Source organism: Coregonus lavaretus, assembly GCF_964263955.1.
Source record: "Coregonus lavaretus genome assembly, chromosome: 9".
Classification (NCBI taxonomy): domain Eukaryota; kingdom Metazoa; phylum Chordata; class Actinopteri; order Salmoniformes; family Salmonidae; genus Coregonus; species Coregonus lavaretus.
Window position 1 is genome coordinate 47,364,334 of NC_139996.1, and position 72,089 is coordinate 47,436,422.

A 72,089-nucleotide genomic window follows, 5' to 3' on the forward strand; every position below is an offset into this window, starting at 1 on the left:
TTGCCCTCTCTAAGCAGAGTATTGTACTTGTGGTGCCAAGACTGCAGTGGAACAGCACTCACTTTTCTCTCTCTCTCATATTAGATTAGCCTAATTGACTTCTGTCATTCAGCCTCATTTACTGCCTTAAAAAAACATAGCTGATATGGCTGACTTGCTTAAACAACTGTGGTTTCTACTTACAATTGAGATATACAAACTATGGCATAAGTGGACGACGAGCGGATAAGAGGCAATCCGTAATTTAGAATAAGATATTAATGCGCGAGCTAGGACGGACATAGTCAATATAACTATTTGTTCAGCACTTTTGAAATGTACAGCGACAGAATTCAGAACATGGGCCATTCTTACAGTATTCTCCCTGTTCACCAACTCAGAACCGTAGGATAAATAAAAGGGACATATAAACAGACAATGAAAGCTCTTACAATATTCGTTGATGACATTTCTCTAAAACAGGCTATAGGCTAAATGTGCACCACCAAGTCAGAACAGTAGGTTATGTTATGAAGTGAAAAGGGAGCAAATTATTAGGGTGAGGCACATGGGCTACTAACAGCTTATGACAAGGATTGAAAAGGATTTGCCAGTAGATTGCCGACTTGATGCATGATGATGACTGCTTGTCTAGCTTGCTAGCTAAGATTTTGAAAGTAGGATGTTGACATAATCAGTCCAATCAAAGCTAAGGTAGATATAACGTGATTTGACGTCATTTTATCTGTGGCCAATGACCTTGAGCCTTCTTGGATGGGCACTTCTAATGTACAGTTGAAGTCGGAAGCTTACATACACTTAGGTTGGAGCCATTAAAACTCATTTTTCAACCACTCCACAAATTTCTTTTTAACAAACTATAGTTTTGGCAAGTCGGTTAGGACATCTACTTTGTGCATGACACAAGTAATTTTTCCAACAATTGTTTAAAGACAGATTATTTCACTTATAATTCACTGTATCACAATTCCAGTGGATCAGAAGTTTACATACACTAAGTTGACTGTGCCTTTAAACAGCTTGGAAAATTCCAGAAAATGATGTCATGGCTTTAGAAGCTTCTGATAGGCTAATTGACATCATTTGAGTCAATTGGAGGTGTACCTGTGGATGTATTTCAAGGCCTACCTTCAAACTCAGTGCATCTTTGCTTGACATCATGGGAAAATCAAAAGAAATCAGTCAAGACCTCAGAAAAAGAATTGTAGACCTCCACAAGTCTGGTTCATACTTGGGAGCAATTTCCAAACGCCTGAAGGTACCACGCTCATCTGTACAAACAATAGTACGCAAGTATAAACACCATGGGACCACACAGCCGTCATACCGCTCAGGAAGGAGACGCGTTCTTTCTCCTAGAGATGAACGTACCTTGGTGCGAAAAGTGCAAATCAATCCCAGAACAACAGCAAAGGATCTTGTGAAGATGCTGGAGGAAACAAGTACAAAAGTATCTATAATCACAGTAAAACAAGTCCTATATCGACATAACCTGAAATGCCGCTCAGCAAGGAAGAAGCCACTGCTCCAAAACCGCCATAAAAAAGCCAGACTACAGTTTGCAATTTCACATGGGGACAAAGATCGTACTTTTTGGAGAAATGTCCTCTGGTCTGATTAAACAAAAATAGAACTGTTTGGCCATAATGACCATCGTTAAGTTTGGAGGAAAAAGGGGGGCTTGGTAGCCGAAGAACACCATCCCAACCATGAAGCACGGGGGTGGCAGCATCATGCTGTCGGGGTGCTTTGCTGCAGGAGGGACTAGTGCACTTCACAAAATAGATGGCATCATGAGGAAGGAAAATTATGTGGATACATTGAAGCAACATCTCAAGACATCAGTCAGGAAGTTAAAGCTTGGTCGCAAATGGTTCTTCCAAATGGACAATGACCCCAAGCATACTTCCAAAGTTGTGGCAAAATGGCTTAAGGACAACAAAGTCAAGGTATTGGAGTGGCCATAACAAAGACCTAACCTCAATCCTATAGAACATTTGTGGGCAGAACTGAATGCTGACTCAGTTACACCAGCTCTGTCAGGAAGAATGGGCCAAAATTTACCCAACTTATTGTGGGAAGGCAATGCTACCAAATACTAATTGAGTGTATGTAAACTTCTGACCCACTGGGAATGTGATTCTCTCTTCTCTCTACTATTATTCTGACATTTCACATTCTTAAAATAAAGTGGTGATCCTAACTGACCTAAAACAGGGAATTTTTACTAGGATTAAATGTCAGGAATTGTGGAAAACTGAGTTTAAATGTATTTGGCTAAGGTGTATGTAAAATTCAGACTTCAACTGTAAGTTTATGGCAGCACCCAAGGGGCTTGAATTTTCGAGCTCTACCCGTACATTTTGCAGTGAAGTACTGTCCCCATGAGTGACAGAACACTGAGCCAATCACGGCGCAATTAGAGAACATTACCAACACCTACGCTCCGTATCTGCCTGCCCCACCACCACAGAAAGCACTGAGATAGGCTGAAACACCTGCATTTTAGAGTTGCCTTACTCAAGAAAGCAAAAAAGAGACCATGTTTGTATGCGGCTTCAATAACTCAATGATTTTTATTTATTTTTTACATTGTTTGCAAACTGATATGTGACACATATTAATTTCAAAATAACATGCAAACAGGTTGGGCTCTATGCCACTAAGCAGCATAACGGCAACAATGACATTGTTCAACAGCCCCTATTCAAATTGGACACACTTATGCATTAATTTCCTGTTTGCCATTTCACACACGTTAAAAGAATACCAGCGGAGCTGTGTATGTTAATTTGTGACGGATGGGAATGAAATAAGTGGTATTTAAGGGGTTATTCACATCTATTGATTCAATAACACTCACCATTTAATAAGGCAAACCGTTGCGGCCAAGCCTGTTCCAGGTCACTGGGCCGGAGAAGTTGGCTATGAGTCTCATATGTAGCTATGTGCTAATCATAGTCCTACAGTAAACATGAAATCTGTAATCATTCCACAGCAGGATGTCATTAACTAAATGGATTATAATATGGAACCGGCCCCCCTCATGCCTTGGCGGGGTTTAAAAATGGACTAATCTAAATGGGATACATCAATAAAAATGTAGAATAAAATTGCAGGCACTTAAGAACTTCAGCTCCCTTGCTTAGGTTCAAAGTGGAGAGTCACTGGCTGGCAGCCAGCCAATAAATTAGAAGATAAGAAATATTATTCCACTGGCACACCGGGGCCTGTAGCTATTTAAAACAAAGGCTTTAGTGATAATTGAATTACTCTGAGAAAAAAACAAGACAAGAATAGAAGGTTTGGATGCAGATCAATAAAGAGAGATTGTAGTGGATACGGTGCCATGGAAACTACACCGCCAAAGAGGCAGTGTGTGTGTGTGTGTGTGTGTGTGTGTGTGTGTGTGCATCAGCGCGTGTGTGCATCGGTCTGTGTATGATTGTGTAAAGTGTTCAGGTCCTCCCATTAAAATGTTTGATTTAGGATTCTAATAAAGTATCAAATTGTGTTCAAGTGGATACATGTTGGAATAAATTGTGTATTACTTACTATATATTACTATATGGTGGAATTGAAAGGAAATAGCAATGTGTGCCTTTGGTTTGTCTAATAACATTCTAATGTTGTTTATTGTAGGTGCTGTGCTGAAGTGGTATGGACACAGATAGAATGGCTAGTCCTCAGAGCTCCAGAATGGCCACTCCTCAGAGCTCCAGAAACAGTAGCTCTGTTTCATCATCTCCAATGAGGTAAGTGCACACGACTCACATGATGCACATATTACATAATAAGCTTTGTCTGTATCTATGGAACTGTCGGCCTCTCATCACAGTCTCATGAGACACACACCAACACACACACAGCTGCGCACACATTCAAGAACGCAAGGACCTACGCATGCATACACAAATACAAACACACACACGCACAATAACACACACATATAGGCTACACAAGGGCACAATAATGTTGTGTACACTGTTGCTACTAATAGTAGTAATACTGGTAATAAAACAACCTCAGACTCAGATCTGTAAATGGGTCTAAAAACACATGGCCTGTGTCCCAAATGGCTCCCTATTCTTTAGAGGGCCCTTGTTAAAAGTAGTGCACTATGTAAGGAATAGAGTGCCATCTGGGACACAGCCATGGTATTTTTCCTGTTGATAATGTGCTGTAATGGTGACAATATGGAGCAGATGTTGATCTCAGGGCACTTCTATTTGAGTGAGGAATAAGGTACACACTGGTAGTGGTGGTGAGATGGTGTCATAACGCAATCTGCCTGGGTTTGAGAGCGAATGCATCACCGCCCTGCCACTGTTAGTTGTATGGCTTTGGCTGCAATCAGGGTGGGGAGTGTCTCTGAGTTGCCCAAACACACACACACACACACAGTCTAGGAATAGACTCAATCCCTCCATGCACGCAAAGACATTCAAATGCACTGCGAGGGCTGTTTTGTGTACTGAAAATTCCAACACATGGAACTCACATACAGACAGTCAGGAATGCACATGAGACATGCTCTCACACAATTACTTTTCAAACAGATTCAAATGAATCACCTACACATGAATCACATACACATGAATCACATACACATATTAATAAAAAAAGAACATACACATATGCAGATATCGCAAAAACATCTGCATTTACATAGACATACACTGAAATAAACCCTATAAGTTAACAGAGGACACTACTCCTGCATGCAAACTGTTTGGTTGGTCACCTTCTGCCTCAGGTTCAAGCCTGAACGAGGCCATGTCACGCTAGTCAATGCACTGCAGCCAGGATACCAGCAGTTTCATAATCAGCCAGATGTGCATGTGTGCTCTTTTACAGATGATGTTATGTGTGCTAGCGTGCATAGGCCTACTGTGTGTGTGTGTGTGTGTGTGAGGTGAGAATATGGAGCCCATTCCTGGACTGCATTTTAGAGCTGTCAGTCTGCTCTGCGCTAACGGAAACATCTGGAAGTCAGATGTCTGCCCCATTCCTCAGATCCCAATCACTGTCTCTTAGTCTAGGGCAGGGCATTTTTAACTCAATCATCAAAGCACAGCAGGCTAATTAATTGGTATATACAGCCAAGGGTTGCAAAGCTACCGGTAGTTTACCAAAGTTACCGGAGTCTTCAGTAATTTTGGTAATTAAAAGAAATTCTATGGCAATCTATCGTAACTTTAATAATTTATACTTGAATAACTAACTTTTTTTTTTATTCATAAATGGTATTCATATTGCCCATGAGTTTCTAGTAGATAGACCATATGGTTCAAGAAAAAATTGCCTAATCAACCATTATTTTCAATTTACTCTGCAACTCTTCCAACTATTTACGTTTTCTTTCCAACTGCCACCAGTATGACGCCAAAACATTGACAACAAATAAATACTGACAGTAAAATAAATTAGTTTGTAAAAAAAAATAGATATTTCATGCTGAAACCATCATATTAAACACCAATGGTATTCACTAAGTTGATGGTTTATATTTAGGATAATGTTTTACAGCTTTGTCATTCTATTTTTGAAGTTATAATCATCTTATTTTATTATTTCATATTTTACATGTGATGAGGCTCAAACAAAAGTCCTTGCAGGCAAGATCATAATAACTTGTTCCAAGTAGATGTTTGCTGTGCTAATTCCAAAAAGAGTAAATGTAGAAATATATCCACAGGGAAAAGCCCACTTTGAAAGTAATAAATCAAATAAAATCAAATGTATTTGTCACATGTGCCGAATACAACAGGTGTAGATCTTACAGTGAAATGCTTACTTACAAGCCCTTAGCCAACAATGCAGTTTTAAGAAAAATAAGTGTTAAGTAAAAAATAGATAAGATTCATTATGCAGGGGCACAGGTTAGTCGAGGTAATTGAGGTAATATGTACATGTAGCTAGAGTTAAAGTGACTATCCATAGATAATAAACAGAGAGTGGCAGTAGCGTAAAAGAGTCCGGGTAGCCATTTGATTAGCTGTTCAGGAGTCTTATGGCATGGTGGTAAAAGCTGTTAAGAAGCCTTTTGGACCTAGACTTGGCGCTCCGGTAGCAGAGAGAACAGTCTATGACTAGGGTGGCTGGAGTCTTTGACAATTTCTAGGGCCTTCCTCTGACACCGCCTGGTATAGTGGTCCTGAATGGCAGGACCAGGACCTCCCTTTACAACCCTAATACAGCCTGAAACATTTGTGTGCAAAATCGTGTAAATGTTCCTTACAAGCCAGAATGTTGAATAAAATTACATATGAACTTACTCTAGCGGTTGTCTGTGCAGTTTGTCCTTCAGCTGCTCGAACTTTATGACAAAATATCCACAGGAAAGTATTGTTTACCCGACTATTTAGAGAGCCGGGAGGTATATGGTTCTGCTCTGCACCGAGTTAAAGTTAGTTAGATGCTCTACAGATGGTCATACTATCAACAAACTACACTACGTGATCAAAAGTATGTGGACACCTGCTCGTCGAACGTCTCATTCCAAAATCATGGGCATTAATATGGAGTTGGTACCCCCTTTGCTGCTATAACAGCCTCCACTCTTGTGGGAAGGCTTTCCACTAGACGTTGAAACATTGCTGCGGGGATTTGCTTAGATTCAGCCACAAGAGGTCGGCACTGATGTTGGGCGATTAGGCCTGGCTCGCAGTCGGCGTTCCAATTCATCCCAAAGGTGTTCGATGGGGTTGAGTTCAGGGCTCTGTGCAGGCCAGTCAAGCTCATCCACACTGATCTTGACAAACCATTTCTCCTGGCATCCGCCAAACCCAGATTAGTCCGTTGGACTGCCAGATGGTGAAGCGTGATTCATCACTCCAGAGAACGCGTTTCCACTGCTCCAGAGTCCAATGGCGGCGAGCTTTACACCACTCCAGCCGACGCTTGGCATTGCGCATGGTGATCTTAGGCTTGTGTGCGGCTGATCGGTTATGGAAACCCATTTAATTAAGCTCCCAACGAACAGTTCTTGTGCTGACGTTGCTTCCAGAGGCAGTTTGGAAGTCAATAGTGAGTGTTTTGCAACCGAGGACAGACGATTTTTACGCGCTTCAGCACTCTGCGGTCCCGTTCTGGGAGCTTGTGTGGCATACCACTTCACGGCTGAGCCGTTGTTGCTCCTAGACGTTTCCACTTCACAATAACAGCACTTACAGTTGACCGGGGCAGCTCTAGCAGGGCATAAATTTGACGAACTGACTTGTTGGAAAGGTGGCATCCTATGACGATGCCACCTTGAAAGTCACGGAGCTCTTCAGTAAGGCCATTCAACTGACAATGTTTGACTATACAGATTGCATGGCTGTGTGCTCGATTTTATACACCTGTCAACAAAGGATGTGGCTGAAATACCCAAATCCAATAATTTGAAGGGGTGTCCACATACTTTTGTATATATAGTATATCTGTTGATTAGCAACTGCTTGCTAAGGTTACTCTTAGGGTTAGGTTTAGAGAAAGGGTAAGCGTTAAGGTTAGGGTTAGGGTAAGGGTTTAGTTTAGGGTTAGGATAAGGGTAAACGTTAGGGCTATGGTTAGTAGATAGTTAGTTGAAATGTTACTGATAGTCTGTACAGCATCTAAAGATGGACTATCCAAATAAAGTGTTACCCAAGTGGTTTCTTCATCCCTTCCCTTATCACTCATACCTTTCTGTCAATTCTACTCTGCAATGCTACCATAACAGGAAAGACCAGACATTTTTTTGTATTCATATGGAACCTCCCAGCTCAAGCACTGCTATTGTGGCAAATGCTGTTTGCCAATGTAGTGCAAGATTATCCATTTATGTGTATTTAATGTTCTGAACCCAATAGGAATACATTAGCATTCTTGCTTACTACATTTTTCTACATGTTTATTTCTTTGTGTGGGACAAGAGTCTCTTTGTTTCCGTTTCCTCTGCTTCTCCAAAGCCACAACGGCCTGTTCTTCAAAATCTCACAGCTCATTCAGCCTACATTTTCCCTCTGTCCTTTTGAATGTGGTTCTCTTGTGGTATCTGCATAATATTCATATGTGGTGCCAGACATTATATAGTGCCATTCATGCAAACCAGACATTGAAGCACATGTGGGTTCACATGGTACAATAGAGGTTTTCTCATTGGAGACTTAAGTAGAAATACTTTGCTGAGAAGTCTAGAAGCGTTTGCCTCTTTGGCTCCGTCGATTGTACCTACTTGGGGTTGGAACCTTCCAATTGCCATCCCTTTGCTGCCCAGGATGTGATTCAGTTGTTATGCATTCACACAGCACAGCCAAACTAGCAGCTTATGAATTGAATTCAATCTCCAAAGACATTTGAAGATTTACACAGCCCAATGCATCAGTGAGTTACTGTAACATACCAGGTGGAGGTTTCACAAAAGGTAATTGTATTATATAGTCCCATGTGGCTTCCATAGAGCATGGTGCTTGCAATGCGAGTTCCTCCTGCCCAATAACTCACACTGCGCTTGATCGAAGACAGGTGGTCTTCCAAACACCGCTGGGCTTTACTTGTCTGTTTACCGTACAGCGCTTATCGACGAAGCACCCAAGCACCAAATAAGTAGTGATATATACACATAGTCGCAACTATAAAAAGCGTAGCACTGGCGTTGAAAATTGAATGTGTTTTTCTCTCTGTGCTTGAATGTTTTGTCTCTGTGATGCAATTGCGTGACACACAAACAGAGCATCAGTCACACCAGAGAGAATGCTAACGACATGCTAATGCTATGCTAGCACCGGGCAGTGCTTTATTTAGCTCTCAAAACACTGTGACTCAATGATGATGAATTCCCTCAGCGAAAAAAGTTGGTTGGTCTGGTTGGTTGGCCTCCATCACGAGAGGTTGATCTCTCTCTCTCTCTCTCTCTCTCTCTCTCTCTCTCTCTCTCTCTCTCTCTCTCTCTCTCTCTCTCTCTCTCTCTCTCTCTCTCTCTCTCTCTGCATCTGACGGGTTGTCCCAAGACACTGATGCATCCCTGTCATCATATATGGGCCTCAGCGCAAGTTAAGCTTGTGACGATTGCCAAGAAGCACTACTTTTAGCGAGGAAGCTGAAAGAAGAACACGCTTTGCATATTTGAAGGATTCTACTTTGGAGAAATATGACACTTTATGTAGAGTGGTGAGAGATAGTTAACATATGGAGAATGGTTAAATTATTGACGTGGCTGGTGTTATACTGTATATTCCTTGTTATATGCATTGACAGATTTTGTGGGTTTGCTATCAAGAGGAAGGCTAGTAGGATATGCTATCCCAAAGAGCAGCACCACTAAACATTTTCCGACGGCAATGTTTTTTTGTGTGTCTTTTTTGTGTGTTTTTTTAATGCAGTCCAAGGACGTAGATTTCAATGTCCAAGGACGTAGATTTTTGGTCTGGTCCGGACCAAATCTGGTCCAAACATAGAGGTCTGTAATTGGTTCAGATTTGGTCCAGTCTGGACCAAATCTGAACCAATCACACATAGACATCTATATTTCAAGTTTGGACAGCACAGTACAGTACAGCAGAGCACAGCAGAGTAAATTAAAGTAGAGTACAGTACAGTAGAGTACAGTGCAGTATAATACAGTAGAGCACAGTAAAGTAAAGTATAGTGTACTGTCACAGCGACGTGTATGCGGTAGGCGAAGTCAAGAGCAGGACACCGAGCTACTGGCAGAAACTTTACTGGATTCAGTGCAAAATACAAAGTACACTGGCAACCTCAAACAGCGAGGGAAATAACAAGACCCGCACACATGGGCAACTGCCGCAAAGACCAAAACAATAACGCACAATACACAATGAGAAACAGAGGGTTATAAAGGGAACACAATAAAACATAATGGGAAACAGGTGTAAACAATAAAGACCAAACAAGACAAACACTGAAACATCGATCGGCAGCAGCTAGTACTCCGGGGACGACGAACGCCGAAGCCTGCCCGAGCAAGGAGGAGGAGCAGCCTCGGCTGAATCCGTGACATGTACAGTATTGTACCCTACTTTACTCTAATGTACTCTACTGTACTCTACTCTACTGAACTAAACTGTACTGTACTCTACTGAATTAAACTCTACTGTACTGTAGTGTACTCTTCTCCACTGAATTAAACTGTACTGTACTGTACTATACTCTACTGAATTAAACTTCTGTACTGTATCGTACTGTACTCTACTGTACTCTACTGAATAAAATGTGACTCTCCTGTACCATACTGTACTTTACTGTGCTCTACTGTACTAAACTGTGCCGTACTGTATTGTGATGTTCAAACTTGTGAAACATGATCTATCCTTCGTTCAGATTTGGAGCTGGTCCGCATCGACCAAATGTGTACTTGTTTGGGGGGCATAGTCCATTAGAATAATACCCAGCATGCTTTGCAAGTGTTTGTTTTTACATTTAAAGATGCTTTTATCCAGAGCGACTTACAGTCAGTGCATTCAACTAAGGTAGATAAACAACAACACATCACAGTCATAGAAATAAAAAAATGATCTGTAACCGTTACTGAGAATGTTATTGTAGTTGATATGGTCTGTTGGTTTATTCTATAAATTGGAATACATTGAACATCATTGCTGACAGTTGGGAGCATATATTAAGATACTTTATTTTTACTTCATTGAGAATGTATGTGCTGTTGAAATTTGGCCATAGAATCAATAACCCGAAAAATACGTATTAAAATACGTATTTTCACCTTTCATTCCGCACCTACAAACACCACTGGGAATGACTGCTGTCCTTTATCTACAACTGTTAGTTCCTTTACACCACCGCAATTCATTGTGCAAAAAACAATTCTCCAATTTTCTTTTCTCTTCACCTCATTGTGCCAAGACATGCTCTGTGTGCAGAATCAGAATGATATAATATTACACTATTATTTGATTACGATCCTCTTTGTGTCTATCACAGTCATAAAGATTAGGAGTAACGCTCACAGTCAAGGCCTATTCTACAGTGAAACGGTCTATGAGAGACTATTCATTTTATGGCTTTGTGTGTCTTAACAAATCAAATCAAATCAAATCAAATTGTGTTTGCCACATGCGCCGAATACAACAGGTGTAGACCTTACAGTGAAATGCTTACTTACAAGCCCTTAACCAACAATGCAGTTTTAAGAAAAATAAGTGTTAAATAAAAAATTAAAAAATAATTCAAGAGCAGCAGTAAAATAAAATAACAGTAGGTAGGCTATATACAGGGGGTACCGGTACAGAGTCAATGTGCGGGGGCACAGGTTAGTCGAGGTAATTGAGGTAATATGTACATGTGGGTAGAGTTAAAAGTGACTGTGCATAGATAATAAACAGAGAGTAGCAGCAGCGTAAAAGAGGTGGTGGTGTGGGGTGGGGTGGGGTGGGGTTGGGGGGAAAATGCAAATAGTCCGGGTAGCCATGATTAGCTGTTCAGAAGTCTTATGGGTTTGGGGTAGGAGCTGTTAAGAAGCCTTTTCAACCTAGACTTGGCGCTCCGGTACCGCTTACCGTGCGGTAGCGGAGAGAACAGGCTATGACTAGGGTGGCTGGAGTCTTTGACAATTCTTAGGGTCTTCCTCTGACACCGCCTTGTATAGAGGTCCTGGATGGCAGGAAGCTTGGACCCAGTGATGTACTGGGCCGTACACACTACCCTCTGTAGTGCCTTGCGGTCGGAGGCCGAGCAGTTGCCATACCAGGCAGTGATGCAACCAGTCAGGATGCTGTTGATGGTGCAGCTGTAGAACTTATTGAGGATCTGAGGACCCATGCCAAATCTTTTCAGTCGCCTTAGGGGGAATAGGCTTTGTCGTGCCCTCTTCACGACTGTCTTGGTGTGTTTGGACCATGATAGTTTGTTGGTGATGTGGACAACAAGGAACTTGAAGCTCTCAACCTGTTCCACTACAGCCCCGTCGATGAGAATGGGGGCATGTTCAGTCCTCTTTTTTTCCCTGTAGTCCACAATCACCTCCTTTGTCTTGATCACATTGAGGGAGAGGTTGTTATCCTGGGACCACGTGGCCAGGTCTCTGACCTCCTCCCTATAGGCTGTCTCATCATTGTCGTTGATAAGGCCTAACACTATTGCGTCGTCTGCAAATTTAATGATGGTGTTGGAGTTGTGCCTGGCCATGAAGTCATGGGTGAACAGGGAGTACAGGAGGGACTGAGCACGCACCCCTGAGGGGCCCCCGTGTTGAGGGTCAGCGTGGCAGATGTGTTGTTATTTACCCTTACCACCTGGGGGCCGGCCCGTCAGGAAGTTCAGGATCTAGTTGCAGAGGGAGGTGTTCAGTCCCAGGGTCCTTAGCTTAGTGATGAGCTTTGAGTGCACTATGGTGTTGAACGCTGAGCTGTAGTCAATGAATAGCATTCTCACGTAGGTGTTCCTCTTGTCCAGGTGGGAAAGGGCAGTGTGGAGTGCAATAGAAATTCCATCATCTGTGGATCTGTTGGGGTGGTATGCAAATTGGTGTGGGTCTAGGGTTTTTTGGGATAATGGTGTTGATTTGAGCCATGACCAGCCTTTCAAAGCACTTCATGGCTACAGACGTGAGTGCTACGAGTTGGTAGTCATTTAGGCAGGTTATCTTAGTGTTCTTGGACACAGGAACTATGGTGGTCTGTTTGAGACATGTTGGAGTAAAGGTGGTCTAGAGTTTATTTTCCTCTGGTTGCACATTTAACATGCTGGTAGAAATTAGGCAGAACGGATTTAAGTTTCCCTGCATTAAAGTCCCTGGCCACTAGGAGCGCTGCCTCTGGATGAGCATTTTCCTGATTGCTTATGGCCTTAAACAGCTCATTGAGTGCAGTCTTAGTGCCAGCATCAGTTTGTGGTGGTAAATAGACAGCTACGAAAAATATAGATGAAAACTCTCTTGGTAAATAGTGTGGTCTACAGCTTATCATGAGATACTCTACCTCAGGCGAGCAAAACTTAGAGACTTCCATAATATTAGATTTCGTGCACCAGCTGTTGTTTACAAATATACACAGACCACCACCCCTTGTCTTATTGGAGTCAGCCGTTCTATCCTGCCGATGTAGCGTATATCCCGCCAGCTGTATGTTATCCATTTAATGTCCTGTTGGTAGGATATCCGTGATCGTAGGTCGTCCATTTTGTTTTCCAATGATTGTACGTTGACTAATAGGACTGATGGAAGTGGCAGATTACTCTCTTGCCGTCGGATCCTTACAAGACACCCCAACCTACGCCCACGATATCTCTGTCTCTTTCTCATGCGAATGACGGGGATTTGGGCCTTGCCGGGTGTCTGTAGAATGTCCTTCGTGTCCGACTCGTTGAAGAAAAAATATTTGTCCAATACGAGGTGAGTAATCGCTGTCCTGATATCCAGAAGGTCTTTTTGGTCATAAGAGATGGTGGCAGAAACATTATGTACAGAATAAATTACAAACAACGCGAAAAAACACACATAATAGCACAATTGGTTAGGGGGCCATAAAACGGCAGCCATCTCCTCCGCCACCATTCTGTCAGGTGCTACTCTAATGTACAGTATGTTGTGATTGTGTTTTCAGACACAATGGACGTGTCCTTCACACATTAACATCAATTATATCGCAAATGGAACCAGGGAGGAATTATGGACATTATTTACTACCCACGATTTATTTGGGCCATATTAGCCGGTACTATGGTCTGTGGCATCATTCTCATAAGCTCATACAGGGTATTGACACACACACAAGCAGGCATGCTAACACACACGCGTGTGGGTGCGCACACACGCACAGACAGAGCCGGTCCTAGCCTTTTGAGGGCCCTAAGCAAGTTTTCGGACTAATATTAAAAATATAAATGCATTCCAATTTAGCATTTAAGATGTTTATATTAGTACGAAAACTCGCACAGTAGCACTGATAATTCTCCATAAAATGCACATTAAAATTATTTAACCGTTAAACAATTTATTGTTTATGAAGTAAGTATGGTGCCTTCAGAAAGTATTCATAATTCTTGACTTTTTCCACATTTTGTTGTGTTACAATCTGAATTCAAAATGGATTAAATATATATAAATTTCCTCCCATCTACACACAATACCCCATAATGACAAAGTGAAAACATGTTTTTAGAAATGTTTGCACATTTATTGAAAATGAAATACAGGAATATCAAGTATAAGTATTCACACCCCTGAGTCAATACATGTTAGAATCCCCATTGGCAGCGATTACATCTGTGAGTCTTTCTGGGTAAGTCTCTAAGAGCTTTGCACACATGGATTGTACAATATTTGCACATTATTCTTTTTTAAATTCTTCAAGCTCTGTCAAGTTCTTGCCATAGATTTTCAAGCCGATTTAAGTCAAAACTGTAACCAAGCCACTCAGGAACATTCAATGTTGTCTTGGTAAACAACTCCAGTGTACAGTATATTTGGCCTTGAGTTTTATGTTATTGTCCTGCTGAAATGTGAATTTGTCTCCCAGTGTCTGTTGGAAAGCCGACTGAACCAGGTTTTCCTCTAGGATTTTGCCTGTGCTTAGCTCTATTCCGTTTCTTTTTATCCAAAAAAAAACTCCCTAGTCTTTGCCAATGACAGGCATAACAATAACATGATGCAGCCACCACCATGCTTGAAAATATGAAGAGTGGTACTCAGTGATGTGTTGTGTTGGATTTGCCTCAAATGTAATGCATTGTATTCAGGACATAAAGTTAATTTCTTTGCCAAATGTTTTGCAGTTTTACTTTAGTGCCTTATTGAACACAGGATGCATGTTTTGGAATATATTTATTCTGTACAGGCTTCCTTCTTTTCACTCTGTCATTTAAGTTAGTATTGTGGAGTAACTACCCAATGTTGTTGATCCATCCTCAATTTTGTCCTGTCACATCCATTAAACTCTGTAACTGTTTTAAAGTCACCATTAGCCACATGGTGAAATCCCTGAGTGGTTTCCTTCCTCTCCGGCAACTGAGTTAGAAAGGATGCCTATATCTTTGTAGAGACTAGGTGTATTGATACACCATCCAAATTGTAATGAACAACTTCACCATTGCTCAAAGGGATATTCAATGTCTGCTTTTTTATTTTCCTCTACCAATAGGTGCCCTTCTTTGCGAGGCTTTGGAAAATCTCCCTGGTCTTTGTGGTTGCATCTGTTTTTCAAATTCACTGCACGACTGAGGGACCTTACAGATAATTGTATGTGTGGGGTACAGAGATGATGTAGTCATTCAAAAATCATGTTAAAAGCTATTATTGCACACAGAGTCCTTGCAACTTATTATGTGAGTTGTTAAGCACATCTTTACTCCTGAACTTATTTAGGCTTGCCATAACAAAGGGGTTGAATACTTATTTACTCAAGACATTTCAGCTTTTCATTTTTAATTAACTAAAAACATAATTCCACTTTGAAATGATGGGGTATTGTGTGTAGGCCAGTGACACAAAATCTCAATGTAATCCATTTTAAATTCAGGCTGTAACACAACAAAATGTGGAAAATGTCAAGGGGTGTGAATACTTTATGAAGGCACTGTAAATGCCCCAACATCCACCCACCCACCCACTACCCAATCCCACTAAAATACATCATGTCTCCATGTATCTCAGCCCACAGTTTTCCAGGCTCCGGAAGCCGGCTGACAACGGGGCCCCATCTCTCTGTCTCTGTATTTCTGTCACTGCGCCTCGAGTGTTTACACTCCAACCACTGTGTAAATGACTCTCCCTTGTCCCCCCAGACTCCAGAGGAGGAGAGGGACGCCTCATCTTCACAGTCCCCAGTCTGTGATAACACAGCCGCTGGCACGGCCGACCCCATCCCTGGCCTCCTATGTAAATATTTGTAATCTCCCGCAAACTGAAGTGGGCCTTTTCACTCCCTTTTGGAAAACAAACCTATTATTACTATGATTTGCTTCAGCGGAGGGAGTGTCATTGTACTGGAGGTTTTGTTTGTATACATTTATGTAAGTTTTTTTTATTCCGAAATGGTCTGGACTTGTACTGTGTCTGTGTGCCGCAATGGGTTTTTAAGCAAATCACAGACTGTGCATTTTTTGACTGAACCTTAGAATAACTTGCTTCAGATCACATGATGATAATCACAATATTGTAGCGGGAATTATATCTTCTTACTTATTTTATTTTTTACGGTGTCTGTGAGAAGGTGGCAATTATTTAAATGCAGATTTAAATACATCAGCTGGAAAATGTATTGCATGTGACACAATCACCAGCTTCTCTATTCCAATTCATTTTAGATTCAGTTATTTATTTCAAATGTTATGGTCATGGACGCTTTGCACATTTAGAGGACCTTTTATAGACAGAAAATCTTCCTCGTAGGATTTAATGAAAACAGCTATTTATGTCAGCAAACTTTATGCTGATCATTGCCAGCATAAGATGTAAACATGGCATGATATTGCAGTAGAAATCCAAATGTGGTCATTTTCCTGTTTTATTTTTATACACCATTGAGTCATGTTCACCTGGTAAAATGTTGCTAGGGCATCTCTGCAGGGCTTGTGAAACAAATGGTAGGCAATTAAATCCCCTGACCCTTCCAATCTCCCCATCACCCGTGACACATTACTAATTAACGTCCACTCTGTCGAGAGGGGGTCCAGGTGGGGTGCAGGAGTGCTGCCCGCCTGATTGCTGGGGTGACCTGGTGGGTTGCAGTTTTCAGCAACCATGGCTGTGTCGTGTCTCTGCAGCATGAAGGTGGGTGTACCATCAAACCATTAGAATGTGGACACACACACACACACAGCTCTCCGGGGCTAATTGGCTAGGGACACTATCGTCATCAACAGCTCTATATGGCCTTCAAAGGGAAAAAAATATTTTTCACTTTTGTATGTCCGAGAGACAAGGTGCAGCCGAGGAAAAAAGGCCCAGCTCTTGAGTTGAGAGAGTGAGAGCTGCTCCTCTTTTCAAGAGCTGGGCCTATTTTCGTCATGTCTCTCCGAATGGATGAAATCAATCACATGATACCCTTTGAGAGTGTGACCTTTGACCTTGAGAGTAGCACCCCTCTTCATTAGGAAGAAAATGAGAGCAGTTCTCCTCTCCAGAGTGAGTGGGTTTGTGGGATAGATATTTGAACCAGTGAACCTCATCATTGTGGATGATGTCGGAAATCTCTGCCTACAGCTTACCATAACGCATCCCCACGTCACCGCACTGAGGAGAAGAGTGGCAGGGCGGAGGACGATGTCGATTCTTGAAGTGCAAGAGTAGAGTTAGGATTTTATTTGGTTTTATGTGTGTTTGTGTGTGAGAGAGAGAAAAAGAGAGAAACATTTAGAAAAAGGGAGAATGCCTACACTTGAATTTCCAACAAAGTTGCCATTCTGTAGTGATAATGAAAACATGACACTTGTGTATAGTTGAGTATAGTTATTTTAACCATTAACTCAATCAAACTGTAGATAGTCTAATAGCTATGTTCAAAAAGGGGATATATTCAGTTGTGTCTTTGGATGATGACTAATTTCAGTCTGCCTCAGACAATAGTTTGGTGAAATTAGATACCACACCACTGCGGACCTCATAAGACAAATGGATGATTTTCTTTAGTAAACAGACATACTCAATACTGACTGATATTGAAAATACTGTCGATTGGAATACGTGCCTTCTCAATGGCATGACAATGTTTACCCAGGTCTGTGTTAAAAGCTGAAACTCGATACGTGCGGAAAGACAGAAGAAAGGCAATGTGTGTTCCTATGGGTCAATAAAATTTATGACCAGACAATAGACATACATCATCATCATCCATCATCACCATGGTCCTACAGCGATTCAACTCTAAATTTGTCTCAAAGGCAGGCTTTGACTATTCAAATTCGACTTTTGTTTGTTTAAAGTTCGCACCCAATGAGATTGGGGTATTATTAGAGATATTTGTCAACACAAGATGCAGAGATTTGGGTTGCAAAGCTACCGGTAGTTTACCAAAATTACCGAATCTTCAGTAATTTTGGTAATTAAAATAAAATTAGGCTATTTTCTCTTGAACCATATGGTCTATCTACTAGAAACTCATGGACAATATGGACATAGATCTAAAAAGAATACTATATGAATACATTTTTTAAACATTATTCACATATAAATTATTAAAGCATCTAATCAACTATGGCAGGGGTGTCAAACTCATTCCATGGAGGGCCGAGTGTCTGTGGGTTTTTGTTTTTTCCTTTCAATTAAGACCTAGACAACCAGGTGAGGGGAGTTCCTTACTAATTAGTGACCTTAATTCGTCAGTCAAGTACAAGGGTGGAGCGAAAACCCGCAGACACTCGGCCCTCCGTGGAATGACTTTGACACGTGAACTATGGCATTATATATTACACCCAACATTTCGACTTGGTCTTTTTCAAGGCCACCCTTTTAACATAAAAAACAGAATGGCAAAGCTGTAAAACATTATCCTAAATACAAACCATGTGATAAGGCTACTGCGGGCCAGAGATAATTACACACTTGTAAAAATCTGAAGTACCCAAAAGGGCCACTATAGATGTGTTGTGATAGATTACATAAATTCCTTGAAAGATACATACGTTTAGAAAGTTTCCAGTAATATACCCTCCCTTTGCAACCCTAATCCTGATGCAATATCCAGTTTTACTCATTGACTCAGTATTTACCATGAATGCCAGATAGACTGAGTTTAGTGAAGAACAGCATTTCCTAAACTCAGTCCTGGGGACCCCAAGGGGTGCACGTTTTGGTTTTTGCCCTAGCACTAGCCAGCTGATTCAATGAACTCATCATCAAGCTGAGGACCGAGTTTGGGAAAGCTTGGCATAGAATATAGATTGGTGACCCTCCACCCCCTTGTTTACTCAAATCAGAGGGTGTTGTAGCGATCCAGCTCTCAGCCTCCTTAACGCTGGGTTGATTTCACTCATCCAGTAAGCCCACGTTCATTAGGTTCAATAAGCCTGAAGAGAAAGAACCCACTGGGCACAGACGTCAATTCAACGTCTATTCCACATTGGTTCAACGTAATTTAATTGATTCAACCAGTGTGTGCCCAGTGGGAAGTGCTTGGTCTGTTCGACCCAGTGGATAATGCAGTCTCTCCAACGAGGTGAAATGATAGGTTTGACTAACGAGTCCTAACACCACCAGTTATTGGTGGGTAATTGACCTCGCTCCCACATTATTGATTCTGAGATTTGAAAATTGGGCTGCTCTTGGGAATAGCAACTAAAGGCTAGTGCAGCATTGATGAGATCTCATTTCATGGGCAATCAGACTAGATGTTTTGTATGGATATGTAATAATCAACTTGGTCTCACAAGAAACATAAATATTGTCTGTTTCCGATTCGTAACAGCCTTTTTTTTTTTTTACAGTAAATTAGTGTTATGGAAAGGTTAGGTGTAGGCATGCTAGCGAGTGGTTAAGGTTCTGGTTAGGCTAAAGTTTTGAAAACAAAAACACACCTAGATTTGAACCGTCTCGGCCTCTACCTGTCTGAGGATATCCGAGTATGCTTGTTTTATTGGAGTAGCAATATTGGGACATGTTACAAATATGTGATACTATCTCTGTCATGACTACCCAAAGTACATGTGCATGCTCTAAACCAGTGGTCACCAACCGGTGGATAAAGCCCATTTTTTTTGTATTCGTTTAGCATTCTAACTCCAGACACATGAAATGGTTCGAAATAGGAACATTTTGTCTTCCCGGCGCTAGGGCTGCTGAATCAAGTGCACCATTTCATGTGTCTGGAGGTAGAATGTCACCTACCGCTGGCCAATCAGATAGCTCTGATCACGTGTCTGCACAGTTTCCTCGAGCCATAGACTGTAAAAAGAAGCCTCGAACGCACAGCAAAGTTGATACTGTGAGATTTCAAAACCATGACTAGAGAGAGACTCAACGAATACAGCAAAGAGCTGCTGTTTTTATGTGTATGTTCATGTTTAAGTTCTAACTCAGCACTTTCAACACTTTGTTCAACATCTTTATAAGCCATAAAATGTGCGTTCTCCAGACTTCCACACGCTACAACCAGCACTGCAGCTGCAATGAAGGAGTATAGCAAAGTGTTCCGATAAGCTTGCGTTGTTATTGTTCGTGGCTTGTGGCTTTTTTTAATATTGAGGAATATTTCACTTTCTCTGGTCATAGGAGTAACAACATGAATTGATACATGAGGCAGAAATAACGCAGTGTGACCTGAGTTTTGTCATCAGCTGGAAGACCGTGTCCCCTTTTCTCAGTGGAGGGAAGGAGGGTGGAGGGACGGTGAGTCGGGTGAGAGGCAGCCTCACTGCTGCTCCCTCCCTCCCCTCAGACTGACCATTAGCTGCAGGCCATCAGTCCAGTAAAAAAAAAAGGCAATTATTATGCTCACTTAGCTGTGCTCCACAAGTAATACAACAAATGATCTATTACCAGTGTGATCATATACCTACATTTTATAAATATAATTTCAAAATGGTCTGAGAAGAACAACATTGGCAGGGCAATTCAAGCATAGCCAATATGCAGGGATAATGTATTGGGCCTATAGCCTACTGCACAAACCTACAGAACAGTTTTTAATTGGTTAATGTTGCATAGGCTTACATTTTTTTACAAGTCATGTTTAAAAAAATCTGAGCGGTAGATCTCGGCTTGCATTTTGACTCAGAAAGTGATCTTGACTTAGAAAAGGTTGGTGACCACTGCTCTAAACTCATCTTACCTGTGTGTGTGTACCTGTATGTGCGTGTGTGTGCATGTAGCAGGATGCACTCGCTCCAGGTGGACTCGGTGCAGCGCTGGATGGAGGACCTGCGTCACATGACGGAGGTGGAGTGCATGTGCGTGCTGCAGGCCAAGACCATCGGCGTGGAGGAGGATGCCCAGGGCGAACTCATCGTGGCCACAGGGGACCACGTGGCCCGCGACAACCTGCAGACGCTGCTACGGCGGGCGCTGGTGGTCAGCACTGAGCTGGGCAAGATGTTCCAGCGGCTGGAGAAGGGCCGCTGGCAGCGGGTTCACAGCACGGCCGTCCGGGCAAACTGCCACGTGCGCTCGCTGGTGCACGAGTATAGCGCCGCCCGCAACACCCCCGCAGAGATGCAGAAGGTGAGGATGGAGGAGGGGTGGACTGGGCTGGTTGGGCAAGAGGAGGATGGAGAGGTGGTCTAGGGTGAAGGTTTCGTATTGGAGCACTGCCCATTGGGCACAAACGTCAATTCAACCTCTTTTCCATGTTGGTTCAATGTAATTTAATTGAAATGACGAGGAAACAACATTGATTCAACCAGTGTGTGCCCAGTGGGTGGCCTTCTTCTGGGGGGATGAGAAACTGCTTTTTTTAAAGGAGTTTAGCTACTTCCCTCACTCACTTGTTTAACACCAAAGGAGTGCTATTGAATCATAACTACAGTTGAAGTCGGAAGTTTACATACACCTTAGCCAAATACATTTAAACTCAGTTTTTCTGACATTTCATCCTAGTACAAATTCCCTGTCTTAGGTCAGTTAGGATCACCACTTTATTTTAAGAATGTGAAATGTCAGAATAATAGTAGAGAGAAGGATTTATTTCAGCTTTTATTTATTGAATCACATTCCCAGTGGGTCAGAAGTTGACATACACTAAATTAGTATTTGGTAGCATTGCCTTTAAATTGTTTAACTTGGGTCAAACGTTTCGGGTAGCCTTCCACAAGCTTCCCACAATAAGTTGGGTGAATTTTGGCCCATTCCTCCTGACAGAGCTGGTGTAACGGAGTCAGGTTTGTAGGTCTCCTTGCTCGCACACGCTTTTTCAGTTCTGTCCACAAATATTCTATAGGATTGAGGTCAGGGCTTTGTGATGGCCACTCCAATACCTTGACTTAGTTGTCCTTAAGCCATTTTACCACAACTTTGGAAGTATGCTTGGGGTCATTGTCCATTTGGAAGACCCATTTGCGACCAAGCTTTAACTTCCTGACTGATGTCTTGAAATGTTGCTTCAATATATCCACATAATTTTCCTTCCTCATGATGCCATCTATTTTGTGAAGTGCACTAGTCCCTCCTGCAGCAAAGCACCCCCACAGCATGATGCTGCCACCCCTGTGCTTCACGGTTGGGATGGTGTTCTTCGGCTTGCAAGCAACCCCCTTTTTCCTCCAAACATAACGATGGTCATTATGGCCAAACAGTTCTATTTTTGTTTCATCAGACCAGAGCACATTTCTCCAAAAAGTACGATCTTTGTCCCCATGTGCAGTTCAAACCGTAGTCTGGCTTTTTTCTGCCGGTTTTGGAGTAGTGGCTTCTTCCTTGCTGAGTGGCCTTTCAGGTTATGTCGATGTAGGAATCGTTTTACTGTGGATATACAGTGAAAAAGTATTCAGAAAAAGTATTTAGTCAGCCACCAATTGTGCAAGTTCTCCCACTTAAAAATATGATTTTCATCATAGGTACACGTCAACTATGACAGACAAAAATAGATTTTTTTCTCTCCAGAAAATCCCATTGTAGGAATTTTAATGAATTTATTTGCAAATTATGGTGGAAAATAAGTATTTGGTCAATAACAAAAGTTTCTCAATACTTTGTTATATACCATTTGTCGGCAATGACACAGGTCAAACGTTTTCTGTAAGTCTTCACAAGGTTTTCACACACTGTTGCTGGTATTTTGGCCCATTCCTCCATGCAGATCTCCTCTAGAGCAGTGATGTTTTGGGGCTGTCGCTGGGCAACACGGACTTTCAACTCCCTCCAAAGATCTTCTATGGGGTTGAGATCAGGAGACTGGCTAGGCCACTCCAGGACCTTGAAATGCTTCTTACGAAGCCACTCCTTCGTTGTCCGGGCAGTGTGTTTGGGATCATTGTCATGCTGAAAGACCCAGCCACGTTTCATCTTCAATGCCCTTGCTGATGGAAGGAGGTTTTCACTCAAAATCTCACGACACATGGCCCCATTCATTCTTTCCTTTACACGGATCAGTCGTCCTGGTCCCTTTGCAGAAAAACAGCCCCAAAGCATGATGTTTCCACCCCCATGATTCACAGTAGGTATGGTGTTCTTTGGATGCAACTCAGCATTCTTTGTCCTCCAAACACGACGAGTTGAGTTTTTACCAAAAAGTTATATTTTGGTTTCATCTGACCATATGACATTCTCCCAATCCTCTTCTGGATCATCCAAATGCACTCCAGCAAACTTCAGATGGGCCTGGACATGTACTGGCTTAAGCAGGGGGACACGTCTGGCACTGCAGGATTTGAGTCCCTGGCGGCGTAGTGTGTTACTGATGGTAGGCTTTGTTACTTTGGTCCCAGCTCTCTGCAGGTCATTCACTAGGTCCCCCCGTGTGGTTCTGGGATTTTTGCTCACCGTTCTTGTGATCATTTTGACCCCACAGGGTGAGATCTTGCGTGGAGCCCCAGATCGAGGGAGATTATCAGTGGTCTTGTATGTCTTCCATTTCCTAATAATTGCTCCCACAGTTGATTTCTTCAAACCAAGCTGCTTACCTATTGCAGATTCAGTCTTCCCAGCTTGGTGCAGGTCTACAATTTTGTTTCTGGTGTCATTTGACAGCTCTTTGGTCTTGACCATAGTGGAGTTTGGAGTGTGACTGTTTGAGGTTGTGGACAGGTGTCTTTTATACTGATAACAAGTTCAAACAGGTGCCATTAATACAGGTAACGAGTGGAGGACAGAGGAGCCTCTTAAAGAAGAAGTTACAGGTCTGTGAGAGCCAGAAATCTTGCTTGTTTGTAGGTGACCAAATACTTATTTTCCACCATAATTTGCAAATAAATTCATTAAAAATCCTACAATGTGATTTTCTGGATTTTTTTCCTCAATTTGTCTGTCATAGTTGACGTGTACCTATGATGAAAATTACAGGCCTCTCTCATCTTTTTAAGTGGGAGAACTTGCACAATTGGTGGCTGACTAAATACTTTTTTCCCCCACTGTAGATACGTTTGTACCTGTTTCCTCCAGCATCTTCACAAGGTCCTTTGCTGTTGTTCTGGGATTGATTTGCACTTTTCGCACCAAAGTACGTTCATCTCTAGGAGACAGAACGCGTCTCCTTCCTGAACGGTATGACTGCTGCGTGCTCCCATGGTGTTTATACTTGCGTACTATTGTTTGTACAGATGAGCGTGGTACCTTCAGCCGTTTGGAAATTGCTCCCAAGTATGAACCAGAGTTGTGGAGGTCTACAATTCTTTTTCTGAGGTCTTGGCTGATTTCTTTTGATTTTCCTATGATGTCAATCAAAGAGGCACTTGAAATACATCCACAGGTACACCTCCAATTGACTCAAATTATGTCAATTAGCCTATCAAAAGCTTCTAAAGCCATGACATTATTTTCTGGAATTTTCCAAGCTGTTTAAAGGCACAGTCAACTTTGTGTATGTAAACTTCTGACCCACTATAATTGTGATACAGTGAATTATAAGTGAAATTATCTGTCTGTAAACATTTGTTGGAAAAATTACTTGTGTCATCCACAAAGTAGATATCCTAACCGACTTCCCAAAACTATAGTTTGTTAACAAGAAATTTGTGGAGTGGTTGAAAAACAAGTTTTAATGACTCCAACCTAAGTGTATGTAAACTTCTGACTTCAACTCTACCTGCTTCCAGTAATCTTCTGTCTGTGTGACCCTACTATATTTGCAATTGTTTGGCTCTTAGTCAGTAACACTAGAGGGACAAATGAATAAAGACTTCCGGAATACTCTATTGTACATTTGCCGCATATAAATAGTCCCTATTATAGGTCCCATGCGCTATTCATGCCCAGAGCGTAATTCAGACCAAGATAATATTAAAATAAGTCTCCGAGAGCCACCTGTCTGGTTCCATCTTGGATGGGCTGCTGAAGACATGAATTAGCCGCCTCTGATGGCCCTTTCCCTTCAGTAGTTCATGCAGGTTTCCCGTCAAGTGGAATCACACTTGCACCGTCTGATACGGAGTACACTCACTTCATCCATTTTAAACTGATGCTGTTAAGGTTCTGCTTCTGTTACAGATAGCTTATCATCCGCTGGGACTGGAGAATTACATTCTGCTTTGTGTGTGTGTTTTTGTGTGTGTATGTACTGTCAGTGTGTGTGTGTTCTACTGTCTGTGTATACTGTCTGTGTGTGTGTGTGTTCTGCTGTCTGTGTATACTGTCTGTGTGTGTGGGTGTTCTACTGTCTGTGTATACTGTCTGTGTGTGTGTGTGTGTGTGTGTTCTACTGTCTGTGTATACTGTCTGTGTGTGTGTGGGTGTTCTACTGTCTGTGTATACTCTCTGTGTGTGTGTGTGTGTGTGTGGGGGGGGGGGGTGTTCTACTGTCTGTGTCTAATGTGTGTTTGTCTTATTGTAACTTGAAATGTGTCTCTCCTTTTTGAGTGCAGTATGAGAAGTCTTTGCTTGAGAAGTGCATGGAGCTGACCACCATAACAGAGAGGTAAAACATGCATACACAACTCTTAATGACCTCTGAATATTGTCAAACACATTTGAATACAGGAGCTAAATGAGTGTTTATGTTCAAGGTTTATCCAAACCATTGCCCTCTCTTCTACAGATGCCTTCATACTGAGGACAAATTCTTCCTGAAGTCCATGAGGGAGGCCATTCACGAGATCCTCACTGATGTCAGCGATTCGTTCAGCCACATGATTGACATGGCCCTGGCCAATGAGATCCAGGTATGAGGCTTTGACTACACCCAGAATTCTCTTTTGTCCTACAGGCTGATAGCCATACTTAGGCCGTTGGCACACTGGGATTTCGATTCCGAGAATTTCGAATGGAGCCAATGCTTTTTCAATAGAAGTCATCCGTTGCCCGATGAATGACAATGGATGATGATTGTCTGACAAAAAACGCATAAACTGTAAACTTTTGATGGGCAAAATCGTCAGAGAATAGTTTACTTGAGTTGTACTGTTGACGGACAGAAACGGACAATGATGTGTTCATGCGTCTGCCTTACTCATTCTTGATGTGGTTGATAGCCACACACACACACACGCGCACACACACACACACACACACACACACACACACACACACACACACGCGCACACACACACACACACACACACACACACACACACACACACACACACACACACACACACACACACACACACACACACACACACACACACACACTCCACAATCAGACCCATTCCTGGCCAGCCCATGAGTCTCCCTGATGTATTGTTATAGAGACTAAAAACAAATCAGAACAGTTTAGGAAGGGTGAATACAAAAGGTAACATTTACCAAGTCTAATATAGCCACCACTATAATAGGGGATTACATCATTCCTGCATTGCTGGTTTAGACTAATGAAAACAAATAGAGATTTCATTAGAGACTTTCGCTTCTGTTTGAATGATAACTGGTAATAAAGAATTGCATACTGAGTTCAATAGAGAATTAAACCTGTATTCAGATAATTAAATTACGCTGAGTTCGTTGTATATAATATAGCATATAAACTTAACCACAGTTATATCCACAATAGTCATTAATTAGTGCTAATATTGATCTTCTAATCTTTATCGTAAACCTCAAAACTTCCTCCTTTCATTGAAATTTAACTTGCTGCTTCCCTTGCTGAAAAGAGATGTCAATCTCAATGACTTTCGTGTGTGTATGTGTCCCGGTCCTCTCCAGATCCTGATCAGGCAGATTGAGTCATCAGACAGTGTGTACACCATCGGCAGTGCCATCAGCAACCTACTCTCCCTCACCCAGGATGGCCCGCAGCTCTGCAGCATCATCGCCAAGGTGATACACACCCCTCAGACAGGCCCACTCCTCTGTCTGCATACACATAGGAGGACCGTTAGGTGAAGGGATGATGGTCTGGGTCGTGTTCATTCGGACACACAACAGATTTTTTTCCCAAACATTATGCAACAGAAAATGAGCATTTCTTATTGGACAAGTGCAGGTACAGTAGTCCCTCCCTGTTTCAGTCTGTTTTCTTCTGTTTGGTGCCAAATGAATGGCCCTGCTACATCCCCATGTTAACACAGTCCCACCTCTCTCTGCCATCAACTTCCCCATCCTTCCACATGAACCCTCGGCCCAATCCCAAACAGATCCCTGGGCCCCTGTATGTCCATGTTCACTCTTCCTTGCAGATCGGAAAGGGGCTAGGGGCTAGGGATCGATTTGGGATTGGGCACCCACCCACCATAATAAGCTGTATAGCTAAAGAGTAATTTGCTCCAAGAGATAAGAAGGGACAGGCCAGACACTATGTCCATGGGGCCATTAGCCAACCAGACGCTTCCAGGATGCTCTTGATAAGACTTTTCCGGGTGGGAGACTGAGCCCCCCACCCCCCACACACACTCATATACACACACACACCTCCCTTGTTGCCAAAAGAGATCAATAGTGTCAGTTCCCATTAGGACTGGGCATTGATCACACAGCCTGCCTGCCTCTGTTTTACCTATCACTCCGCTCTACCTTCCCCCATACAGAATCTCTCTCTCCCTACCTCCCTCCCTCTCTCTCCATTCGGAGAACCCTCAGAGGGCTGGTTAAGAAATCATGGCTGCCAATGGGGCTAATGAATACGGAGCACAAAACATCTGTTGGCATCTGAATGTATTACTCTCCTTTCTTTCTAAAGCCTTTGTCTCTCAGGTACATAGCCAAGCTCTTCTGTCATCTAGGTGCTTTGGTAGCGCTGACGTCCCCCCTTCTTTTTTGCTGTTGAATATCTGCCACTTGCCATCTACCCCCCCCCCCCCCCAACTTTCCTGGAACTGTTGATAGATGTGCTTTTAGTCTACGATGTGCTGCATAATGGACTGCGATAAAGTCTGGCAGTGGCGGGATGATAAGCTTGATGCAGCAGGTCCGATGACTGTACTGGAACTCAATCAGTTGTCTAGTGAGCTAACTTGACTCCATGAGATTAGGGTGTGTGTGTAGCCCAGCCTGTGTGTTGGAGAGTCTGTTTTTAGGCCAGAGTATGTTACTGTATAATTAATTGTCGGTTGGTGTTTCCATCACTGGTATTTAAATCCTCCCACCAACCATTATGCATTCTAGGTTTGCTCATTTTGTACAGTACATACAGGCGGTGCTCACTCATGTCAATGCACACTTTGCTTCCTTGCCAGACTCATGCATGAGTATGGTCCTTAGCCTGAATACGAATCGAGCCATGAAAGAAATACATTTGATTTAGTATGAGGAGAATAGACAGAGCTGCGTTTTGGTGCATATACTTTAGAGGGCTACCGGAAGAAGAAGTAAGACCACGTCATGATTTAATGCGAGTTCATTGTCTTGCTGTTTACCTTCTGTGATGATGCACAGTATATGGATCTAAATGTCGGCCATGTCTGCAGATTCCACAAATCTATGTCTTGGCTCTCCTGCAGCCGTTTGAAACAAAGAGAAAGCTGGGGTGTGAATGTATGATGTAGTTATAATTCTAGCAAGCAATCGTCATGCGAGTCCTGTTTAAACCATGTGGGAGTTCACACGGAGTTCAGAAACATTTAACATGCGAAGTTTTAAGATCCATTACTGAGATTACACCATGTAAGGACAGAGGCTGTGTTCTCTCTCTCGCTTTCTAACTCTCTTTGTCTCTCTATCTCTCTTTCTGTCTCCATTCGCTAAAATGAATAATTAGGCTTCCCAGAGACAAACCATATGTTAACATGTCAAAGACAGTTCCATGGATAAATCAAACCTTGTGTTGGCGAGGCACCATTTACTTGATTGATTTAGATGGAGCTCAGACTTTTTGAACTCAATCAAAGGCGACAGCCATGCAGGCTTTACATCATAAATGTAGGTCAGCTCTTTCAGGAGTTAGTCTCGTGCTATACTTCTTACACGTCCATCTACAGTAATGCCTTTCTGAATCCACTCTCTCACAGACACACGTCAAAACGCCATTGAGTTGTGTGATATGATATGAAAAAATATTGAAATATATACATATAAAGCAATGGGTAAACCTCTTTCCTCTGCTCAAAAAATTGATTATTCATCTCATGGGACTTCCTGGTCAAATAAAGGTTCAATTAAATTGAATTTTTTTATTAAACCTTTGAGGGCTAACATCAACACCTGCATCACAGAAAAATGATAAAACGATTACAGGACTCCTCCATTAGATTGAAAATAATAACTTGTTTTGGAGTTTCGCTCTTTAGAATGGGTGGAAGATTGAATGAAGAATGCTGCTCGGGGATTGGCTAAAAGGGATGGTGCTTTGGTTTTGGAATGTATTGCGTGGGCAGAGAAGGTATGAGCGTTTAGAGTGTAGGGGCAGGACGATTAGCCACTCCAGGCTTGGCTGTGTGGCCCTATCTGTGCATGAGACATACCACCACCTCCTATAATGTGCCTTATTTGGATAATGGTGGTAGTTACAGGACGTTGTCTTGCAGGTAATTCTATCTATCTCCATGGTGAATAGAATTCTGTCAGCAAGTGTTTTTGTGAGAGGAAATGACAGAATGTAGAAATGACGGACTGCTTACGTTTGTTTACCCTAATCTGCAATGCAAAAGAGATAAACAACCATTATAGGTAGCATATCAAACCCTTGTGCTCAGACCCTTGAACATATCAAACCCTTGTGCTCAAAACTTCACAAGAGAATAATTATTAACGAGTCATTGGATAGCTTGTCAGGTTGGCAAGCTCACTGAGCACTGTTGGTTTGACTAATTCGGCCTTTTTGGGTAATCCATTGTTGGCTCGTCCATTGGACACTTTTGTCTATCTTGTTTTATACTGTTGGCTAGCCTATTGGAAGGTTTGAGCTAGCACAATGTGTTCTGTTTCTTAGTTTGTCTGTTTGGCTTGAGGGACTATCAATTTGACATAAGCTCAGGCTAGGTTGTTTAGCACTGAGCATTGTTTGCGATGCTAATGATGCTAATGGTATTGTTGTTTTTGTCTGTCCACAGGAGGGCGCTGTGGTGGCCCTGTTTAAGATCTGCCGGCAGGACTGCTTCAGCGACCTCTACGCACATGCCCTGAGGACAGTGGCCTCCATATGTTGCGTGGAGGAGGGCATCAACCAGCTGGAGAAGGTACTGTAGTGCAGTGTTTATACATGTAGACACTAGCATGCACACACACACTCAGAGGTTGGTACTCACCGATGTGGGTAGTGGAATATGTCCTGCATGCACTCCAGAAAGCTGCCCAGGTGCTGGGTGGAGGTGTGGTTGGCCACCACTACTGATGTCTGATACACAAACAAAATTATTTGCACAGAAACATATGGATGCAGATACAAACTGACACACACATACATCCATACACTAAAACGTGTGTACTAATAAGCAGCAGAGGATAGGCAGACAGGCAGACCAGACAGACAGACCAGACAGGCAGACCAGACAGGCAGAGAGACAGACTTCTTTCCATTGGTCTGCTGGAGTGAGAGCTTCGGTGGGAGATGTTTAGTCTCCCTGTGGGCAGGTATAATGCTCCACTAATACACACTGGGGCTGTAGGCCTCACACACGCATGGGATATTTTCACAGGGGCGCAAGTTTATTTTCACAGGTGAAAACATGCTAACAATAAGAGTAGCGGCGGCTTGGCCACGTGAGAGATGCTCGCTGATCAGGAGCTCACAGATACCGTACAAAGGAGCCTTTGTTTCACTGCTGGTCATGGTCTCCTTGCAAGTTGCTTTATGTAATGTTGCATTTCAATTTGCTCTGCAAGCAAGAATTTTAGGTTGTTAAGAGATCACTGGACCTAGACACAGATGACGGATACATGTGTGTGTTTGAGTGCGTAGCGTTTTTGGACCTATATAAACAGTATTTTCAGTGTTCTTTTTTCTTCTTTTGAGAATAAACAAAAAACCCAAAGTATCTCCACCCAATGGCATCCATGAAAGACAAATACAACCCCATTCACTGATTAATGATGCCACACCGGCGTCTGTGTTTGCTCAAAGAGCAGCTTGGAGAATGGAGGCAGTCAGGTGTAGAAACGCCAGACAGAACAGGAACGACAGGCCCCAGATTAGATCCAATGCCTCCGGGGGGAACTGTTGCGGAAGTTGACGCTACGAACCGAACACGAGCCATCGCTCAGCTGCGACAACCACACCTGTCGCAGTTGACGGGTGATGGAGGAAAGGGACTGATTCACACCTTTTATCTCATTGGTTGGAAACTGTTTGTTTATATCTGTTGGGGCATGTGGTTAAAACAGTAAGGGCTCTATTCAATAGGTATCGTGGAAGTTCAGCGTTACAGCTTGATTGAAATGTAAAGGCAATGTTTCCGCTTTAGCGGAGACTGCATTCACGGTAAACGATGCATATGTCTGCTCAATTGGAAATTACCTTACCATTTCTGTTGCACAATCTGTAACGCTTCAGCGATACATATTGAATAGAGCCCTAAGATCTCACAAAATATCATGATGAAGTTTAACCTCCATGGTCGTCGAGCTTGGTTGAGTGTCTACTGCACTCGAAGACAAAATTCACACTGACAAAAAGTACATGGTATTTGGGCAGCTTAACTTCAGTATAAAGTTATTATATATGCCCCTTTCAAAAAGTAGGTAGTATACATTTGTTATTAGGCTACAAAACTATAATGAGTCAAGCCATGTGAGTGTCTTCTTCCATACGATGAGGAACAATTTTAGGAAGAGACCCGGAGTAGACCGGGGGCAAAATATGAATGAGAAGTTCACCTCAGAATATAGAAAGACGGGAGTGAGAGGTGGATTGTTCTGTGTCAATGGGCCGTGTTGGCACACTGGTGACGTATTAGGAGCCAGAACTATGAGTTGTTCTATCATGAAGCTCATAGTGATGGTCTTCAGGAAATGACTCTGACGGGTGAATCTATGATGGGTAGTTTGTATGAGCTCACTCAAACAATTCTACTCAAGCTGACATAAAAGCAAAAAGTGCCAATTAGTGCAATGTTTTTCTGTTTGCGTGCTCTGTATTGTAATTTGCTCGCTACTCTTACAGACTAGACCCTCAAATCCTTCAAAAGGCAAAGTTATACAGGTTATTTGTTTTAAGGTAAAGTCTTGTGCTAATATTAATAAAAAGTACATTTTTATTCCACAGTATATTTGGGCACTAATATATGCTAGGTCACTGGCACCACTGCTCAAAGATGCAAGGTCTAAAAAGTGTAGTATAGTAGTGGGAAGTGTAGCAGAGTTTTGTCTGTGCAACATTGCCACCATGTGGATAAAGATTTTATTTCCAAACCTGGATAAAAAAGTTCACTGTATAGACACTCATCATTCTACTCAACTTCCTTGGGTTTGCTCTCCCCCTCTCTCTCTCTCTCTCTCTCTCTCTCTCTGTCTCTCACTCACTCACTCACTCACTCACTCACTCACTCACTCACTCACTCACTCACTCACTCACTCACTCACTCACTCACTCACTCACTCACTCACTCACTCACTCACTCACTCACTCACTCACTCACTCACACACACACACACACGACCCTCGGCTGTCTTAAACGATGTCCAATCAGAATTAAGATAAAAGTAGGGGGTGAACATCCAGACATTTTGGGGGGGAATTTACGGCACCTGGTATTCCTAGGTGGTCTACCTTCCCAGCAGTGGTGGAAAAAGTACCCAATTTACATACTTTAGTAAAAGTAAAGATACCTTAATAGAAAATGACTCAAGTGAAAGTCACCCAGTAAAATACTACTTGAGTAAAAGTCTACAAGTATTTGGTTATAAAATACTTAATTATCAAAAGTAAATGCAATTGATCAAATATACTTAAGTATCAAAAGTAAAAGTATAAATCCTTTCAAATTCAAATGTTCCTGTGCTGCTAAGCATAAAAAATGTAAGGAGTACTTTTGGGTGTCAGGAATGTAGTGAAGTTAAAAGTAAAAGTTACCCCGGACGGCGCTGGGCCAATTGTGAGCCGTCCTACAGGGCTCCCGGTCACGGCCGGTTGTGACACAGCCTGGGATCGAACCCCAGGACCCCTTACGTTTCCCCGAAACCTGATGTGCACGTGTTGGGGAAACACCAAGCGAGATCTGAGAGCCCATAAAAGCACCTCCAGTCCCTGAGGGAGATGGCCGTAAAATTGGAGTGGTGTTGTTTAATTGTGATGGCTTTATAGGCATCGCAATTTATTGACCCCGACACTTAACTATCTATCTGGACCGCCTAAAAATAAAACTACTATAGAGGGATTCTTCGATTAATCAAAGGCGTCTGTCAAGTCAATGAGATGCTCGGGGCTTGTTACATCATATGTGGCTCTGAATATGGCCAGAGATGGGCAGTATTTCTGTTACAAGTATTTGAAATATGTATTTAAATTACTTTTGAGTATTTTGTCATTTGTATTTCACCAGCCTGAACTACAATCCAATGCATTTTGTAACAAGATACTTTTGAAACTTTTCGAGCCCTGTAATTTGTATGTTCAAAATACTAAATACTTTTCTATACCATTTTTTTTGTAGCAGTTCCCCTTTTCACCCTACATTGGTATCAGATGTCTGATGGCACTATGGTGTGATAAGAGTGTCAGCTAAATGACCAAAATGTAAACATGAACACTTTCAAAGCATGCTGGATATTATTCTAATGAGCTCTGCTATCGAAACAAGGCCAAAAACAATACCCAGTGTGCTCTGCAAATGTTAATTTTTACATTTGCAACATTTAGCAGATGCCATTATCCAGAGTGACTTACAGTCAGTGGCATTCAATTAAGGTCGATAAAAAACACATCACAGTAATAGCAAGTAAAACATTTTTTTTACCGTTACTGAGAATGCTGTTGTAGTTAAGGTGTTTACTTGCAAATGTATTTTGTGTTTTGAAAAGTATTCAGACCCCTTGACTTTTTCCACATTTTGTTACATTACAGCCTTACTCTAAAATATATTAAATTGTTTTGTTTGTCTCATAAATCTACACACAATACCCCATAATGACGAAGAAAAAACTGGTTTTTAGACATTTTTGCAAATGTATTAAAAATAAAAAACTGAAATTTGCTTCCGTCTGGCCACTCTACCATAAAGGCCGGATTGGTGGAGTGCTGCAAAGATGGTTGTCCATCTGGAAGGTTCCCGATTGCTCAGTTTGGCCGGACGGCCAGCTCTAGGAAGAGTCTTGGTGGTTCCAAACTTCTTCCATTTAAGAATGATGGAGGCCACTGTGTTCTTGGGGACCTTCAATGCTGCAGACATTTTTTGGTACCCTTCCCCAGATCTGTGCCTCGACACAATCCTGTCTCGGAGCTTTACGGACAATTCCTTCGACCTCATGGCTTGGTTTTTGCTCTGACATGCACTGTCAACTGTGGGACCTTATATAGACAGGTGTGTGCCTTTCCAAATCATGTCCAAACAATTGAATTTACCACAGGTGGACTCCAATCAAGTTGTAGAAACATTTCAAGGATGATCAATGGAAACAGGAATGATAGAAGAGTTGACCACAGCACATACAATATGTGGGTATAGGGCTAAGCTAATGTGTGTGTGTGGAATGTGTTATGTACTGAATTCCCTCAGATAAAGTTTGATGCAGTGGTGTAAAGTACTTAAGAAAAAATACTTTAAAGTACTACTTAAGTAGTTTTTTGGGGTGTATGTACTTTACTTTACTATTGATATTTTTGACTACTTTTACTTTTACTTCACTACATTCCAAAAGAAAAGAATATACTTTTTACTCCATACATTTTCCCTGACTCCCAAAAATACTCGTTACATTTTGAATGCCTAGCAGGACAGGAAAATGGTGCAATTCACGCACTTATCAAGAGAACATCACTGGTCATCCCTACTGCCATCTGGCGCACTCACTAAACACACATGCTTCGTTTGTTAATTATGTCTGAGTGTTGGAGTGTGCCCCTGGCTATCCGTAAATAAAATTAAAAATTAAAAATTGGTGCCGCCTAATATAAGGAATTTTAAATTATTAATACTTTTACTTTTGATACTTAACTATATTTTAGCAATTACATTTACTTTGATACTTAAGTACATTTAAAACCAAATACTTTTAGACTTTTACTTAAGAAGTATTTTACTGGGTGACTTTCACTTTTACTTGAGTCACTTTCTATTACAGTATCTTGACTTTTACTCAAGTATGACAATTGGGTACTTTTTCCACCACTGGTTTGATGCCATTGAACCAGCTGCTACGTGGTCATGTTATCCTTATGTCTAGCATGAGATGATTTGGCATAACAGAATGTGCTTGTCATTGCGTGTAATGCGTATGTGTCACTCCTTCTATAGGTGGATGGGATCCTGTGCCTGGCTGACATCCTGACCGATGAAAACAGTACTGAGGCGGCGAGGGCAGAGGCAGCGGCGGTGGTGGCCCAGATCACCTCGCCCCACCACACCTCCACCCAGCACCTGGGCAGCTTCTTAGAGAGCATGCAGGACATCGTCACCGCCCTCATCAGTGAGTGCATGGCTGCTGTACTTCAGGGCTTTGATATGGCCACAGGTCCTTGGGGCTAGATCATTATTCATTCTGAAACACTTTAAAGGCCCACTCTTTAATACGAAAAAAAAAAGAGAATGGCAGCTACTTCACTTAGTTTTGGGATGGGGCTGCAGAAATGTAACCACTCTTAAATTCATAGACAGAGCTATGAATGTAAGGTCAAAATGAGGTCAAGATATTTCTGGAGATAAACGTGTGGATGTGTTTCTTCCAGAGTTGTGCGAGAGTGCCTCCTGTGGTGAGGTCTTCCTCCTGGCGTCTGCTGCCCTTGCCAACATCACTTTCTTCGACAGCATGGCCTGTGAGATCCTCCTCCAGCTCAACGCCATCCACATCCTCCTCCAGGCCTGCAAAGACCGCAAGAGAGTGGATACTCCCTACTCTAAAGACCAGGTAGAGGACACACTGATCTATAGGCCCTTGCTCAACCAATGCCCAGCACTGTTGTATTTCAGCAGGTGGTGAGCTACAATGTGTTGAGCGTTGTCAAATCGCTGGTATAACGTGCCCTGTTGACTGTGGTCCATTTAGGTGGTGACCATCCTGGCAAACCTCTCTGTTTTGGAGCAGTCTGCATCTGAAGTCCTGCAAGAGAAGGGTACGCAAAAAAAACAACGCTTTACCCAGTATTTGATATGTCAAGTTTCAAGTTTTATTAGTCGTATGTACAGGATACACATGGAATATACCATCCAATGAAATGCTTACTTGCAGGTTCCTTCTCGGCAATGCTACAACAATAAGAAATGATAAAAGATATGAATACAAACCATAAAGTAAATGGCTCAGTAGAATAGAATAAACATTTGAACATAAGTATAATACAGGAAGGCACTGAATGAGGTTGACTTCACGATTAACATCTCCACACGTGTGTTCACTGGTCATGATGGAGAAAGTGACTAATATCAAAGGAGGCTATCAAAATTATTGCAGATACATGACAGAATCACACAGGACAGCTAAAGGGAAAACCCCATCCATTGTATTACAGTTATAATCCTCAAGATGGCAACGTAAACCCACATTTTTGTCATGTTGCCTGTTTCTTCAACCCTATTAGTTTGTCGCCTGACTCAGTGTTGTTTGTTTTGTATTGAGCACCTGCCTCTAAGTTTGTTTAGTCTATTTTCTCATATTCTGTGTGTTTTGTATCTATGTCCTCTTACTGTCTGTGTGTTGTGTCTACCGCCGTTTGTTGTCTACGGCAGGGCCGGCCCACCCATTAGGCAGGATTAGGCTGCCGCCTTTAGAGGCAGATTGACGAGGGCGGTATTTTCCAAGTTAAATTGACCAAGACGCACCTCCAACAACACATAAAACCTCATAATTCTGCCCAAAAAACAATGACATTTTCTCTCAACCAGTGGCATATGGGTTTTTGGTGAGCGCTGATGCTGCCCTGTGATAAGCAGTGCACACTTTGTCAAAGCCATCACGCCTCTCCAGGGTGCTGTTGGAGCGATACATCGCAGATATAGCCTATGGTAATAAGAGCATGTGAACTTTTCTGTAGCCTACAGGCTGGAGATGATAAAATGTATGACAATGTAATGAGACAGGCACTTTTTACATCATGCACGTTTCTCCGATCAAATAGTCTAACCTAAATAGCGCCCAAACAGGTCAAAGTAAAATGGACAATATGGAATGGACAATAAGGCTACTCACAACTGCTGTGCAAGAGTTTCACCCCATGGGCTAAATTGTCATGATCAGTGGTTTCAAGTTTGTATCCATACATTTTTTACAAGCTGATCATAGCAAAAAAGGAAATACTTCTGCATTTCCCGCTGTGTAAACACATTGCAAATAGGCTCAGGATAACAGCTTGGGTTGCTGATATACAGAGTTTAAATAGCCAAATTGATTAGTCACAGAAATCAGGACTAATAAAGCCAATGCCACTGCCTGTTTTACAAGTGGTAGGCCTACCACATGGATGGGCATTCATTAAATTACATTGTGGGCTGATACTGTAGGCTACACCCCGGAACGGCCTTGAACCAATCATAGATGTCTATGTTTGGTTCAGATTGAATCGGGTCTGGACCAGCCTTGATTTGGCCCAAACATAGACGTCTATGAATTACATATTTTCAAATTTTATTCAGATCTAAAAATTTACCTGATTTCAACATCAGGAAAATACGTATTTTCAATGTCCGGAAAATACTGTACCAGTCAAAAGTTTGGACACACCAACTCATTCAATGGTTTTTCTTTATTTTTACTATTTTCTACATTGTAGAATAATAGTGAAGACATCAGAACTACGAAATAACACATATGGAATCATGTAGTAACCAAAAAAGTGTTAAACAAATCAAAATGTATTTTATATTTGAGATTCTTCAAATAGCCACCCTTTCCCTTGACGACAGCTTTGCATACTCTTGGCATTCTCTCAACGAGATTCACCTGGAATGCTTTTCCAATCTTGAAGGAGTTCCCACATACTGTATGCTGAGCGCTTGTTGGCTGTTTTTCCTTCACTCTGCCGTCCGACTCATCCCAAACCATCTCAATTGGGTTGAGGTCGGGGGAATGTGGAGGCCAGGTCATCTGATGCAGCACTCCTTCTTGGTAAAATAGCCCTTACACAGCCTGGAGGTGTTGGGTCACTGTCCTGTTGAAAAACAAATGATAGTCCCACTAAGCCCAAACCTGATGGGATGGCGTATCGCTGCAAAATGCTGTGGTAGCCATGCTGGTTAAGTGTGCCTTGAATTCTAAATAAATCACAGACAGTGTCACCAGTAAAGCACCCCCACATCATCACACCACCTCCTCCATGCTTTACGGTGGGAACTACACATGCGGATATCATCCGTTCACCCACACCGCGTCTCACAAAGACATTGCTGTTTGAACCAAAAATCTCAAATTTGGACTCCAGACCAAAGGACACATTTCCACCGGTCTAATGTCCATTGCTTGTGTTTCTTGGCCCAAGCAGGTCTCTTCTTCTTATTGGTGTCCTCTAGTAGTGGTTTCTTTGCAGAAATTCGACCATGAAGGCCTGATTCACACAGTCCCCTCTGAACAGTTGATAATGAGATGTGTCTGTTACTTGAACTCTGTGAAGCATTTATTTGGGCTGCAATTTCTGAGGCTGGTGACTCTAATGAACTTATCCTCTGCAGCAGAGGTAACTCTGGGACTTCCATTCCTGTGGCGGTCCTCATGAGAGCCAGTTTCATCTTTTTTTTTGTGACTGCACTTGAAAAAGTTCTTCAAAGTTCTTGAAATGTTCCGTATTGACTGACCTTCATGTCTTAAAGTAATATTGGACTGTCATTTCTCTATGCTTATTTGAGCTGTTCTTGCCATAATATGGTCTTGGTCTTTTACCAAATAGGGCTATCTTCTGTATACCACCCTACCTTGTCTCAACACAACTGATTGGCTCAAACGCATTAAGAAGGAAATCAATTCCACAAATTAACTTTTAAGAAGGCACACCTGTTCATTTAAATGCATTCCAGGTGACTACCTCATAACGCTGGTTGAGAGAATGCCATGAGTGTGCAATGCTGTCATCAAGGCAAAGGGTGGCTATTTGAAGAATCTCAAATATAAAATATATTTTTATTTGTTTAACACTTTTTTGGTTACTACATGATTCCATATGTGTTATTTTGTAGTTCTGATGTCTTCACTATTATTCTACAATGTAAAACAATTGTAAAAATAAAGAAAAACCCTTAAATGAGTTGGTGTGTCCAAACTTTTGACTGGTAGTGTACATATTTTCAATTTTAATTCATAACCGAAAATGAACCTGATTTCAATGTCCGGAAAATACGTATTTTAAACATCTGGAAAATACATATTTTCACATTTACGTCATTTAGCAGACGCTCTTATCCAGAGCGACTTACATGAGCAATTAGGGTTAAGTGCCTTGCTCAAGGGCACATCGGCAGATTTTTCACCTAGTCGGCTCGGGGATAAGAACCAGCGACCTTTCGGTTACTGGCACAACGCTCTTAACCACTAAGCTACCTGCCGCCCACCTTTCATTTAGAACCTAAAATGAACCTAACTTCAACGACTGGAAAATATACTGAATAAAAATATAAACGCAACATATAAAGTATTGGTCCCATGTTTCACGAGCTGAAATAAAATGTTCCATATGCAGAAAAAGCTTATTTATCTCAAATTTAGTGCATAAATTTGTTTACATCCCTGTTAGTAAGGATTTCTCATTTTCCAAGATAATCCATCCACCTGACAGGTGTGACTATCAAGAAGCTGATTAAACAGCATGATCATTACACAGGTCCACCTTGTGCTGGGGATACTGGAGTGGCGCCGGAGAAGATGGCTGTCGTTTTATAGCCCTCTAACCAATTGTACTATTATGTGTGTTTCGCGTTATTTGTAATTTATTCTGTACATAATGTTGCTGCCTCCGTCTCTTATGACCAAAAATAGCTTTTGGATATCAGGACAGCGATTACTCACCTCGTATTGGACGAAGATTTTTTCTTCAACGAGCCGGACGAAAAGGATATTCTACAGACACCCGACAAGGCCCAAATCCCTGTCATTCGCATGAGAAAGAGACAGCGATATCGTGGACGTAGGTCGGGGTGTCGTGTAAGGATCTGACGGCGAGCGAGTAAACTGCCTCTTCCATCAATCCTATTAGCCAATGTTCAATCATTTGAGAACAAATTGGATGACCTAAGATTACGGTTATCCTACCAACGGGACATTAAATACTGTAATATCTTGTGTTTCACCGACTACAAAAGGAAGCACAGCCGCGAGCTACCCAGTGACACAAATCTACCAGACGAGCTAAATCACTTCTATGCTCGCTTCGAGGCAAGCAACACTGAAGCATGCATGAGAGCACCAGCTGTTCCGGATGACTATGTGATCATGCTCTCCGTAGCCGATGTGAGTAAGACTTTTAAGCAGGTCAACATTCACAAGGCCGCAGGGCCAGATGGATTACCAGGACGTGTACTGCGAGCATGTGCTGACCAACTGGCAAGTGTCTTCACTGACATTTTCAACATGTCCCTGACTGAGTCTGTAATACCAACATGTTTCAAGCAGACCACCATAGTCCCTGTGCCCAAGAACACTAAGATAACCTGCCTAAATGACTACCGACCCGTAGCACTGACGTCTGTAGCCATGAAGTGCTTTGAAAGGCTGGTCATGGCTCACATCAACACCATTATCCCAGAAACCCTAGACCCACTCCAATATTTATACCGCCCCAACAGATCCACAGACGATGCAATCTCTATTGCACTCCACACTGCCCTTTCCCACCTGGACAAGAGGAACACCTACGTGAGAATGCTGTTCATTGACTACAGCTCAGCGTTCAACACCATGGTACCCTCAAAGCTCATTACTAAGCTAAGGATCCTGGGACTAAACACCTCCCTCTGCAACTGGATCCTGGTCTTCCTGACGGGCCGCCCCCAGGTCGAAAGGGTAGGTAACAACACATCTGCCACGCTGATCCTCAACACAGGGGCCCCTCAGGGGTGCATGCTCAGTCCCCTCCTGTACTCCCTGTTCACCCATGACTGCATGGCCAGGCACGACTCCAACACCATCATTAAGTTTGCTGACGATACAACAGTGGTAGGCCTGATCACCGACAACGATGAGACAGCCTATAGGGAGTAAGTCCGAGACCTGGTCGTGTGGTGCCAGGATAACAACCTCTCCCTCAACGTGATCAAGACAAAGGAGATGATTGTGGACGACAGGGAAAAAAGAGGACAAGGCACGCCCCCATTCTCATCGACGGGCTGTAGTGGAACAGGTTGAGAGCTTCAAGTTCCTTGGTATGCACATCACCAACAAACTATCATGGTCTAAACACACCAAGACAGTCATGAAGAGGGCACGACAAAGCCTATTCCCCCTCAGGAGACTGAAAAGATTTGGCATGGGTCCTCAGATCCTCAATAAGTTATACAGCTGCACCATTGAGAGCATCCTGACTGGTTGCATCACCGCCTGGTATGGCAACTGCTCGGCCTCCGACCGCAAGGCACTACAGAGGGTAGTGCGTACGGCCCAGTACATCACTGGGGCCAAACTTCCTGCCAGGACCTCTATACCAGGTGGTGTCAGAGGAAGGCCCTCAAAATTGTCAAAGACTCCAGCCACCCTATTCATAGACTGTTCTCTCTGCTACTGCATGGAAAGCGGGACTGGAGTGCCAAGTCTAGGTCCAAAAGACTTCTCAACAGCTTCTACCCCCAAGCCATAAGACTCCTGAACAGCTAATCATTGCTACCCGGACTATTTGCACTGCCCCCCCCACCCCCACCCCTCTCTTTTTCGCTGCTGCTACTCTGTTTATTATTTATGCATAGTCACTTTAACTCTACCCACATGTACAGTGGGGAGAACAAGTATTTGATACACTGACGATTTTGCAGGTTTTCCTACTTACAAAGCATGTAGAGGTCTGTAATTTTTATCATAGGTACACTTCAACTGTGAGAGACGGAATCTAAAACAAAAATCCAGAAAATCACATTGTATGATTTTTAAGTAAATAATTTGCATTTTATTGCATGACATAAGTATTTGATACATCAGAAAAGCAGAACTTAATATTTGGTACAGAAACCTTTGTTTGCAATTACAGAGATCATATGTTTCCTGTAGGTCTTGACCAGGTTTGCACACACTGCAGCAGGGATTTTGGCCCACTCCTTCATACAGACCTTCTCCAGAGCCTTCAGGTTTCGGGGCTGTCGCTGGGCAATACAGACTTTCAGCTCCCTCCAAAGATTTTCTATTGGGTTCAGGTCTGGAGACTGGCTAGGCAACTCCAGGACCTTGAGATGCTTCTTACGGAGCCACTCCTTAGTTGCCTTGGCTGTGTGTTTCGCGTCGTTGTCAAGCTGGAAGACCCAGCCACGACCCATCTTCAATGCTCTTACTGAGGGAAGGAGGTTGTTGGCCAAGATCTCGCGATACATGGCCCCATCCATCCTCCCCTCAATACGGTGCAGTCGTCCTGTCCCCTTTGCAGAAAAGCATCCCCAAAGAATGATGTTTCCACCTCCATGCTTCCCGGTTGGGATGGTGTTTTTGGGGTTGTACTTATCCTTCTTCTTCCTCCAAACACGGCGAGTGGAGTTTAGACCACATGACCTTCTCCCATTCCTCCTCTGGATCATCCAGATGGTCATTGGCAAACTTCAGACGGGCCTGGACATGCGCTGGCTTGAGCAGGGGGACCTTGCGTGCGCTGCAGGATTTTAATCCATGACGGCGTACTGTGTTACTAATGGTTTTCTTTGAGACTGTGGTCCCAGCTCTCTTCAGGTCATTGACCAGGTCCTGCCGTGTAGTTCTGGGCTGATCCCTCACCTTCCTCATGATCATTGATGCCCCATGAGGTGAGATCTTGCATGGAGCCCCAGACCGAGGGTGATTCACCGTCATCTTGAACTTCTTCCTTTTTCTAATAATTGCGCCAACAGTTGTTGCCTTCTCACCAAGCTGCTTGCCTATTGTCCTGTAGCCCATCCCAGCCTTGCGCAGGTCTACAATTGTATCCCTGATGTCCTTACACAGCTCTCTGGTCTTGGCCATTGTGGAGAGGTTGGAGTCTGTTTGATTGAGTGTGTGGACAGGTGTCTTTTATACAGGTAACGAGTTCAAACAGGTGCAGTTTATACAGGTAATGAGTGGAGAATAGGAGGGCTTCTTAAAGAAAAACTAACAGGTCTGTGAGAGCCGGAATTCTTACTGGTTGGTAGGTGATCAAATACTTATGTCATGCAATAAAATGCAAATTAATTACTTTAAAATCATACAATGTGATTTTCTGGATTTTTGTTTTAGATTCCGTCTCTCACAGTTTAAGTGTACCTATGATAAAAATTACAGACCTCTACATGCTTTGTAAGTAGGAAAACCTGCAAAATCGGCAGTGTATCAAATACTTGTTCTCCCCACTGTACATATTACCTAAATTACCTCGACTAGCCGGTACCCCTGCACATTGACTCTGCACCGGTACCCCCCCTGTATATAGCCTCCCTACTGTTATTTCATTTTACTGCTGCTCTTTAGTTATTTGCTTTTATCTTTTTTACCTAACACTTTTATTTTATTATTCTTTAAAAAATGCATTGTTGGTTAAGGGCTTGTAAGTAAGCATTTCACTGTAATGTCTACACCTGTTGTATTTCGGCACATGTGGCAAATAAAATTTGATTTGATTTGACAATAAAAGGCCACTCTAAAATGTGCAGTTTTGTTACACAACACAATGCCACAGATGTCTCAAGTGTTGAGGGATCATGCAATTGGCATGCTGACTGCAAGAATGTCCACCAGAGCTGCTGCCAGAGAATTTAATGTACATTTCTACCATAACCCCCTCCAACGTCGTTTGAGAGAATTTGGCAGTATGTCCAACCGGCCTCACAACCGCATACCACGTGTAACCACGCCAGCCCAGGACCTCCACATTCGGCTTTTTCCACTGTGGGATCGTCTGAGACCAGCCACCTGGACAGCTGATGAAACTGAGGAGTATTTCTGTCTGTAATAAAGCCCTTTTGTGGAGATGAACTCATTCTGATTGGCTGGGCCTGGCTCCCCAGTGGTTGGGCCTATGTAAAAAACACCAGGAAATCAGCTCCAAGTGATTTTAATTTAAGAAATCTCTTCCCAAGTACTCCCACGCATAATAGAGAGACACGTGATCGTATACAAATGTAAGCAAGGTTTGAAATGATTATGTTTTAGTCAAACATTATATCTGTTTGGGCTTCTTGCGGTCATTTTGCAGTCTACAAATTATTTGTAATTACGTTCCGGCCCCCCGACCATCTGCTCAAGAAAAATACGGCCCACGGCTGAATCTAGTTGATGATCCCTGGTCTACGGCCTCTGACTGTCTGTGTTGTGTGTCTACGGCCTCTAACTGTGTGTCTGTTGTTTGCTAGGTATTGAGAGACTGCTCCAGCTGCTGGGCGAGAAGCCATCCTCCTCCAGTCCATCAGAGGGCGCAGCGTGCGAGCGGGTCCAGCAGAAAGCCGCTGTAACACTGGCCCGTTTGAGCAGAGACCCGGATGTGGCCCAAACAGCCATCCAGCTGCAAGGTATAGGCCATTGCTCTGGGGTCAAGTTTCCCCTACATACAGATCTAGGATCAGCATCCCCTCCCCCAATCCTAAACTTAACCAGTAGTGGGGAAAATGCTAAACTGTTCCAAGATTAGTGTCTAGGGGCAACTTCCCCCTACTTCATAGACCATCAGCTTCTGCTACCTAAGCGTATAGCATTTAGACCACTCCTTTGGCCTTTCTCTTTTTAGTTGCATTCAATATCTCGACTGGGATAACCCCTCTTTTGAGACTTTTAACGCTGTGAAACGTTATCTCAAACAGCATTTTGGTGTAATGAACGCATGTGCATCCAACTCGCAATAGAAGTTCCCTCTAGGGGTGAAATGTATTCATTGGGACTGATTTGACCTGAGGAAATTATTACCTTTCAATACTTTTTTGGCTCTCTTAGGGCTCGATTCAATCCATATCGCGGGAGATCCGCGGTATGGCGCGATTGAAATTGAAAGGCAATGTTTCCACGTTTGCGGAGACTGCATTATGGGTAAACGCTGCATACGTCAGCTCAATGGGAAACTACCTTTAAATCTTCGGCGATATGGATTGAATCCAGCCCTAAATCACAGTAATCAAAGGAACTTTAAGTAGATCAATCAACAACACAATCGCTAAACTAACCATGGTCTTCCTTTTCTCCAGCTGTTCCTCGACTAATCGAACTGTGTCGCTCACCAGCAGAGAGGAACAACAGCGACTCTGTACTGGTTGCATGTCTGGTATGTACCATTTCTTTGAGTATGTGTTGGTATGATTGTCTGTGTACAATAGTTATATTCCTGAGAATGTGTTTGAAAGTACATTGTATGTCAATTTAAAGCCTCCGCTATGTATATTTCCCATACACCTGTACTGCACTCGGAAGTAATGTCTTTCCAGGGCATAGTGCATAAGTGTACCTAATTACTTAGATGTAAGTAATGAGAGGTTTATATTCATGGGGAAAGTTGAAAGACAAGGCAGTCCTTGCATCTAAACCAGTCTTCTCATTATAAGGAGATCCCACTATGTAGCAGGGTATGCTTAAATAAGCACATATCATACATATTCCTGTTCACCCTTTATCATTCAGTCAGCCTGATCATAATTGATAAGGCCAGATCACGGGCTAGATAAAGGAACTCTTTAGATCTGTGTATTAGAGTCATAGGCTTAAGGGCTCTCTCCTTCACTGTTTTACATTGCTTGCTATAATCAAGTCAATTTAATAGGATAATTTTGTATCGCTATCGCCAGGGGTTAAATGTAGATGTTGTAGGTCTTGAACCAGCCTTCAAAGAGGGTTGGCTTTCAGAGATAATGTTGTTAACTGATATGTAAATACACTAACGGTCAAAAGTTCTAGAACTACTCATTCAAGGGTTTTTCTTTATTTTTACTATTTTCTACATTGTAGAATAATAGTGAACACACCAAAACTATGAAATAACACATATGGAATCATGTAGTAACCAAAAAAGTGTTAAATGAATCAAAATATATTTTAGATTTTAGATTCTTCAAATAGCCACCCTTTGCCTCGATGACAGCTTTGCACACTCTTGACATTATCTCAACCAGCTTCACCTGGAATGCTTTTCTGTCACGCCCTGGCTCTGGGGACTCTTAAATGTTGAGCCAGGGTGTGGAGTTTCTATGTCTTATTTTCTATGTTGTGTTTTCTAGATCGTGTAGATCTATGTTGGCCAGGGTGGTTCCCAATCAGAGGCAGCTGTATCTCGTTGTCTCTGATTGGGGACCATACTTAGGCAGCCTGTTAGGCACTAGTCGGTGTGGGATCTTGTTCCGTTAAGGTTTGTTTTGTGTAACCTAGGACTTCACATTTAGTTTGTTTGTTGTTTTGTCGTGTGTTAAGTACTTAATAAAATGTACGCTTATCACGCTGCGCCTTGGTCCGTCTCATCCATAAACGATCGTGACATTTTCCAACAGTCTTGAAGGAGTTCCCACATATGCTGAGCACTTGTTGGCTGCTTTTCCTTCACTCTGCGGTCCGACTCATCCTGAACCATCTCAATTTGGTTGAGGTCGGGGGATTGTGGAAGCCAGGTCATCTGATGCAGCACTCCATCACTCTCCTTCTTGGTAAAATAGCCCTTACACAGCCTGGAGGTGTGTTGTGTCATTGTCCTGTTGAAAAACAAATTATAGTCCCACACGTACGTCACTTCCTGTTGAACGAGGAAGAGCTCGGATTTGTTGTTTTGAAAATTTTTGTTTTGAAAGTGTATTGGGAAGTTCTTTGTAGCTAGCTAACTTTTTAGTTTGGATCCCGCGACACAGTTGGCATCAGTTGCTGGGATTGCTAGTCTCTGTCCAGTGATCTTGCTGACCAAGGACGGGTCTGAGGAGCCATTTTCGTCCATTAAAATAACATCAAATTGATCAGAAATACAGTGCAGACATTGTTAATGTTGTAAATGGCTATTGTAGCTGGAAACTGCTGATTTTTTTATGGAATATCTACATAGGCGTACAGAGGTCCATTATCAGCAACCATCAGTCCTGTGTTCCAATGGCACGTTGTGTTTGCTAGTCCAAGTTTATCATTTTAAAAGGCTAATTGATCATTAGAAAACGCTTTTGCAATTATGTTAGCACAGCTAAAAACTGTTGTGCTGATTAAAGAAGCATTAAAACTGTCCAGAAACAAAGAACTTTCTTCTGAAACTCGTCAGTCTATTCTTGTTCTGAGAAATGAAGTCTATTCCATGCGAGAAATTGCCAAGAAACTGAAGTTCTCGTACAACGCTGTGTACTACTCCCTTCACAGAACAGCGCAAACTGTCTCTAACCAGAATAGAAAGAGGAGTGGGAGGCCCCGGTGCACAACTGAGCAAGAGGACAAATACATTAGAGTGTCTAGTTTGAGAAACAGACGCCTCACAGGTCCTCGACTGGCAGCTTCATTAAATAGTACCCGCAAAACACCAGTCTCAATGTCAACAGTAAAGAGGCGACTCCAGGATGCTGACCTTCTAGGCAGAGTTGCAAAGAAAAAGTATCGATCACATTTTTACTAATACTGTAGAACTTTGTTCTAAAGCTGTATCCATACCCATTGGATGCAGTGATCACAATATAGTGGCTATATCCAGGAAAGCCAAAGTTCCAACAGCTGGGCCTAAAATAGTGTATAAGAGATCATACAAAAGATTTTGCTGTGACTCATATGTGGTTGATGTAAGAAATATTTGTTGGTCTGATGTGATTAATAAGGCGCATCCAGATGCTGCACTTGATGAATTTATGAAATTGCTTCTTCCAATTATTGATAAACATGCACCTGTTAGGAAACTGACTGTTAGAACTGTTAAGGCTCCATGGATTGATGAGGAATTGAAAAACTGTATGGTTGAAAGAGATGGGGCAAAAGGAGTGGCTAATAAGTCTGGCTGCACATCTGACTGGTTGACTTACTGCAAATTGAGAAATTATGTGACTAAACTCAACAAAAAGAAGAAGAAACTGTATTGTAAAGCCAAGATCAATGATATAAAGAATGATGGAAAAAAACTTTGGATCACTTTAAATGAAATGATGGGTAGAAAGACAAATTCAACTCCAGCTTTCATCGAATCACATGGCTTATTCATCACAAAACCATTTGATGTTGCCAATTATTTTAATGATTACTTCATTGGCAAAGTGGGTAAACTTAGGCAGGAAATACCAACAATGAACAGTGAGCCATCGTATTCATGCATAAAAAAACAAATAATGAAAGAAAAGCATTGCAAGTTTGAATTTTGTAAAGTTAGTGTGGGAGAGGTGGAAAAAGTATTGTTATCGATCAATAATGACAAACCTCCTGGCATTGGCAACTTAGATGGAAAGCTACTGAGGATGGTAGCTGACTCTATAGCCACTCCTATCTGTCATATCTTTAATCTGAGCCTAGAGGAAAGTCTTTGTCCGCAGGCCTGGGGGGAAGCCAAAGTAATTCCGCTACCCAAGAATGGTAAAGCAGCCTTTACTGGTTCTAACAGTATACCTATAAGCTTGCTGCCAGCTCTTTGCAAACTGTTGGAAAATGTGTTTTTGACCAAATACAATGCTATTTCTCTGTAAACAAATTAACAACAGACTTTCAACATGTACTGCACTGACACAAATGACTGATGATTGGTTGAAAAAAAATGATAATAAGAAGATTGTGGGAGCTGTACTGTTAGATTTCAGTGCAGCCTTTGATATTATTAACCATAACCTGTTGTTGAAAAAACGTATGTGTTATGGCTTTTCAACCTCTGCCATATCGTGGATTCAGAGCTATCTATCTAATAGAACTCAAAGAGCTTTCTTTAATGGAAGCTTCTCTAATGTCAAACATGTAAAGTGGTGTACCACAGGGCAGCTCTCTAGGCCCGCTACTCTTTTCTATTTTTACCAATGACCTGCCACTGGCATTAAATAAAGCATGTGTGTCCGTGTATGCTGATGATTCAACCGTATACGTATCAGCAACCACAGCTAATGAAGTCACCGAAACCCTTAACAAAGAGTTGCAGTCTGTTTTGGAATGGGTGGCCACTAATAAACTGGTCCTGAACATCTCTAAAACTAAGAGCATTGTATTTGGTACAAATAATTCCCTAAGTTCTAGACCTCAGCTGAATCTGGTAATGAATGGTGTGGCTGTTGAACAAGTTGAGGAGACTAAATTACTTGGCGTTACCTTAGATTGTAAACATATAGATTAAATGGTTGTAAAGATGGGGGTAGGTCTGTCCATAATAAAGAGATGCTCTGCTTTTCTGACACCACACTCCAAAAAGCAAGTTCTGCAGGCTCTAGTTTTGTCTAATCTTGATTATTGTCCAGTCGTGTGGTCCAGTGCTGCAAGGAAAGACCAAGAAAGCGTACAGTACTATATAGAGCCATTATTGCACGGAACTCCGTTCCATATCATATTGCTCAAATAAACAGCAAACCTGGTTTCAAAAAACAGATAAAGCAACACCTCACGGCACAACTCCTCTCCCCTATTTGATCTAGATAGTTTGTGTGTATGTATTGATATGTAGGCTACGTGTGCCTTTAAAACATTTTTTTATGTAGTTCTGTTCTTGTCTATTAATGTTCTGTATTATGTCATGTTTCATGTTTTGTGTGGACCCCAGGAAGAGTAGCTGCTGCTTTTGCAACAGCTAATGGGGTTCCTGATAAAATACCAAATACCAAAACATATGGGATGGCGTATCGCTGCAGAATGCTGAGGTAGCCATGCTGGTTAAGTGTGCCTTGAATTCTAAATAAATCACAGACAATTGTCAACAGCAAAGCACCCCCACACCATAACACCTCCTCCTCCATGCTTTACGGTGGGAAATACACATGCGGAGATCATCCGTTCACCCACACCGCGTCTCACAAAGAGACAGCGGTTGGAACCAAAAATCGCCAATTTGGACTCCAGACCTAAGGACACATTTCCACCGGTCTAATGTCCATTGCTCGTGTTTCTTGGCCCAAGCAAGTCTCTTATTCTTATTGGTGTCCTTTAGTAGTGGTTTCTTTGCAGCAATTCAACCATGAAGGCCTGATTCACACAGTCTCCTCTGAAGAGTTGATGTTGAAATGTGTCTGTTACTTGAACTCTTTGAAGCATTTATTTGGGCTGCAATTTCTGAGGCTGGTAACTCTAATGAACATAACTCTGAGTCTTCCATTCCTGTGGTGGTCCTCATGAGAGCCAGTTTCATCATAGCGCTTGATGGTTTTTGCGACTGCATTTCAAGAAACTTTCAAAGTTCTTGAAATGTTCCGGATTGACTGACCTTCATGTCTTAAAGTAATGATGGACTGTCGTTTCTCTTTGCTTATTTGAGCTGTTCTTGCCATAATATGGACTTGGTCTTTTACCAAATAGGGCTATCTTCTGTATAACCCCCTACCTTGTCACAATACAACTAATTGGCTCAAACGCATTAAGAAGGAAAAAAATTCCACAAATTAACTTTTAAGAAGGCACACCTGTTAATTGAAATGCATTCCAGGTGACTACCTCATGATGCTGGTTGAGAGAATGCCAAGAGTGTGCAAAGCTGTCATCAAGGCGAAGGGTGGCTATTTGAAGAATCTCAAATATAAAATATATTTTGATTTGTATAACACTTTTTTGGTTACTACATGATTCCATATGTGTTATTTCATAGGTTTGATGTCTTCACTATTATTCTACAATGTAGGGCGGCAGGTAGCTTAGTGGTTAAGAGCGTTGTGCCAGTAACCGAAAGGTCGCTGGTTCTAATCCCCGAGCCGACTAGGTGACAAATCTGTCGATGTGCCCTTGAGCAAGGCACTTAACCCTAATTGCTCCTGTAAGTCGCTCTGGATAAGAGCGTCTGCTAAATGACAAAAAAAAAAATTAAAAAAAATAGAAAATAGTAAAAATAAACAAAAACCCTTGAATGAGTAGGTGTTCTAAAACCTTTGACCGGTAGTGGATATGTTATTCACCTGCTGGAGAACTGTAATTTTGTTCATACGGTCATGCTCCCTCTCGGTTTTAATACAGAATACTGAAGCAGTCATGCACTGCACAGTGTCAGTCAATCCTCAGCCCATCAGCAAGTAGCTGAAGTACTTACAGTGCCTTCGGAAAGTATTCAGACCCCTTGACTTTTTCCACATTTTGTTAGGTTCAGCCTTACTCAAAAATTGATTACATAGTTTTTTCCCCTCATCAATCTACACACAATACCCCCATAATGACAAAGCCAAAACAAGTTTTTAGAAATTGTTGCTAAAAATAAATAAAATAAAAACGGAAATATCTATTTACATAAGTATTCAGACCCTTTACTCAGTACTTTGTTGAAGCACCTTTGGCAGCGATTACAGCCTCGAGTCTTCTTGGTTATGACGCTATAAGCTTGGCACACCTGTATTTGGGGAGTTTCTCCCATTCTTCTCTGCAGATCCTCTCAAGCTCTGTCAGGTTGGATGGGGAGCGTCGCAACACAGCTATTTTCAAGTCTCTCCAGAGATGTTAGATCGGGGTCAAGTCTGGCTGGGCCCCTCAAGGACATTCAGAGACTTGTCCCGAAGCCACTCCTGCTTTGTCTTGGGTGTGTACATAGGGTCGTTGTCCTGTTGGAAGGTGAACCTTCGCCCCAGTCTGAGGTCCTGAGCGCTCTGGAGCAGGTTTTCATCAAGGATCACTCTGTACCTTGCTCCGTTCATCTTTGCCTCGATCCTGACTAGTCTCCCAGTCCCTGCCGTTGAAAAACATCCCCACAGCATGATGCTGCCACCACCATGCTTCACCGTAGGGATGGTGCCGCTTGGCATTCAGGCCAAAGAGTTCAATCTTGGTTTCTTCAGACCAGAGAATCTTGTTTCTCATGGTCTGAGAGTCTTTAGGTGCCTTTTGGCAAACTCCAAGCGGGCTGTCATGTGTATTTTACTGAGGAGTGGCCTCCGTCTGGCCACTCTACCATACAGACCTGATTTGTGCAGTGCTGCAGAGATGGTTGTCTTTTTGGAAGGTTCTCCCATCTCTACAGAGGAACTCTAGAGCTCTGTCAGAGTGACCATCAGGTTCATGATCACCTCCCTGACCAAGGCCCTTCTCCCCCGATTGCTCAGTTTGGCCGGCGGCCAGCTCTAGGAAGAGTCTTGGTGGTTCCAAACTTCTTTAATTTAAGAATGATGGAGGCCACTGTGTTCTTGGGGACATTCAATGCTGCAGAATTTTTTTGGTACACTTCCCCAGATCTGTGCCTCGACACAATCCTGTCTCGGAGCTGTACGGACAATCCCTTCGACCTCATGGCTTGGTTTTTGCTCTGACATGCACTGTCAACTGTGGGACCTTATATAGACAGGTGTGTACCTTTCCAAATCATGTCAAATTAATTGAATTTACCACAGGTGGACTCCAATCAAGTTGTAGAAACATCTCAAGGACGATCAATGGAAACAGGATGCATCCGAGCTCAATTTCGAGTCTCATAGCAAAGGGTCTGAATACTTATGTAAATAAGGTATTTTTTTAATTTTATAAATTTGCAAAGATTTCTACAAACCTGTGTTCGCTTTGTCATTATGGGGTATTGTGTGTAGATTACTGAGAATGTGTATATATTTAATCCATTGTAGAATAAGGCTGTAACGTAACAATGTGGAAAAAGTCAAGGGGTCTGAATACTTTCTGAAGGCACTGTATATCTGAGAATCAGCAATATCTAGATCTATAGTCTATATTGATCCACAGGTAACTGCCAAAATAAAGGAAACACTTGCGTAAATGAGGGATATACAGTATATTGAAAGCAGTTGCTTCCACACAGGTGTGGTTCCTGAGTTAATAGAGCAATTAAAACATCCCATCATGCTTAGGGTCATGTATAAATATGCCCAGTTGCCCATTATTTTGGCTACCATGGCTAGAAGAAGAGATCTCAGTGACTTTGAAAGAGAGGTCTCAAAAGAGCATAGGGGGTTTATTAAAGGGTGTATGTGTCTCAGTCACCAGATCTCAACCCAATTGAACACTTACGGGAGATTCTGGAGTGGCGCCTGAGACAGCATTTTCTACCACCATCAACAAAACAACAAATTATGGAATTTCTTGTGGAAGAATGGTGTCGCATCCCTCCAATAGAGTTCCAGACACTTGTGAAATCTATGCCAAGGCGCATTGAAGCTGTTCTGGCGGCTCGTGTTGGCCCAACGCTCCATTAAGACGCTATAAATTGGTGTTTCCTTTATTTTGGCAGTTACCTGTATATTTATTGTGATCAATATTGTCTTATTTTATGCTGTGCTATGTCATATGCTATAGTGCAGTCATTGGAATAGGTGTTGAATGTCTTCAATGATCCATTCCTCTCCTTGTGCTTTGCAGGCTGCCCTGAGGAGGCTGGCGACAGGGTGTCCAGACAGCATCGAGGCCGCCGACCACCAGCAGCTGATCAAGCCCAGACTGGTGGACTCTTTCCTGCTGTGCTCCAACATGGAAGAGAGCTTTGTATAGGAAGATCCAGAGCAGAGGGGTTGGGTGCACAGCAGTGGAGGCTGCTGAGGGGAGGACGGCTCATAATAATGTCTGGAATGGAGTAAAATGGCTGGAATGGAGTGAATGGAATGGTATCAAACACAATGTGTTTGATGCCATTCCATTCACTCCATTCCGGCCATTATAATGAGTCGTCCTCCTCTCAGCAGCCTCCATTGGTGCACAGGTACTGGGGGAGTCACAGTGAGCTTTTGTTCCAGCCTGAGACTTAAAAACACACAAGACAAAGGAAGGGTTGATGAAATCAGTCCCTATATCCCAAAGCACGCCTTGACTGTTTACCAAAAAATCTGAGCATGAATGGAATTGCCGTTTGTCATTTCAGAACTTCCATTCTCAGAGTACAAAACACCAAAATTCGGGGAAAAGCTGGTTAGCTAAAATAATGTACATGATGGAAGCATTCATGAAATAAGTACCAAAATCTCCTTAGTGTTTTTAACACCCACAGTGTACATATGGGACCATCATTCAACCTAGTGTTAAAAAGTCAGTGGGTATTAGAAATGTACAGAGTTACCAATAACGAATCAAGAGCCGTTTAAAGTGTTAGGCTCCTAACACTGTGGGTGCTAGAAATGAAATTCAAAGTGACAGATAATGAACCAAGAACAATTTAAAGGTAGACTCAGCAATATGACGTAGATGCAGAACGTAAACAACATAGTGGGTGAATTTCCGCAACAAGAGCGTTGAAGCGCAAAGCTCAACTTCTCCACTGTTTTGGTGCCCTGGCTACCACACTGTGAACAGCGTGAAGCGAACCTGCGCACATGCGCAGAAACTGTGTGTTACAGCGAAGTCTTGCATCTCGCTCATCTCAATATCTGCGGTGCTGCTCGTGGCAACATCATTTCGCTGAGTCTACCTTTAAAGTGTCAAGCTCCCAACACACTGTAGGTGTTGGAAATTAACAGCTTGTTGGTCAGTTCCTTCATAATTTTAATCAGTCAGTTTGTCAAAGATTTCACTTACTGTCTATTTTACATTATTTTGTGTCAGCTGCCAATTTAATGGGTTGTTAATATATTAGAAATTACTATTGTACTCTGTTACTTTCAGATAAGAATTTGTATAATGAGTTTTGGTGGAACAAACAGTATCTTGTCAAGGTATTTGATTACATTATCTAATTTCCCTCCCTAGTTCAGAGGAGTTAATAAAATAGGTTACTGATGGTTACTGTTTGGAGTGGAAGACAACTCCTGAAGTAGGTTTATCTGGCAACAAAGTGCTTTGAAATTGATAATATTGTATTTTACAATCTTGCCTTGGATCTCCTAAGAAACATAAATGGGTCGTAAAACACAATATCTGTGGTGAAACTTAAAAAATATATATTATTATTATTTAAAAATAAATGACTATTATATTGAATAGCATGCATATACTGTAATAAAAGGAGCATATCTTATAATGGAATGTTGTATTTTTTGTCACTGTCAAGTCAAGTATCCATTCAGAAACTGACCCCCTTGAAACTCGGCTTCACTGCTGTGCTAAATGTGACCAGAAAAAAACTATGAAAAACAGGAGTAACATGCCACGACAGGGGTAGAACTTGGCTCATCACAGGATGACCATGTCAGAGGAGATGACTGTACAATAATCAATGATGCCTTATATCCCTTCATAAGGCCTAATGAGGGCCCAAGGTCCATAGCTACGCCTCTCTCATGAGAGCTGCTACACTGCCCGACATACATCTCCAAGGAACAATGCTCAAATGTGTTTCTTTATCACCAACAAAGATCAGGGAGTAGTAATGTGGGGAGAGCAGCGTGCACGGTGTGGTGAGAGCCAGCGTGTCATTTGTTTGATGAAAGTTCTCTCAACCTTTTCCCGTCCTTAGAGAGACAATTGTTTGTTTGTTTATTTGGATCCCCATTAGCTTTTGCAAAAGCAGCAGCTACTCTTCCGGGGTCACAAAAAAACAAAAAACATGACAAGTAACAAAAAACTGATAGACAAGGACAGTCACACAAATGTTCAATACAACAATATAGAAACAACACAACAACAACAAAAATGTTTTCAAGAATGTGTGTGGTATAGAGTGTGTCCCCTGACAGCCCCCCCCCCCCCCCCTTCCATGAGATGTTTAATTTGGTAATTTGGTGTTTGCTTGAGTATTTACGGGGACTTGCTTCCATTCAGCCACAAGAGCATTAGTGAGGTCGGGCACTGATGTTGGGCGATTAGACCTGGCTCGCATTCGGCGTTCCAATTCATCCCAAAGGTGTCCAGACAGCATCTGGATGGGATTGAGTTCAGGGCTCTGTGCAGGCCAGTCAAGTTCTTCCACACCGATCTCGACAAACCATTTCTGTATGGATCTTGCTTTGTGCACGGGGGCATTGTCATGCTGAGACAGGAAAGGGCCTTCTCCAAAATCTTGCCACAACGTTAGAAGCACAGAATCGTCTAGAATGTCATTGTATGCTGTAGCGTTAAGATTTCCCTTCACTGGAACTAAGGAGCCCGAACCATAAAAAACAGCCCCAGACCATTATTCCTCCTCCACCAAACTTTACAGTTGGTACTATGCATTCAGGCAGGTAGCATTCTCCTGGCATCTGCCAAACCCAGATTCGTCCGTTGGACTGCCAGATGGTGAAGCATGATTCATCACTCCAGAGAACGCGTTTCCACTGCTCCAGAGTCCAATGGCGGCGAGCTTTACACCACTCCAGCCGATGCTTGACATGGAAACCCTTTTCATGAAGCTCCCGACGAACAGTTATTGTGCTGATGTTGCTTCCAGAGGCAGTTTGAAATGCGGTAGTGAGTGATGCAACCGAGGACAGACAATTTTTACGCGCTTCAGCACTCGGCGGTCAGGTTCTGTGAGCTTGTGTGGCCTACCACTTCGCGGCTGAGCCGTTGATTGCTCCTAGACATTTCCACAATAACAGAACTTACAGTTGACCGGGGCAGCTCTAGCAGGGCAGAAATTTTACCAACTTACTTGTTGGAAAGGTGGCATCCTATGACAGTGCCAAGTTGAAAGTCACTGAGCTCTTCAGTAAGGCCATTCTACTGCCAATATTTATCTATGATTGCATTGCTGTGTGCTCGATTTTGTACATCTGTCAGCAACGGGTGTGGCTGAAATAGCCGAATCCACTAATTTGAAGGGGAAGCTCGATTTGGTCTTATGTAGCAAAATTGGAAATTGTGTTTTTTTTACATCGGATAGAAGTAGTGACTGGTATATCATACATTACACTTGAGGAACAATGGGAAAGTAATTCTACTTTGAAAGTTGATAAAGTTGTAACCCCACTTTTGAGAAAATGGGCCTTGAATGTTTTGGTACACATTTCTACATTTACATTTTAGTCATTTAGCAGACGCTCTTATCCAGAGCGACTTACAGTTAGTGAGTGCATACATTTTCAGTACACCTACTGGAGAGCTCTTCTTTGTCTACACCCATTCAGCATCATTCACACCCTCATAAGCCTTAAATAATAATAATAATAATAATAATATAATAATAATAATAATATAATAAATAATAATAATATGCCATTTAGCAGACGCTTTTATCCAAAGCGACTTACAGTCGTGCGTGCATACATTTTTTTTTTTTTTTTTTTGTGTATGGGTGGTCCCGGGGATCGAACCCACTACCTTGGCGTTACAAGCGCCGTGCTCTACCAGCTGAGCTACAGAGGACAAGCCTTGGCCCCACACATCTCATTAACCCTTTGATGCGTAATATCACATAATTGTGATCATTGTTGAGTGGTCCCTGCAGCGTACCATCGCAAATATGTGATTGGAACTGTAGCTACATAACGTATGATGCAACAAACGCATCTAAAGACCATTGTTGTCTGAATAGCATCTCATTATTTGTTTGTACTGATAGAAAATAAAGGTCTTGAACTTTATTCCTCAATTTTACCTTTTATTATAAAAGACAAATGCGAACTTCATCATCCAAGCATCTCACGGAACACATCCGCAGCCAAACTCATTCCATAAACCAGTCTAAATAACAGGTTGCGCTGACAAAAAAAGTCAACATAAGTTAGCGACCTAACAGCTAGACTAGTTTACAATGTACCACATCTCTGGTGAAAACAAGGGACAAATGTAATATTGTTCAGATAAGAGATACATGTCAGCTAAACCAACAGTGGCTAAATTCTTTATGATGGCAGCCATGTTTGTTTATGTTTGACAAGCGAAAACTCCCTAATCCCAGAATGCCATTCACTATAATGCCATGCAGTGGCGATTTTAGCATGTAAATCTTAGTGGGGCAAACTCCCAATTTTATTTTAGATGCATGCCAGCAAAGCCACTACACAACACTAAACAATACATTCATTGCACTATAACGGTGACAAACGGTGCCCACAAACTGTTAGGGCCTACATAAAGCTGTCCCAACAGCAGTGCTTTCTTTTCAGCACCATGGAGTGAATCCTTACCACTGCTACACCTGACTATCAACGGAGCGTTGTCTGACAGCAAAACAGTTAATTCACTACCTTTAAAAAAATCATAACTGATATGGCTGACTTGCTTAAACAAATGTGGTTTCTACTGACAACTGAGATGTACAAACTATGGCATAAGGGGACGACGAGCGGATAAGAGGTCATCCATCATTTCGATTAAGACATTAATGAGCAAACTAGGACAGACGTAGTCAATATAGCTATTTGTTCAGCACTTTTGAAATGTACAGCGACAGAATTCAGAACATGGGCCGTTCTTACAGTATTCTCCCTGTACACCAAGTCAGAACCGTAGGATAAATAAAGGGGGCACATAAGTAGACAATGAAAGCTCTTACAATAGTCAATGATTACATTTCTCTAAAACAGTTAGCCACTGATTCCTTCCAAACCACTCACTGTTGAATTTGCGATTTCCAACTTGTTGTGTAATGTTTATGTCCAATGGCCGATGGGCACCGATACGTTTTATCTATAATTTCTCTTCATATGACAAGGATTGAAAAGGATTTGCCAGTAGATTGACGACTTGATTCATGATGATGACTGCTTGTCTAATTTGCTAGCTACGATTTTGAAAGTATGATGTTGACATGATTAGTCCAATCAAAGCTACAGTAGATATACAATTATTTGACATAATTTTATTTGTGGCCAATGACCTTGAGTCTTCTTGGATGGGCACTTCTAATGTAAATGAATCCTTGAATTTTCGAGCACTCCCTGTAGAATTTGCAATGACATAGCGTCCCCATGACTGACAGAACACTGAACCAATCACGGCGCAACTAGAGAACATTACCAACCCCTACACTCAGTATTTTTCACTGGCTGCCCCACCACCACAGAGAAGCACTGAGCTAGTCTGAAACATCTGCATTTTGGAGCTGCCTTACTCAAGAAAGCAAAAAAGAGACCATGTTTGTATGCGGCTTTATTAACTCAATTATTTGTTTATTTTACATTGTTTGCAAACTGATATGTGACACTTAATACTGCCAAAATAACATGCAAAACAGGCACAACTAAATAAAAATAATAATAATATATATATATGATTTTTTAGCTAAACAGGTGGTGCTCAAAACAGGTCGCCACTGATGCCGTGTTCTAAAACAACTGGGAACTCGGAAATCTCCGACTTCAGTGCGTTCAAAACATCTGGGAACTCAAAACATCTGTGAAAAATCGATTTGAACGGTCATACAACTCGGAATTCTAGAGCTCCGACTTTCTGACCTGAAGATCACTGACGTCATGATTTACATTGTATTTTCCGAGTTCCCAGTTGTTTTGAACGCGGCATATGATGACAACAAACAAAGTTAAAGATGGTTGTGTCCATTGCTTGAAAAATATAAACTTGGTTTGGCCACTTTTCAGCATATTACAAAGCTGTGATGCTTGTTACAGTGTATACAAGAACCAGATCACATTACTTGACAAGTCGTTTACAGTTTTTGACAAATCACAAAGCAAATAAAATGTTATCACCTCACAGATCATCACCCAAATACAAGCCTACTGCCTAGCCGTAGCACGAACAGGGTTGCCAGATTTGAATGAAACCATTTTAGGGGGGTTTGTGGGGAGATTAATTACATTTGTGGGTGTTTTCAAGTCCATGAGGGGTAGAAATGGGGGAAAGAAATCGTGCAGGGTATGATGGAGGAAGTATTACCATGATGGGGGATTTATCAATAAATAGGGGGCAAACACAGAAGTTTATAACCTGAATAAGAATAAAACCCCTGGAAATTGGGGTCTGAGCTGGCAACCCTGAATAACCATAGTTACAATCTAAGTCAGTCCTGACAGAAAAACGTAACTCTTGACAGACACTGATAGCCATTGAGTATAGAGATAACTGATGAAATAGGATAAATATTTTGTAATTCTGATGAAGAATCTGTGTATGAGAGTGAGTCGGATCAATCAGATAGTGATGAGGAATATCTGCCCCCCAACCTTCTGGACTGTGAGCGTGAGATGTCTGAGGACAATAGTGCCCACCCCAACCTTGCAGGCAATGAGCATCCCTCACCTTCCCAACATGCTGGTGCTGCTGCCAATCTTGTAGGCTGTGAGGGAGAAGAGGTTGGAGTTGAGGAGGATGGTCCCGACTGCTGGAGATCCTGTCACTTCACTTCAATGATACCCTGTCTGGCGTACAAAGCACCCTGCCTACCCCCTCAGAGGCAGAGTGTTATAAACTCTTCCTTGATGAGGAATTGGTGGAGAGTGTGGTGCAGGAAACCAACAGGTATGCCCATTATAGTATTACAGAAAAACCCAATGCTCTCTTCAAATGTATCAAAATTCAGAATGCCTTTAGACTACAAAATATGCATTTTTATTTGCAGGTAGTCTCATGAATTGAAAGAGAAGATTGCCCCTGGCGTAAAAGGGAAGCTCTCAAAATGGGTGAACACTACCATCAGTGAAATGTATACCTCCTGGTCACAGTAGTGCTGATGGGGCCATGCTGCAGACCCCTTTTTTCCCAACCCTTTTCTCCCAGGAACGCTTCCTTGTCTTGCTGAAAGCGCTCCACTTTGTGAACAATGCAACTGTCAACCTCGCCGACCCCCTTCACAAAATTAGGAATGTCCTGGGCAGCTTGACAGGGGCATTTGGAAGAGTGTTTGTGCCTCACAAGGACTTGTGCATTGATGACACTCTCATGGCTTGGAAGGGAAGGCTTGCATTCCGCCAATACATCCTATCAAAGCCTACAGATTTGGAGTCAAGTTCTTTGTTTTATGTGACTATCTGACAGGATATGTACAAGACCTGATCATCTACACTGGTGCCACCACAGATATAAGGCATGTTGAGGGTCTTGGCATATCTGGATCAGTGGTGATCGCCATGCTGCAGCCTTTCCTCAGAAAGGGGCACACTGTATTTGTGGACAACTGGTACAGTAGCCCTACCCTTTTCCAGTACATTTTGAAGGAGAACACAGGGGCCTGTGGCACAGTGCGATCCAACAGGAAGGGAAAGCCAATATTCAAAAAGAAAATGAGCAAGGGGGAGGTAGAGTTCCAAAGTAACAGGGAGATAATGTCCATGTTCTGTCCACTGTGCACACCTCCAAAATGTCAGACACAGGAAAACTGGACTATGTCACGGAAAGGAAAATGATGCCAGTACACCAAGAAGATGGGAGCAGTTGACAAAGTGGACATGCAGAACAGTTTTGTTGAGTGTGCCAGAAATACCCTTAAATAGAATTGTGGTCCTCTGTAGTTCAGCTGGTAGAGCACGGCGCTTGTAACGCCAAGATAGTGGGTTCGATCCCCGGGACCACCCATACACAAAAAAATGTATGCACGCATGACTGTAAGTCGCTTTGGATAAAAGCGTCTGCTAAATGGCTTATTATTATTTAGAACAAGAAGCTATTTTTCCACCTAATAGATATAGCTCTCCTCAACGGCCACTTTGTCCACCGGCAGGTCACAGGTCAGGTGATCTCATACCAGCAGTACAGGATAAACCTGATGCGGCAACTCCTTAAGGACCACCACACTCCTCGTTGTCTATCTGCTGGGGGCCGGCCTGCCTCTGACAATCCTACGCCACTTCCCAAGTGATGTCCCTCAGACCACCCTGCAAGGAAAAAGCACAATGAGGCATTGTAAGGTCTGTCTAACACAGGGTTCCCCAGCTGGCGGTGGTTTTATTTGGCCAAGTTTTCTGAGCAAAAATAAAATAAAAAATACATATTCTTTTAATTGTTATTATTTATTATTGTTGGACATAAAAGACTGTAAAAACACCAGGAAATCATCCCCAAGTGATTTTAATTTAAGAAATCTGTTACCAAGTATTCCCACGCATAATAGAGAGACACATGGATCGTATAAAAATGTAAGCAAGGTTTGAAATGATTATGTTTTAGTCAAACATTATATCTGTTTGGGCTTCTTGCGGTCAATTTGCAGTCTACAAATTATTTATAATTATGTTCCAGCCCCCCGACCAGCCACTCAAGAAAAAATTGGCCCGCGGCTGAATCTAGTTGATGATCCCTGGTCTATCATCTACCAGACGACAGAAACAAAGGAATATGACCATGTAACACAGCCTTGCTTTCGCGTAAACCACACCCTGAAGTACTACTAAGTGGAAAGTAGGCTTATAGTGGCTGATACAATTGTTTATGCTGATATTATAAAATATATAATTGTATAACATGAGAAAAAAGAAAAAACCCACACACTGCTCTTGATTAAGCTTTACGTACGAAGGCTTTGAGGCCGATACGTAAAGATTAATAAAGAGCAGCGAAACTAGCAAGAGCAGTGTGCGGGTTTCTTCTTTTTTCTCATGTTATTCAGTTGTTACCATTCACCTGCAACAAAGACAGCTCAGATGTGCGAGTGCCTTTTGAATTAAAAAAAATATAATTGTAAAATTTATTGAAATGTATGACTTGAGGTGTTTGATGTGGGGGATTGGGGAAATGTTCCCCCAAAATTCCACATTTTGTGGACAGCCTTATTCTACAATGGATTAAATCGTTTTTCCCCCTCATCAATCTACAGACAATACCCCATATTGACAAAGCAAAAACAGGTTTTTAGAATCTTTTGCAAATGTATAAAAAAAAGAAAAACCTTATTTCCATAAGTATTCAGACCCTTTGCCAGGAGTCTCGAAATAGACAACTAATGGACAATAATTAGGCTTACACTTTCAGTTTATACATACTACTTACATTTCACGGACAGTATATTTTACATTAGTTATCTTTTGTTTGTTGTTTGTTTTTAGTCCCAGCCTTCAGCTACCCTCAACCCCTCCCATCTACAGTGAGGGGAAAAAGTATTTGATCCCCTGCTGATTTTGTACGTTTGCCCACTGACAAAGAAATGATCAGTCTATAATTTTAATGGTAGGTTTATTTGAACAGTGAGAGACAGAATAACAACAAAAAAATCCAGAAAAACGCATGTCAAAAATGTTATAAATTGATTTGCATTTTAATGAGGGAAATAAGTATTTGACCCCCTCTCAATCAGAAAGATTTCTGGCTCCCAGGTTTCTTTTATACAGGTAAGGAGCTGAGATTAGGAGCACACTCTTAAATGGAGTGCTCCTAATCTCATCTTGTTACCTGTATAAAAGACACCTGTCCACAGAAGCAATCAATCAATCAGATTCCAAACTCTCCACCATGGCCAAGACCAAAGAGCTCTCCAAGGATGTCAGGGACAAGATTGTAGACCTACACAAGGCTGGAATGGGCTACAAGACCATCGCCAAGCAGCTTGGTGAGAAGGTGACAACAGTTGGTGCGATTATTCGCAAATGGAAGAAACACAAAATAACTGTCAATCTCCCTCGGCCTGAGTCTCCATGCAAGATCTCACCTCGTGGAGTTGCAATGATCATGAGAATGGTGAGGAATCAGCCCAGAACTACACGGGAGGATCTTGTCAATGATCTCAAGGCAGCTGGGACCATAGTCACCAAGAAAACAATTGGTAACACACTACGCCGTGAAGGACTGAAATCCTGCAGCGCCCACAAGGTCCCCACTGCTCAAGAAAGCACATATATAGGCCCGTTTGAAGTTTGCTAGTGAACATCTGAATGATTCAGAGGAGAACTGGGTGAAAGTGTTGTGGTCAGATGAGACCAAAATCGAGCTCTTTGCTATCAACTCAACTCGCCGTGTTTGGAGGAGGAGGAATGCTGCCTATGACCCCAAGAACACCATCCCCACCATCAAACATGGAGGTGGAAACATTATGCTTTGGGGGTGTTTTTCTGCAAAGGGGACAGGACAACTTCACCGCATCAAAGGGATGATGGACGGGGCCGTCAACTCTTGGGTGAGAACCTCCTTCCCTCAGCCAGGGCATTGAAAATGGGTCGTGGATGGATATTCCAGCATGACAATGACCCAAAACACACGGCCAAGGCAACAAAAGAGTGGCTCAAGAAGAAGCACATTAAGGTCCTGAAGTGGCCTAGCCAGTCTCCAGACCTTAATCCATAGAAAATCTGTGGAGAGCTGAAGGTTCGAGTTGCCAAACGTCAGCCTCGAAACCTTAATGACTCTGAGAAGATCTGCAAAGAGGAGTGGGACAAAATCCCTCCTGAGATGTGTGCAAACCTGGTGGCCAACTACAAGAAACGTCTGACCTCTGTGATTGCCAACAAGGGTTTTGCCACCAAGTACTAAGTAATGTTTTGCAGAGGGGTCGAATACTTATTTCCCTCATTAAAATGCAAATCAATTCATAAAATTTCTGACATGCGTTTTTCTGGATATTTTAAAATTGTTTTTATTCTGTCTCTCACTGAACAAATAAACCTACCATTAAAATTATAGACTGATCATGTCTTTGTCAGTGGGCAAACGTACAAAATCAGCAGGGGATCAAATTCTTTTTTCGCTCACTGTTTCTCACTGTGCTGTGTTCTGAACCTTTCTATTCTCATAGTTTCTACAGATTGTAAAGTAAAGATAAACACCTTTGCTAAGAGTATTATTATATTATTGATCAATTGACTATGACTTATCAAATCACCCAGCAGTGCTATTTGCAGAGTTAGCTCCAAGTAAATGTTTCATTTTTTCAGCCATCCCAGAACCTGCGACCAAAAACAAACTACATATGGGCAGTACCAAACCAAATGATCTAATGATTTTGTCTCTTAGCAGCAAAATCTGCAGAGCTGGGATGGTTGTATCCCCCATATACACTTTATATACAAAAGTATGTGGACACCCCTTCAAATTAGTGGATTTGGCTATTTCAGCTACACCCATTGCTGACAGGTGTATAAAATTCGAGCACACAGCCATGCAATCTCCATAGACAAACATTGGCAGTAGAATGGCCTTACTCAAGAGCTCAGTTCCAACAAGTCAGTACATCAAATTTCTGCCCTGCTAGAGCTGCCCCAGTCAACTGTAAGTGCTGTTATTGTGAAGAGGAAATGTCTAAGGCTCAGCCGCGAAGTGGTAGGCCACACAAGCTCACAGAAGGGGACCGCCAAGTGCTGAAGCACGTAGAAATCGTCTGTCCTCAGTTGCAACACTCACTACCGAGTTCCAAACTGCCTCTTGAAGCAACGTCAGCATAAGAACTGTTAGTCGGGAGTTTCATGAAATGGGTTTCCATAACCGATCAGCTGCACACAGGCCTAAGATCACCATGCGCAATGCCGAGCGTCGGCTGGAGTAATGTGAAGCTCGCCACCATTGGACTCTGGAGCAGTGGAAACGCGTTTACTGGAGTGATGAATCACACTTCTCCATCTGGCAGTCCAACGGATGAATCTGGGTTTGGCAGATGCCAGGAGAACGCTACCTGCCACAATGCATAGTACCAACTGTAAAGTTTGGTGGAGGAGGAATAATTGTCTGGGGCTGCTTTTCATGGTTCGGGCCGCTTTGTTCCAGTGAAGGGAAATCTTAACGCTACAGCATACAATGACATTCCAGACGATTATGTGCTTCCAACTTTGTGGCAACAGTTTGGGGAAGGCCCTATTCCGGTTTCAGCATGACAATGCCCCCATGCACAAAGCGAGGTCCATACAGAAATGGTTTGATGAGATTGGTGTGGAAGAACTTGACTGGCCTGCATAGAGCCCTGACTTCAACCCCATTTAACACCTTTGGAATGAATTGGAACGCCGACTACGAGCCAGGCCAAATCGCCCAACATCAGTGCCCAACCTCACTAATGCTCTGCAAGTCCCCGCAGCAATGTTCCAACATCTAGTGGAGGAAGAGTGGAGGCTGTTATAGCTGCAAAAGGGGGACCAACTCCGTATTAATGCCCATGATTTTGGAATGAGATGTTCGACGAGCAGGTGTCCACATACTTTTGGTAATGTAGTGTGTATAACATTCTATTGGTTGCAAGAATTTTGTATAATAATTTAAATAGAAAAACTCTTAAATTATAATTCCGGCGTTGTTTTGTGTATTAGTTCATAAACCATGTGTCATGGAATTGGTACATTGAAAATCTCCTCCCAACTATTTTGAACCTATATGGTGCAGCTGTCAATTTTTTGGTCCTTAAATGAAACTGGTATACTTTTTTATTTATCACAATTTTGGTCTTTAATGCAGGGCCGACAGACAAGTTCCTTACCTTCTCCCCTTTCCACTTGCCTCCTCCATCTTTGCGGTAATGCTGCAATCATTTGGTTGTAATTTTGGATAGAGCAGACATTTCCATATATTTTTGTTAACTGCATTTGTGACATAACTCCACCAGTCCTATTTATCATTTACAAAGATTATACAGTTTTAAAAATAGTATATTTGAGTTTAACCATAAAATGTGTTCTAATATTTCTTCTGTCTTTTCAGGTGGATTAAACTGACATTTCAACCAGTTTTCTATTGCTTGTTTTAAAAATAGCGATATTTTGGAGATTATTTCATTTTCAAATAACTGAAAGTGAGAGGTTGTAATCTGAATGAAGGGAAAAGGGCATTCTTGAACATGGGGTGAGCCATTCTTACTAATCTGCTTGAGAACCAGTTCAGATTTAAGTATAGTTTTTGTATGACTGAAGCGTTAAGTTAGTGACCTAACAGCAAGACTTGTTTACAATGTACCACATCTCTGGTGAGCACAAGAGAGAAATGTAATATTTTTTAGAAAAGAGATGCGTGTCAGCTAAGCTAACAGCCGCTAAATTCTTTGTTTGTTTATGTTTGAGAGAAAACTCTCTAATCCCAGAATGCCATTCACTATAAAACGCAAATAAACAAAGTCAAAGTCGATGATGGCTGCGCCCATTGCCTGAAAAATATTAACTTCGTTTTGCCACTTTTCAGCATATTACTTCTCTTCGATGTACTTCTTACAGTGTTTACAAGAACCGGAGCACATAACTTGACAAGTTGTTTACCGTTTTTGACAAATCACAAAGCAAATCAAATGTTATCACTTCACAGATCATCACCCCAAATATAAGCCTACTGCCTAACCGTAGCATGAAAGCTAAACAGGGATGAAACCATTTCAGGGGGGTTTCATTTTTGTATAAAACATTTTAAGTCCATGGGGGGTAGACATCGGGGAAGGTATCGTGGGGGTATATGATGCAGGAAATATTACTATGATGGGGGATTTATCAATAAATGGGGGGCAAACACAGGAGAATTTTATATGCTAAATAAAAATAAAACCCCTGGAAAGGGGGGTCTGAGCTGGCAACCCTGAGGTACCGTAGTTACAATCTGATGCCGCGTTCAAGAATATAAACGCAACAGTATGAAAAATGTATGCACTCACTAATTGGAAGTCGCTTTGGATAAGAACGTCTGCTAAATGACTAAAATGTAAGTGTTGGTCCCAGGTTTCATGAGCTGAAATACAAAAATCAACAACATTTTCCAAACGCACTAAAAGCATATTTCTCTCAAATGTTGTGCCCAAATTTGTTTACATCCCTGTTAGTGAGCATTTCTCCTTTGCCAAGATATTTAATCCACCTGACAGGTGTGGTATATCAAGAAGCTGATTATCCCAAAAGAGTCTAAGCCCTGTCTAAACCGTTGGAGAAGGGTTCTACTAAGCTATATGGAAATGTTTAAGAAGGTCATACCGAGGATCATTTTGGTATTTGACTTAGAATTTTTAAGACCCCTTGAAGTATAAAAAAAAATATTTTACGGAAAATTGTATTTGGCCTTACTGGTATTAGCCCATGCAAACGCATTGAATAAAATATTCACTACATGGAACAACAGACAGATAGTCTGCCCAAAAAAATCAAAAGGAAGCTTGTTCTGAAGTGTCATTTACATGTATTTAAACCTTTCTTTTTGGCACTAAACACACTCCATATATACAGTGCATTTGGAAAGTATTCAGACCCCTTGACCTTTTCCACATTTTGTTACATTACAGCCTTATTCTAAAATGGATTAAACATATTTTTCCCTCATCAATGTACACACAATACCCCGACAAAGTGAAAACAGGTTTTTAGAAATTTTTGCAAATGTATTAAAAACAGAAATACCTTATTTACATAAGTATTCAGACCCTTTGCTATGAGACTCAAAATTGAGCTCAGGTGCATCCTCTTTCCATTGATCATCCTTGAGATGTTTCTACAACTTGATTGGCGTCCACCTGTGGTAAATTCAATTGATTGGACATGATTTGGAAAGGCACACACCTGTCTATATAAGGTCCCACAGTTGAAAATGCATGTCAAAGCAAAAACCAAGCCATGAGGTCGAAGGAATTGTCTGTCTGAGACAGGATTGTGTCGAGGCACAGATCTGGGGAAGGGTACCAAAACATTTCTGTAGCATTGAAGGTCCCCAAGAACACAGTTGGAAGAAGTTTGGAACCACCAAGACTCTTCCTAGAGCAGGCCGCCCGGCCAAACTGAGCAATCGGGGGAGAAGGGCCTTGGTCAGGGAGGTGACAAGAACCCGATGGTCACTCTGACGGAGCTCCAGAGTTCCTCTGTGGAGATGGGAGAACCTTCCAGAAGGACAACCATCTCTGCAGCACTCCACCAATCAGACCTTTATGGTGGGGTGGCCAGACAAAAGCCACTCCTTAGTAAAAGGCACATGACAGCTCGCTTGGAGTTTGCCAAAAGGCACCTAAAGACTCTCAGACCATGGGAAACAAGATTCTCTGGTCTGATGAAACCAAAATTGAACACTTTGGCCTGAATGTCAAGCGTCACGTCTGGAGGAAACCAGGCACCGCTCATCACCCGGCCAATAACATCCCTACGGTGAAGCATGGTGGTGGCAGCATCATGCTGTGGGGATGTTTTTTAGCGGCAGGGACTTGAAGACTAGTCAGGATCGAGGGAAAGATGAACGGAGCAAAGTACAGAGAGATCATTGATGAAAACCTGCTCCTGAGCGCTCAGGACCTCAGACTGGGGCTAAGGTTCACCTTCCAACAGGACAACAACCCTAAGCACACAGCCAAAACAACCCAGGAGTGGCTTCGGGACAAGTCTCTGAATGTCCTTGAGTGGTCCAGCCAGAGCCCGGACTTAAATAAACCCGATATAAACTTCTCTGGAGAGACCTGAAAATAGCTGTGCAGCGACGCTCCCCGTCCAACCTGACAGAGCTTGAGAGGATCCTTTGTGGTGCTCTGTTGCAATGGTTTAGGTGGTACCAAGTTGTGCTTCCCTCTATCTGTACAGCTGTTGGTGTGGCCTGGGTGATGGTGTAGGGCCGCTCTCGTCTTGGCTCGTTCCACTTTCTCCAGAAGACCCTGACGTGGACCTTGTCCCCTGGTTCCACTGCTCGTGGTGAGTCCACCTCTGGTTCTGGAACTCTGCTTTTCTCTTGTTTATAGATAACTTCATGTATAGCAGTTAGTTGTCTTATGTATTATTTTAACTCCATTTCTAATTGCCCTATAGGTGGGCTGTCATATGGTCCTCTAAGGACTGGTAACGGTATGGGTCGACCCGTAAGCATTTCATGTGGTGTTAGGTGCGTTATTCTGTTAACTTGGATGCAATAACTAATTAGTGCCAGAGGTAGGGCATCTACCCAGTTCAATTTCGCTCTGGTACATATTTCCCTAATTTTTGCTTTTATAGTCCCATTTACTCCTTCTACCATTCCCTGAGACTGGGGATGATATACACAGCCCAGTCTTTGTTTGATGCGCAGCTGTTGTATCACTAGTTTCACCGTTTTTTGTATAAACGCCATTGTCTGAACTGATTTCTGTCGGAATTCCAAATCGTGGCATTACTTCTCTTGTCAAAAATTGTATTACTGTTCCTGACCGTTGGTCCTTGGACGGGACTGCTTCCACCCATCTGCTGAATCTATCTATTACTACTAACATGTATCTTTTCTCATTAACTGGTTTTCTCATATCCACATGGTCTATTACTAGTTGCTTAAATGGTCCTTCTGATACTGGAATGTGCCCTATTGCTGTCGTTTTGTCTACAGTTGCTTGCATGTTTTTTAATTTGTCTTATTACTTCCCCCTTGCGCAATGGTCAAAACCATGCGCATTTGCTATAAGTAAATGCAACAAGGTGGTGGGAGCCACAATTTGTCCATCATGTGATCTCCATAATTAATGTGCAGTTGAAGTCGGAAGTTTACATACACTTAGATTGGAGTCATTAAAACTCATTTTCAACCACTCCACAAATTTCTTGTTAACAAACTATAGTATTGCCAAGTCAGGTAGGACATCTACTTTGTGAATGACACAAGTCATTTTCCCAACAATTGTTTACAGACAGATTATTTAACTTATAATTCACTGTATCACAATTCCAGTGGGTCAGAAGTTTACATACACTAAATTGATTGTGCCTTTAAACAGCTTGGAAAATTCCAGAAAATGATGTCATGGTTTTAGAAGCTTCTGATAGGCTAATTGGCATCATTTGAGTCAATTGGAGGTGTACCTGTGGATGTATTTCAAGGCCTACCTTCAAACTCAGTGCCTCTTTGCTTGAAATCATCGGAAAATCAAAAGAAATCAGCCAAGACCTCAGAAAATAAATTGTAGACCTCCACAAGTCTGGTTCATACTTGGGAGCAATTTCCAAACGCCAGAAGGTACCACATTCATCTTTACAAACAATAGTACGCAAGTATAAACACCATGGGACCACACAGCCGTCATACCGCTCAGGAAGGAGACGAGTTCTGTCTCCTAGAGATGAACGTACTTTGGAGCGAAAAGTGCAAATCAATCGAGAACAACAGCAAAGGACCTTGTGAATATGCTGGAGGAAACAGGTACAAAAGTATCTATATCCACAGTAAAACGAGTCCAATATCGACATAACCTGAAAGGCCGCTCAGCAAGGAAGAAGCCACTGCTCCAAAACCGCCATAGAAAAAAACCATGAGGACATGGGGACAAAGAGAAATGTCCTCTGGTCTGATGAAACAAAAATTGAACTGTTTGGCCATAATGATCATTGTTATGTTTGGAGGATGCTTGCAAGCCAAAGAACACCATCCCAACCGTGAAGTACGGGGGTGGCAGCATCATGCTGTGGGGGTGCTTTGCTGCAGGAGTGACTGGTGCACTTCACAAAATAGATGGCATCATGAGGAAGGAAAATGATGTGGATATATTGAAGCAACATCTCAAGACATCAGTCAGGAAGTTAAAGCTTGGTCGCAAATGGGTCTTCCAAATGGACAATGACCCCAAGCATACTTCCAAAGTTGTGGCAAAATGGCTTAAGGACAACAAAGTCAAGGTATTGGAGTGGCCATCACAAAGCCCTGACCTCAATCCTATAGAAAATGTGTGGGCAGCACTGAAAAAGCGTGTGCGAGCAAGGAGGCCTACAAACCTGACTCAGTTACACCAGCTCTGTCAGGAGGAATGGGCCAAAATTCACCCAACTTATTGTGGGAAGCTTGTGGAAGGCTACCCGAAACGTTTGACAAAAGTTAAACCATTTAAAGGCAATGCTACCAAATACTAATTGAGTGTATGTAAACTTCTGACCCACTGGGAATGTGATGAAAGAAATAAAAGTTTAAATAAATCATTCTCTCTACTATTATTCTGACATTTCAGATTCTTAAAATAAAGTGGTGATCCTAACTGACCTAAAACAGGGAATTTTTACTAGGATTAAATGTCAGGAATTGTGAAAAACAAAGTTTAAATGTATTTGGCTAAGGTGTATGTAAACTTCTGACTTCAACTGTATGTCCTTTGTAGCTCCTCTTTTCTCCCACATGGTGTGCTCATATTATCCAGCTCTGTCTTGTATTTTGATTATATCATCTATTTCCGGGGCTGCTTCTATTAGAATGAGTGGGGTTTGGATTGCCACCTTGCATTTGGATGCTATTTTTGCTGCTCCATCTGCCGCATTATTTCCTCTGGTAACATAATCATTCCCTTTCTTGTGTGCTTGACATTGAACAATTGCTATTCGTTTTGGCAACAGTAGCGCTTTTATTTGTTATTATA

General features: G+C 42.2%; 1 protein-coding gene across 1 annotated transcript; it reads left to right on the forward strand.

The window, feature by feature from the left end:
* Window positions 1-3,675: 3,675 nt before the first annotated feature.
* Window positions 3,676-53,617, forward strand: insc (INSC spindle orientation adaptor protein; the record flags this gene model as incomplete). Its single annotated transcript, XM_084168228.1, has 12 exons — window positions 3,676-3,755; window positions 20,743-21,091; window positions 25,384-25,436; window positions 25,557-25,680; window positions 26,660-26,773; window positions 29,941-30,066; window positions 35,278-35,449; window positions 35,709-35,887; window positions 36,026-36,092; window positions 44,455-44,610; window positions 45,277-45,353; window positions 53,489-53,617. The coding sequence occupies 12 exons, from the start codon at window positions 3,676-3,678 to the stop codon at window positions 53,615-53,617; spliced, it is 1,626 nt and encodes a 541-aa protein (XP_084024354.1).
* Between the last annotated feature and the right edge of the window lie 18,472 nt (window positions 53,618-72,089).